The 72089-nt window shown below is 40.7% G+C and overlaps 2 protein-coding genes across 5 annotated transcripts in view; one reads left to right on the top strand and one right to left on the bottom strand.

Moving 5' to 3' along the window:
- CEP44 (centrosomal protein 44) overlaps window positions 1-7259 on the top strand; it is a 10221-nt gene extending 2962 nt beyond the window's left edge. For all 3 annotated transcript variants that reach the window (XM_033160532.1, XM_033160533.1, XM_033160534.1), the window contains exons 5-11: window positions 423-575; window positions 2059-2202; window positions 3063-3275; window positions 4265-4340; window positions 5945-6069; window positions 6287-6324; window positions 7053-7259. In XM_033160532.1, coding sequence (XP_033016423.1) covers window positions 423-575; window positions 2059-2202; window positions 3063-3275; window positions 4265-4340; window positions 5945-6069; window positions 6287-6324; window positions 7053-7101 — 798 coding nt within the window. In that variant the 3' untranslated portion in view covers window positions 7102-7259. The remainder of the gene's footprint in view (window positions 1-422; window positions 576-2058; window positions 2203-3062; window positions 3276-4264; window positions 4341-5944; window positions 6070-6286; window positions 6325-7052) is intronic.
- A 44117-nt stretch (window positions 7260-51376) lies between these two features.
- HPGD (15-hydroxyprostaglandin dehydrogenase) lies at window positions 51377-71028 on the bottom strand. Of its 2 annotated transcripts, none has more exons than XM_033160531.1 (7): window positions 70912-71028; window positions 68316-68439; window positions 65061-65167; window positions 56968-57064; window positions 54179-54255; window positions 53342-53505; window positions 51377-52522 (listed from the first exon to the last, which is right to left on the bottom strand). In XM_033160531.1, exons 4-7 carry the CDS (start codon window positions 57023-57025, stop codon window positions 52378-52380), a joined length of 444 nt encoding a protein of 147 aa, XP_033016422.1. In that variant the 5' UTR covers window positions 57026-57064; window positions 65061-65167; window positions 68316-68439; window positions 70912-71028; the 3' UTR covers window positions 51377-52377. The 2 variants fall into 2 exon arrangements, with proteins under 2 accessions (XP_033016422.1, XP_033016421.1); XM_033160530.1 differs by lacking the exon at window positions 70912-71028 and adding an exon at window positions 70539-70747.
- Between the last annotated feature and the right edge of the window lie 1061 nt (window positions 71029-72089).

The raw sequence follows: 72089 nt of genomic DNA, 5'->3' as shown, positions 1-72089 counted from the left end.
AAAATTTATGAATGACTCTCAGAGTGTCTTACTGAACTGGCTCTGGTTTGGGTATATCCCACTCCCCTTTTCTGTTGTCTACAGGTATTGGGGAGATCAGATAATTCTCATTTCCCCCCAATGGTTTTCTTCTTCCTGCACATTAGTGTATAGGCAGTTTAAAATGACATAGTGCTATACTTTGACTTCATTTCAGTTACAACTTCTTGCAAAGTTGTGTAATACTATGTTTGGATTGAATTGCTACAATTTGCTCTTCAAAATCACTCTTGAGAGGATACAGTGTATGTGTTTATATCTTTCCATTAGAGCTCATATACTTGCATTATTACATCAACAAAATGTTTTGTTAGAATATACTTCATATTTTAAAAACAGGAAAACACTAACTATTTGGATGGGACTTCTGTGTGTTTTTATAGGTCAAATCCCAAACAAGAAAGAGAACCCATCCAGTTAAACCTCAGCTACAAGCAAACAGTCCTAGTGTTCCCGATTCTACAATGTTCTGTGCTACAAATCTTTTCCCTACTCTTTCGGATTCTGCAACAATCTCTACTATGGATTTTCAGCAGGCAAGAGCACTCAAAATTATTTTAGAAGAAGAATTAAAATACACAATTATTATAGACAAAAAACTAAAAGACTGTAGACGACTGTTTCCAGCAACAATAGCTTTTTTACTGAACAAGTTGACTGAAAAATGCTCACCAGAAACTGAACTGGGTTCAGATGTCTCATTGATTCTTTGTGCCACTGCCTTCTAGGCTTGTCAACCTGGCACTGTAAGATTACCTTTCAGAATCGCACTTTATAGTTTAGTACTTAGCCACAGCAAACTCCTACAGCATTGTAACTTGAAACAGAGGTCTCATTAAGGAGCCTTTATCCTGCCAAATTCATGATTGCTAGACAGGGTAAAGGAGTTGCCTACAGTGAACTCCTGCTTTGCTTGTGCTCATGCTCCTAAACCACTGGATACAGAAGTTTCCTGGCCTCATCTAGTGTATGCAATCTTCACATGGATCCCCTCTCCATGGATAAATATATCAGTACAAGGATTGGTATTTGAGGACTGTTGGTTGGCATCAGTGATGTTTGATGGGCCCCTGTGTTGGCTGCTTGCCAGGCTCGGAATATGGAGTTATGAATCCTGACCATGTGGTCTTGAAGCAGTTTGACTGGGGAGGATTCCTCAGTAGTTTGGTGTGTCTGTAGGAACATAGAAAAGAAAAGAAATTTATGAAACAAAATAAACAAAATTCAAACAACATAAAGAAATATCATTACAGCAGATTGAAAGCAGCATAAACTTGGATATTATCATTGAACTTGTTCCAAAGCATTATGAAAAAAAACCATTTTTCCATAAATCTGTTAGGCTGGTTTATATGTAGTCTTTTATAATAAGTTGGCTTAATCATAGCTACTATGGACCAAAGTTTTTCAATCCATTCAGATATTTTTAGCTGTTATAATCTTAGCAGCAGTAATAAAGTTGAACATTATTTCTTGATCATTTTCAAGAATAAAATCTTTTGGATAACCAAGCCGAAATACTTTAGGTTACAAGGGTATACTAACATATCAGAGATATTAGTCTGAATGGATTTCCAGAATATTTCTGTTTGAGAAAAATTCCAGAATATGTTTATGTGATCTGTTTTGTTTAATCCACATATACAACATTCGTCAGACCCTATTTGTATATTAATACGGCATCAAATACCATTGATAGAGGGTTTTCAAAACAGTCCCTTAAAACAGCTTGCAGAAACTCAGTTCCTGGTTCTCGCAACTTATTAAAAATGGGGCTAATGCTGAGCCAATAGGAGGATGGGGCCTTTAGACTTGAGATTCCTTGTCTATACAATACTGGGAGTGGTTTTTTATTTTGTTTTTATCTTTTCAAAATCACTTCTAAGTTTTAGTTTTTTATGCTGCAAATACATGTGTTTTATAGCCAGGTTCAATTAAAAGGTGTTCTGCTGTTGACTTATATTGTCTTATTAATACTCTCTGCATCACTTTGTGTGGGGGGTCTTTTACATGGCAAAGAATCCTCAAATAGAACATCATAAAAGTATGTTGAGCGCAAGACTCCCTCAAGACATAATCAAAGAAGCACTGGAGGAAGAGGAGCAGGAGGAGCAGGAAGAAGTTGTCTGTATTGCTGATGATCCAGACAGTGTACGTGAACAGGTAGGACCATTTAAATTTTCTTTACTCACCTGCCTGTTGAAATAATCATAATTTTTCAGCTAATATATCTTGTGCATTGTTATAGGCTGGATTCAGCTAAAGAGGTGTGCTAGTGGGAGCCAGCAAGAGTCCCGCTAGCACATCAGGGCTTTCCTCCCCCTGTGCACCCCCAAATCTGCTCTGGTGGGGGGTTGAAAGAACCCCTAGAACAGTATGTGGGGGGAGAAGAGGAAAGATTGTTCCAGCGGTACAGGAAATAGTAATAAATTTGACACATGATTAAATAACAAAAGCAGCTAGTGGGGAAAACAATCTACATAATGCTGCCAGTAGCCCCCTTGAGGCATTCATCATAACAGCAGGGCCCAAAGTGTGGCTGCACCCACCCTTTAAGAATGTAAGAGCCTGTGAATAAGGCCAAAAGCCTGTCTAGTCTAGCACTCCAGTCTGACAGTGCCCAGAAAGATACCTGTGGTAAGCTTGCAAGCACAACCTAGGAGCAATAGCATTCCCATCACCTGTGATTCCTGTCAAGTGGTATCCATAGCTGTCAACTTTTCCCTTTTTTAAAGGGAAATTCCCTTATTCCGAATAGGATTCCTCGCAAGAAAAGAGAAAGGTTGACAGCTATGGTGGTATCAGAGGCATAAAGCCTCTTGCAGTGGAGGTGGAACATACGACTATCCATGGCCACTAGCCATGATGGCTATCTTTCATTCATTTCTTTAACCCTCAATTCTCTTTGAAGCAGTTCAGGTTGGTGGCCATCACTGCCTCTTGTCGGAGAGAATTAAGGCACAAAGGGGGGCTAATGAGTAAAGATTATCTAAAACTTTGGATGAACAAAATATTATTTACAGGTCTTGGCGGAAAATTATAATGAAATGCAAGAATTAAAGAGCCAACTTGATGAACTGCAGGAGAAGTTTAATAAACTGGACTGGGTAGAAGAAAAGTTACAGGCGTTAGAAGATAAACTACAGGGAAAGGTTGTTATAGATGAAAAGGAGTGGAATAATTTACTGAGCCGGGTGTTACTACTTGAAACACAACTGTTACTGCAGTCCAAAAAGGTATGCTTTTACCACCTACATCTATGTTGATGTATTTGCCACTTTGAGCTCCATAATAATAATAATAATAATAACAACAACGATGTTTTGTTTTAGCTTACCAGCTGTGTATCCTTTGGGTTGCTTCTAGTAAAGCTGTTGTTCAACTGTGGCCTTTTTTCTTATGAGGCAACTTAACTCATTTTTACTATATTGATTTTTTATTTATTCTGACCACCAGCACCTTGAATTTTATTCTGTTGAATGTCAATTGTATAGGGCATATATTTCCAACTGTGAGATATAACTAAAGAATAACTCTTGGTTACTTTAGCAAGAAATAAACTGTGCTTCATTCAATGTACACTGTGTGTATAGAATCATAGAGTCATAGAATTGTAGAGTTGGAAGGGAGCACTTGGATCATCTAGTCCAACCCCCTGCAGTGCAGGAATATTTTGCCTAATATGGGGCTTGAACCCATGATGTTTAGATGAAGAGTCTCATGCTCTACCAATTGAGCTAGTTCCACTGGTGCAATGGGACTTCTGTTTCCTCTCTCATCTCCCTCCTGAATGGTCCCCAGTCCTTTAGAGCGGTTTTGAGGCGCGAGGGAGTGCTGGAAGGGACAGGAGAGGGAGAGGGAGCTCTGTTGGTACACATGAAAGGCTGTTGTTGCTTCATCAGAATTTCAGTGTTGGATTCAGCCCAATGTGATGTGCAAGAAACATTGGTGGCTTAGTTTAGACCATAGTTTGCCAAATTTGGATGGTTGTAATTGGAGGAAACGAGGGATAGAACTGGAATACATGAACCCATGGTATGTTCCTGATTAAAAGGTAGTGCCTTCAAAAGAGATGTTGTCTATATGCTGCTGATACTGTTTTAGGGAGTGTATTATAACCCATTCACTGAAACGTACCGAAGGAGATCATTAACCAGATCTAGGAAATGCTAGCTATTTTGCTGAAGACCACCGTTATAAAGGGGGAAATGTCTTATAATTTCAGGCTGATTTATCTGCAGATTTTAATAACATGAGCGAAGAAAATACCTCTAGCAGAAATATGACTCCAGTTTCTCCTGGTGAGTATTTGATGTATATTCCAGTCCACTTTTAAAACTACACAGTGAGATTGTCAGTTTAAATGTGTTGTTGCAAACTGAAATACAGTCTATTTAAATTTCATTTTCTGTTGAGCAGGGGTTGGAAACCTCTGGCCTGTGAGTCAAATTAAGGCCACCAGTTTGGCCCATGCAGCTATTTTTCGGCCAACCACACTCACGTGTCACCTGCTGTCTGGAACAAATCCTGATTGTTCCATTGCAGCAGGGCTTGCATTCTACGCTATTTAAATTTGGGCCCAATTGCAAAACCTAACCCAACTGGAAGATTCCAAATGGAACCAATCCCAGTGGGGCTTATATTCTGCGCCAAATTTAAATAACACCAAATGCAAGTCCTGGTGCTTTTTGGTGGACATAGAACCACCTGATGTCCTATGATATCAGGTGATTTACAGGTAGGCAGATCTTCCCACCTGTCAAAAGTAGCCCTTAGAAAGATGCCTAGTTTGGGATCCAGACCAAAGTGGATAGTCACTTTTGGGAGTGTTGCCTTGTCCTCTCTTTGTACAAGTACAGTATTGCCCTCCCCCCCAACTAAGAAACTAAATTCTGATTGAAGTTAGGCAGGCTCCATCCCTCAGGAACTTTTAAATGAGCCTTCAAGGCCTATCTTTTTACTGATCCTTTTAAATGGCTAGTTTTGGGTCGTGACTGTTTTATGTTTTGTTTTGTATGGTCATGTTCATGCTAGTTTTTATAATATTTTGTAGTGTTTTGAAATGTACATTTTTAGACTTGTCTTAAAATTGTGTTATAGTTTATTTGTATGTTTATGTTTCTGTAAACTGTTTTGGAAAACATCTTGTTTTGAAAAATTATAGACCATAATTGCAAGAGACACATTTAAAACTTCACCATGCCTTAGAACTGCAGAACAGACAGAAAATTTCCCACATCCGTTCTCATTTTATCTAAAATGTATATTAACTATATGGTTGGTTTGCTGTATGAATACTTGTCAATCAACTCATTGTAGTCTCTGTAAGTTGGAACTGATTTATTGTATGATAAAGTACAGCTGCTCTCTGTTGGCTCTGAGACCTACCAACAGGATATTTTATACAATGTGATGTTTTCTCACTGCAGATAGGTTTTTGTTGGCCTATAAAAACACTTTAGGGTAATGCCAAGATCCTACTGACATGAACAGTGTGGCATTTAAGAAGGGCTTGGAGGAACCCTGATGCCCCCTAATGCCATTTGTGTTGCCTGTAAAGTTGTTGTTAAACTTTTGGTGTCTCTCCCCCCCCCCCCCCGATAAGCATTAGCTCTCAGGAAAGAGTTTATTCTCAAGTAATGACCTTTTTGAATAATGGCATCTGCAACAGTTTACATTGTTAGGAATCATGGCATACCTGGTTAATCGTAGCAGGTAGTTTCTATGTTATAATTGCAATATATGGTTGTGAAATAACGTGAGAGAAAGATCTTGGAGCTTTGCAAATTCATCTCCCTCAATTTCCTTTGTCAATATATTCTGTAAATCAAACTGTGTGATGGCTGACCTGATGTGAGAGAGCAAAAAGGCAAAGGTGATGTTTAAAATGAATATTTCTTTGCAGATAGGGAGAAGGCGGACCTGCCAGAGACTCTTCATCAGTCGTCTGGATACAGTTCACAGTTATCTGCAGACCCATCTCCCAAAGCCACGGTCGTTAATAATCATGGTCTGTCAGAGGTTTCAAAGGTACTTTAAAAACCAACAAATGCTAGCTGATTTGCTTTGGAAGAGCTTGTAGATGTTGGTTGATTTTTATTATTATTTGGGGGGGTGGGTAACAGCAAACTTTTTCAAAGCACTTTTGATAAAATTAAGTGCTTGTATAAAGTTACTCTGTTCATGCCTTTAAACTTAGAAAAATGTGGACTTCAAAGAATTAATTTAGCCTGTTTTGAAATTGCAGGAGACAACAGTACAAAGAATGGAGAGAATAAGCAAAATGTAAGTAATGGGGGGGGGGAGAGAAATTTATTTCTCTGCAGGGAATTGTCTTGGCTTAAAACATATCTAGAAAGTACATGTGTTTTCCAAACCTCAAAGGCCTTTGCATCAGGTGTGGCATTTCCTTAAGGCTGTACTGGATAATAAATCGAGCTACAATTCCATGTTTGTGGGATGAGTCACTATTTTTGTTTCCGAAATACAACATTAAGTAAATTTACTGGTGGCTGTTAGAGATTAGAGTGCTAAATATGTTTATTAGTGATTAGATTTTTTTTTTGGTAATGTTTTACTGAAGGGGTTTCTCTTTTTAAAAACAAAACAAAAACCATGATCATTTTCACACCCAAGAGCATTGTACTTTGATGTTGTAATGCCTGATTGTGAAACTTTACATTATCATTGTTTGTTTGTTTTTTTCCTTCAGTATAATTCTATTTTAACAGGTTTCATTTTTAACACCCACCCCAATTTGTATTGTTGTAAAATAATTTCCTACTGAGAAATAAGATGTGCAAAATGTTAAGTTGGAAAATTAAGAATATGTGTTTGATATTTTGGAATGTGTGTTTTCTATAATCCATATTTCCATATTGTCTTTTAGTCTGACCCCCCCCCCCCCCGCTTCAATATAGTTGTGAAAATGCAATTGGTGCTTATTCACTGTTACCATCTGCAAGTAGACAATTTTGTTTGGCATATCTAACATCTTTGTATAATACCTTCAGCATTGAAGAAACTTCAGAGTTGTTGAAGACCTCAAGAAACACCTCTTAAGAACATTCTGTCCCACACAGCCAGATATCTGCAAGCAATTATGTATGCCTTTAAATTTTTAGAGCTGTCTGAATCTCTTTGTGATATTTTGTAACTCAAATTATTTAAAGCTATTTATTTTTATGAAAATAAATATTTTGTAGTATCTTTGTCATTGATGCAATTTTCACCTAACTGCGCTTAATTACTTGCTGCACATAAACCCTTCTGTGCACGTGGCAGAGTTGTTCCAGTACTTTTACTCTGTTTTCGTATTGACATTTGCTAGCACTGACCTAAGTAATATGTTTTTGAAAGGGCAGCTAAAGGACCATGGTTTACATCCTGTTGGAAATGCTCCAGCTGGGACTTTCATATTGCACCCAAGAGAATTGCATGCCTTCCATCTGTAAAGCTGTAGAAGCCTTAACGAAAACTCCAAGTACACCATATTGTAAATGTGTACTTTCTAAAGCCTTTTCGAAAAAATATACATTTTCATGCTTGGTCAGAAAACACCAACACGTTGTAGCATCCATTAAGACTAACAAAGAGAAGGCCATTTTGATCTGAAACACTAAAATATGTAAGTAGGTCTACAGGTTTGGACTGGGAAATGTGTTGAGCGTTTTAGTGCTGTATTACCTGACACATTTTAAGACTTGGCACAGCTGGAGGCCATCCAGTCAGTATACAGAGATACACAACAGTTTTATGATTTTGAAGCCATATAAAACGTCTCTTTGAAGAGGAAAGTTCATGTAAAGCAGACATAAATATGATGTACTTGGGTGAAAAGTAGATGGTGGAGGACAGGAAGGAACTTGAGATATTTGGATCTCAGAATTGCCACATACTTATCTGTCCTGCACAGGGACCTATTTAATCAGAAACTATTAACCTTAATTCCACTACTTTCTATGATAAGATCTCACAGTGATATTGCAACAGCATTCAGCATCACAGGTTTTTAATGTGGTGGCTAGCAGATGATGAGTAAACAGTTTTTCTCTTTTTGTTGTAAAACATGGCTAATTTCATAGGCTTTCTTGTCTTTTTGCAAAACATTTGTGAGCTACACCAAATTAGCTGGGATAGGCATTTAAAAACCAGATTTAAATTAAATCGAAAGGAAAATATCTCAAAACTGGTGTAGCAGATTTCCATTCCATAAACTTAAAAAAAATCCTAATGTAAAAATTTCTAAGCTATGCTAGGGAGTTAATTTTTCTACCTCCAGTTATTCACTCTCTATTAGGCCAATATTGCCCCAGCACCTTACATTTCTAAGGTTTTAGATGTTTCAGTGTTTTTCACGAGGAAGATGTGAATATATATTTGTCAATAACTAAAGCTGGATTGTCTTCATTACCTTTTCTATCTGTACTACACACCTTTTCCATTTGCCACCTTTGCCTGTTGTGTGGAATTAGAACTGTGCACAACATGAAGTGGCATGAATACACTTTTAACATTTTCACCCCTTAAAAAAAATGAATACTTTGTTTGCCTGGACCTGTATTTCATGGAATGTGAGTTTGGGATGATTCTCTTTTTTAGTTAAAGGGAAGCTGCTTTGGGTACTAGGAATTTGGACTGGAGAAAGAGTGGAGCATTGCTTGGAGGAGAAATAGGTAGGGGATGTTTACTGGAAATTAACTAGCCAGGTATCTGAATTGCTCCAATTTTAGTTAAATCATTTTCGCTCTAGCCTTCCCAAAAAAGTAGCTAAGTGGGTTGTCACCCCACCATTAGGGAAGAGAGGTTGCTTAACACTTTATCTTTTCAAAGATGTATTTGCTCTGGATTTCTGTCTTACATGCACACACTCCTATGCAGTTCAAACGGTGTGTTTCGAAGGGCAGACATTTGTGGGTAATCTGGAGCAGAAAGGTTGCAGGCAGGGAAACTGCAAGAAGCTTAGGTAGGCCTAAGCTATTTTATGTTCATTTGCATAAGCAATGTGGTTAGCTTCTCTTCTCATTTTTAAATAGGCTTCCCAGTGCTCAAGAAAATTGCATCCTGGAGAATTTTCATTTTTAAAAGTCTCTACTTTGGTTCTCATTGTGCTATATGGGACACCCATGTACTTTATAAACAGTTGTCATGAACTGAGTTGACATCCACTCAAGTGACTGACAGTAAAAGTCACTCATTAATATTGTTATTAATATTAATATAGTATTTTTTTTTAGTTCTGAGTGCTTTTGCCTCTAAAAATATGTTTGGAAATTTGTGCATTAAGGACACTTACTTTTTTCTTCCACCCCCCCCCCCCCGCAGCATTTTCACTAACAGGAATCCTATGAGTAAACATTGTCATTTTGATGTTGTGCTTATTTAAAGTAGAACTTTCTTGCTTTCTTTCAAATATTTCTGTGCCCCTGTATCATGGAAATATATCACAGTTATATTCCAACACTATGAAAACATAAAGCCAAACAATAACAACTTGATGGCTGCAATGAAAGGGCGGGGGGGGGGGTGTTCTTGAAAAGTAAATGACCTTTTGATTTTAGCTATAACTAATTTCTTCTCAAAAAGAGCATCTTACTGAAAACCTGTGAGATCTAGTAGATTTTTGGCACCACCTTGTGGTACAAAGAAAATTCCTATAATTTTTGTTGTGGAATAGCAGTAGTTCCCAAACCTTTTAAATGTGGTGTCTGAAAATAAATTTTGTCTCTCATCCACATGCAACTTTAGTAATGTTGAGTCACCAAAGTAATCTGCCAGCAACTCTTTCAGTTCATTCTCATAACTTGCCCGTCTCACATAGCACAACCCAGCCATAGGCAAACTCGGCCCTCCAAATGTTTTGAGACTACAATTCCCATCATCCCTGGCCACTGGTCCTGCTAGCTAGGGATGATGGGAGTTGTAGTCCCAAAACATCTGGAGGGCCGAGTTTGGAGATGCCTGGCACAGCCCTTGAATGGATGTCAACTCAGTTCATGACAACTGTTTATAAAGTGCAGAGATGGTGAACTTGTGGCCCTTCAGAAGTTGTTGGACTCCCAACAGCCTCAGCTGTCATGGTCTATAGCTGGGAATATTAATATTAATAATATTTATATGCCACCCATCTGACCTGGTTATCCCAGCCACTCTGGGTGGCTTCCAACAAATTACCGTATTTTTCGCTTCAAAAGATGCACCTGAACATAAGACACACCTAGTTTTTAAAGGAGGAAAGGGGGAAAGCCCTGTTTTTTTTAGGATCAGCTCAAAGTTCTGCAGCTTTTGCAAAGGGAAAAGCCCTGTTTTTTTGAGGATCAGGTCACAGTTCTGCAGCTTTTGCAAAGGGAAAAGCCCTTTTTTTTAGGATTAGCTCAAAGTATTGCAGCTTCTTTTGCAAGGAGGAAAAGCCCCATTTTTATGGGGTTCAACTCAGTTCTGCAGCTTCTTTAGGAAAGGAAAGTGAGCCGTTTCTACAGTTTCCAGAAAGATAATCTAATCAGTCAGTCACATGTCACTGGGGAAACAAACAGCCTCCGTCTGCAGAACATTCAACAATGGAGGCCTGAGCAAGGGGCCGGGGCCGGAAAGGGAGTTAGCGACCCTCATCTCTTTCCTGATCACCAGCTGATCAGCGGCTTCCTTTCAACACCCCCTTCTCTCTTTGTAAAAAAAAAAAAAAAGCACGATCTGCTTTTGGCCCCTGGGCAATTCAGCTCCAGGGACCACACATTCGCTCCATAAGACGCACAGACATTTACCCTTCCTTTTTAAGGACGAAAAAAGTGCATCTTATGGAGCGAAAAATACGGTAAAACATCAAACATTAAAAACTTCCCTGATCTAAGGAATTCTTAAGGGGAAAAATAACTCGGGAAATTCTAGTATTTGACTGAGAAAAATAGATTCATGATAAACCACATTGGAGGGCATAATGTCAATGAGCTGATGTAGCACAGTGTGCAAGATTGAACTGCATATGAGGAAATCAATGGTTCATACCTCTTTTTCTGTTTTTTCATGGCAGTAAGCCACAGTACCTATTATAGTTTGAGTAATAGAAGCCTATTTTGGCCTTCATTGGTATATCAGTAAATAATAGTAATCGATGAGGCAGCTGCATACAGAACTCTACCTGTACTGTCCTGCTAAGCTCAGAGTAAACAACTGAAGGGAATGGTGTGAATTCAATGATACAATGAAAAAGGTCTTTCATCAGTCCAGTTTCATCTGTATTGATCTCATTTTGATCTGTATGGATCTCCCATGCAACGGCATTAGTGCTGCTCCAGAGTGTACCTAATGTCCCTGAGTGAGTTTGAATTCAAATCATCCCAACCCCTGAAATTTCAACCATTAAATAAAATAGGAATTCATTCACCAGCATTTAACATTATTTTAGTACCTTGCATAGCTACGGTCTAAAATATTGGAAAGAATGTTGACACTCTAGTGATCATTTTATAGCACTCACAGTGGGGTGGGAATAAATGTCAAGTAACTGGTATCACTTAAGTGAGTCTACTGAAATACAGTTCTGGGTTTAAAGCAGAAAATACAAGACCAGTGAGAGAATTTTCTCAATAAACATGGAGGCACCAAAAGTTTCCCTTTAGACTTTCAGCACTTGGAGTTGAAATATTCTGATCGTACTTTATGACTGAAGTGACAATCTGGAAAATGTATTCCTGAAGAAGAATACCAGCATAGCTGTAAGGCAGTATGTTAACATCAAATTAACTACAGAACCTTATAAATCAGGCTGGAGAGAGGGAGAGGAAGTGCCAAGGAATAAATACTCTTGCGGTGAAGTGCTCGTGCCTTGAAAATAATGTAGCTTCACACAATAAGTATATTCATGTCAGTCGGTTTTTAAATGTGTGTTTATATACTTGTGGTGAGTCTGAAAGCATTAATAAATTAGTCAGTGCAGTTAGTTGATTTAAGTAATTTATCAAAGGGGAAACGTGGCATTTTTCTTTTTCTTTATAAAAAGTTAGCTGTTCCTAATGAAAATGCATGGCCACATGAATCTATGCTCTAACCAGATTCTGAAGCACTAGAATCAACATAAAGGTGCTGTGTTAGCAAGGCTTTCCCTTCATTATTGGTCAAACTTGGGAGGGTGTGACAACATTATATGCAAACAGCTGTCTTTGTGCATTGAACAGGGTAAGAAGGCTCTTGTGAACTGCAAAAGTAGGATTGTGTTGCAGCATTTGTGTGATGCCCAATGTCAGATAAGACAAGATTATGACGGAAAACAGATGCATGGTGCCCTGAAGCATTCAGCGAGCTGGGCTACACAAATGCTACTCATGTTGAAGACACAAGTTTCCCCATGCTGGATGTATGATGTTCCTGAGTAAACTACTGGAGCTGAAGTTCTAATATGTCATCTCATCGATTCACATTAAAATCTGTTGGTTCACTTACAACAGTTGTTTACAAATATTCTTTCTTTTTTGATTACCCATTTGGGTCAAACAGCTCCTGGCCCTGCGGGAGTGCCAAGTAACCACTGGAAACCGCAAATGATTATGGGCGACATTCTAGAACAGATGCTTCATATGGGATATTAGCTAGACTTGTTGGCCTTTTGGGTTGCCCCTCCCCATAAATTGAACAGTGTGAGCAAGATGCTGCTTTGTGGCAGACTCCGGATGCTTCCAGACTCACTGTTTTCAGGTGAAATTCAATCAAGTTGCACAGTTATGATTGATTTGGAGCTCTTGTGCAACAACCCTGCTTCCCTGAAAGATTTGTGACAAGGAAAATGGTGGGGAAATGGAAACTGGAAAGTGTGTGAGAACATTTATTTTTATGCAGCAGCATCAAACGTATCCAAACTAGACTCAAGAAACAGGATGTCAGGAAGCTCCATTTGTGTCCTGTGTTTTGAAAGTGAACATCTAACTGAATTTTCTAGTAACTTGATATGGTACCAAATTTCAGCTTCTATTTTACATAAACACCTCAGCAATTTTGTGAGTCCTAGTCAGTGAATAGATGAGACCTAGGATTTTAATCTAACCATTTCTCGTAGATCAATAGTTCTCTCCAGATTTTGAAATGGATTCTTCCAGGTTTTATTTTTATTTTTAAAAACTCCTCCCATATTTTAGTTATTTAACACATTTCAACCTGTCTTTCATCCAAGTGTATTCAAGGTGGCATACATGGTGCTACATTTTAGACTCATTACAACCTTGTGAGGTTGGTTATGCTGAGTCATGACTAGCTCAAGTTCATCCACTGAGCTTCATGGCTGGATAGGATTTGAACCGGGATCTCCTCGACCCTAGTCCAGTACTCTAACCACTACACCACACTGGTTTGTCTTATTTTGAGTACAAGTGACTCTCAACTTGCATGGGGGTTACGTTCCGGGGATAGCATGGAAAGCGAAAATCGCGCGTAGCCAAAACACATTTTCTTGGGCGCCCACCTCCTTTTTATTTTTTATTTTTTTGCCAAGCATGTAAAGCTGAATGTGAACAAGTTAAATGTGCATAAGTTGTGAGTTACCTGTATAATGTAGTTGCTCCAAAGTAACTGGTACAAATATTGGCTCCACTGTGACTCCATCAAGCCTCTTCTTCCCTCAGCTGTCCCCAGGAAGCAGCCGTTCAGTGAGACGGCCTCAGTGGGAGAGAGAGGAAGCAGGACTCATTCCATCAGCTTTGCTGTTTAGAAATGGGTACCTGAGTGTAGATTTTTATTTTCATCTTCCCTCCCTGTCCTCCCCCCCCTTAAAGACTAAGCTAAGCCTACAGGTAAGGAGTGTCTTGTTTTAATTGATCTTATGCTAGATGCTCTGGAGACACTTTGTCTGAAGTGTGGGCTACAAATGCTCTAAATAAAGTAATAATGCCAGACAATAAAAACAATAATAAGGACAACAAATTGCTCCTCTTTGTAGCATAGAGTGTGCTGTCCAACTTACGCCGACACAGACTTCTAATCTTTTACAACCCTGTCACAGTAAAATACTTTTTAGCTAATTATTTCAACAGAATTCTTTGTGCTGGGAAAGTTAAGCCTGTGTATAAATCGTAGTGGCATTAGTGTGCTAATTGTAATGTTTCTTCTCATTTCTGTCCAAGTCGTTGGCGTATTGCCATCCACACATCTTAAATTCTTCGCCCTTTCCAGTGGAAAGCTCCATTAATCATCAGCACTTATTCTGGAATAAATATACAAAGTAAACAAAGCTATAGTCACTGAAAACATAGAGGTGTGCAGATAGTACGTGGAGATTATTCGGTCAAATACTTACAAGCTGGCACTGCACGTGTGTTCTTGGAGCATTTAGCGCTAATTTCCCTCCTAATTGGATGGATCTGAAGCATATCATTGAACCTTTTGCATTCCTGGGAATGAAGCCTAGAACATTAGGCCTTGCTCGGTTGGTAATTGAAGTAATCAGTCAGAGTAATGAGGGAAGGTTTTCCTATGGCAGCAGAGAAATGCGTGGAACCGTATGAAAACTGAATACGGGGCTTGCAGGAGGAATGAATGAGTTTTGGCCTCTTGGCAGCTTTTTGCAGTTTCCCTGCTTGCTTTTCAGAGGCAGTTCTTTTTTTAAAAAAAAAACATAAACAACCCTCACAGTTTACATTCACAATGTGAGAGGTGGCTTGAAACTTTAAAAGCAACCCAACCCAGCTCAAACCATCTTCAATGCTGACATAACTTGGAAGACGTTTGGTAGGTCATAAATTAAGAGGAATGCTACTTGAAGTAGGCAATCAGGTCCCTACTGTATTTTTGTCCAGCTTAGTTTGTGGTGTTTTACCTTTCATTTATCACTCTTGCATACCTTTCCGCGGCTGGCTTTTCAAATCTGATTTTCAAGGTCGTTTGACATTCTTTCCCCAAAGGTGAAATCTGTCAGTGTGCCTTTTGTTTTGCTTTACATATTCATTCTTAAGCGGGTTATGTTTAATACTAACATGTGCAACAGTCGTATTTGGCTTGAGCTGAGAAAGTCTAGTATCATTTGCAGATTACAGAAAATGATATAGAAACACCTGGCATTGAGATTTATAACTGTGCTTAAATCCTGAAAGCTCTGGAATTTTATAGCTCTTTAGAGAGAAGGCAGGATCTACATTAGCACTTGTTAGTGTAAGAGTTAATGTATTGCTGAACAAAACTTCAACAAAAAAGGCTTAAAATAAAATGTCAGAAATGCCTTAATGATTCATTAACAATTTTTTTTAAAAAAATAGTGATTACATTAGGCTTGCACTCACTTTTGTAGAAAAATAAACATGAAGTCATTCTTTGGTATGTTTTGTTCATTTTTTTAGTATGCTATTTATTTTTATTTCAATAATGGTTCCAACTAGAAATAATCAAATTTATTTTTCATCCTTTCATTGTATTTCACTCTGAATAATGGAAATATTTTCTTCTAATCCTGTTGCCATCAACAGGTATTCTACTATGCACACATTTCTTGATTTCTTCTGTTGTAGAACCAGACTTAATGTATGACTTTTGGCCTCTGACAACCAAGAAAACCTGTAAACTGAAGCACAACTATTATGTACAAGCAGTCCGAGCATGCTTATTCTTCTTTCTAATGTAAATGCTCATTGATTGATTTCAATGGTATCCCTCCCATTTGTTTGCAGTGTTAGGGTCCATTCTGAAATAAATGCTTAATCAAATGCTTAAATAAGCATTACAAGATATGCCTATATTTCCATGACAGTGGTGGTCTAAACATTCATTGCATGACAAAGTCATGTGGTAGATTAAATGCAACTATGAGTGACATTTTGGAGAGAGCATACATGTCCAGGAAGGCACGTCAGTTGTATTCAACTAAGCCCTACTCAGAGTAAACACACTGAAATTAACAAACCTAAGTTGGTCATACCCATCAACTTCAATGGATCTACTCTGGGTAGGATTAGCATTTAATGCTACCCAGATTCTGTATACTGCAATCTTTGGGGCTGGCTCTCAAAGAGGCAATGCAATTTGCCTTGACCAGGTGATACTAAACTAAAGTTGGGCAGGATGTGGGTCAGCAAAGACATTTTTCCTTACTGTTCTTTACACCTTGGTGTTATGAATTTTGGCCTTCCATTCTTCTATTAGGCAGACTGCTGGTTAACAGTAGTCCAGAGCGGTTAGTTGATGACATTTCTGCTGTGAGAGCTCTTGGTTAGGAGGTAGTCAGGAATTAGATACTCCCTTCTCCCCCTGCTCCCTGCTAAAGTAAGTGGACTGATAAGTGTGTGAGAGAGAAAAAGAGAGAGGCAGCAATAGAGCTAGAAGCCTGGGAATCTAGAATGCAGTGTTGCATCAGTGCGTGTTCTTTGTCTTCAAAGCTGGACAAATCGTCTGACCCAGATCAAGTTTTTTGTCTATGCATCCTTTGCACATAAGAGTTTCATGCCTTTGCAGCATATCAAATAGTAGGGCCAATTTGGGTATACCAGTAAGGTACCACCCATCCAAAGGTTATTAGACACAGGACAAGGAATTCCAGAGGAAAAGAGAAGACCTGTAACTGGTGTGCCAACTTCAACAAAGTATTGGGGCATACCTGCCCCGCCCTGCTTAATCGATCACAAGAAGCGGCACACACACATCATTTGAATGGCAATGCCCATCAATTTGGGTGAGTGGCTTCTGTTCTCACCTATCCAAATGCTGTCTAAATATGCACAGCTGAATCTCCAGTATTATGTTGCATTATTCTTACGCTGTGAACAAGCTGAGAGTCAATTTAGACAGGAAGGGTAAAATATTTTGAAAACTTTGAAGATTAATAACTCTTCCTTTAAACTCTGACTGATCTAAATCAATCCAGTGTGATTTGTCGATGAGGTACTAAGTGTTTTCTCCTGTTTGTTCTGCTACAGAAGTTAAATCCAGGGGGAACCAAAATTGTGCATATAATACTGAAAGCTGCTTATAGTTTATATGCAAATGACTCACAGATCCGGGTAATGTGACAGCGCTGATGCTCTCCATTTATAAAGTGAAAAATTATCTGAGCTCTGGCAAAGAACATACAGCGCAGACAGAATGACAATTATTAATGAATCTGTATTGCAGAAAGATTTCTCAGATTCTCTTTACAAATTAGGATATATATATATATATATATATATATATATATATATATATATGACCTACAATGCATTTGCAATTGAAAGAGGTTGAGCCCTGTCCTGCCTCCTCCTCTGGGGCTTATTTCTCTCCTTCATCCAACCCACCCCCCAAATTGCTATAGGAAATATGAAGGGGGAAATGTGCATTTTAACTGAAAATGTGTTTTAGTTCTTGGAGGGTTCCCCTCCCTATACCCATGGCAGCAGTGAAGTGTAAAGGAAGGGGGAGTAAAGTGTAAAGCCAAGGGCAGGGGGGTTGGCCAAGAGGTGGAGTGGCTTTGGGGGGCAAACTGTAAAGGAGGGAATGTTTTTTTGGGGGGGCGTGAGGTGTAAAGTGGGGGTTGGTCAGGTGTAAAGAGACAGGGAGTTGACAAGGAGCAGGTAGGTAGAGTTGGTGGAAGAAGTGAGCAAGGTAGTTGCCCCTACTAATATAACACAATTACAATATTGCAGCAGGTGAAACTTTCTCCATCATCAAATCCTTATTCTGGGCAGTGGGGGAGCTTTTCTGCATTCGGTCAATCATATTGTTACAGATCTCAGGTAACAGTGTTTGGGGGGTGTAAGGGCTGGTAGAGTTAGGGGATGTTAGAAATTAATAAATGGTAGCATTTAGACAATGTTTGGAGTACTAAAGTGAAGATGCCAGGTGTTAGATATAAAATGCAGGCTAAACAAGGAAATCCCTGGGGAGAAGGGCCTTCAAGGTGTACTTACCAGGAAATGGCCAGTCATTGACCCTCTTCCTGAGCTCAGGGTAAATAGTTGAGTTGGGGGGAGGAGGTTCCAGGAGGGGTGATGTCACACAGGAAAAACGTATCCTGTTGAAATTTAGAGGTTGGGGAACAATGGAGAGAACTCAATGAGCTGCTGTGCAAGGCCAGAAGCATATTGGCAGACTGGCTGAAGCTGGCAGGCTGGGAGAGAAGGACAGAGATGTATGGGAATCCAATGCTGGGCTGCTGTGGAGGACAGGCTGCTTCTGAGATGTGAATGCTGTGGAATCTCTCTCCCGTGAAAGTTTCTGGTGTAAATAAATCATATTCCAAAGAAACTACAGACTACACTGCACCTCATTTCCCCCAAAGCATCACAGACCCTTGTTACTTTGCCGTTTGCTTATCAGACAGTACTGGGAATTTCACATCTGCATTAAGAACTGAAACACAAAATGTGAGTTCTTGAATGGTAAGAAAACTCTTCAGTAAAAACTCTGGCGAATACTAAGTGCATCCAGTCTGGATTTCAATATTCTACAAGGAGACTTCACTTCTTGATTAGATGGCCAGGTTTAGAATCTGATGTCTATTCTTGTAGATAATCCATTACCTGAGGACCATCTTGTGGGAGCTTCAAGATATGTATTATTTATAGGGTGCCATCAATGCACATAGTGCAGGATTAATGATTAACCTTTTCTTAATTTATTCCAGAGTCGCTTGCTCTTTTGAGCTGCATCTTCAAAGCCTCCTGTTGTGTATGAATCTTGCCTGAGCACATTTGCCAATTTGCTCCCTCTGTTATTTCCACAGTGTGCTCAACTCCTTCCCCCAAATGTAGCTCTGAAAGGGTAATAGAGCTCTCCTATCACTCTTAGCACCCTTAGCAAACTGCAGTTCCCATAATTCTTTGGGAGAAGCCACCACTCTTTTAAGTGGTATCATAGCGCTTTAAATGAATGGGGTGACTTTGACCCTAGTGAATGAAAAACCATGACACCATTAAATCATTTGTGAGCTTTTTAATAGATAAATCCATGGCCAGCTATAAAAAGTCTCCTATTTTATTAATTACTACAGTTTATAACAACAGTGTTTAAAAAATAACAATTCTAAATTTTTATATAAAATAAACATATCTTGTTTTCTAAAAGACCAGGTTCTTTCTCTGAATCTGATAGCCACAAATATAGCGAAATAAACTCTTATTCATCCAGGTCTAGCACTTCTATAAATCACCTTTGCTTTTGCATGTACGATTCTGATCACTACACCTGTTTTAGCATTTGGGACGTGGTTCTGCTTCTTCATGGGGAGGGGTCAAACTATGTGTGTGTGGGGGGGATACTCAGGAGCTTTTGGAAAATGTTTACCAAGCATAGAATGTCTGCTTTTCACATTTGTGTGTGTGTGTGTGTGTGTTTGTGTGTGTGTGTGTGTGTGTGTGTGTACATATATATATACACACAACCTTACTAAAGTCCATAAAGCTTTCCTGATATTAACATGCGTGTGTATTGTAATATACCATTTTAATTTTATTTTATGATCGCAGTTGCATCTTTATCATTCTCTGGAAAACAGTGCAGCCTGGTTTCTGTTTCCTCTACTGATGATAAGCAGACTTTGCCATGCAGCAGGGAAAACAATGTTCCATTTTATGTTTTCTCCCCTTTTAGTCATCACCTCCTTGGCGAGAGCGTCTCTAAGCAGCCATCGCTGTCGTCTCTCTCAAGTAAATCAAGCTTTGCCTCAATGTTAATATCTCTCCCCCAGCTCCCCCCTCCCAATAATCTCTATGGTCTCATATTTGACTGAGATGCTTACAAAATTGGAACAATTCCAAAATGGCTCCCTCGCAGCATTCTAATGTCTTTGAGAGTTGAGTACTTTTTCTGCTGTGGGCAATAATGTGATAATGTCGCAATAAAAATCTCCATACATTTCATCACCAGTGGCTTTGCTTATGCTCCCTGAAGACTATTTCGCAGGATGGGTGTACTTAAGCCCAGACTGATTTGTTTTAATGGGGGGATAGGGTAAATGTACGCTAGAGCAAACCCAGGTGAATGTGAAAGCAGCTGAAAAAGCCATTTTAAGCATATCCAGTCAAATGGACGTAGAAATATTTTACAGAGTTAAAGGGGCAGGGATGTGGCTCAGTGACAGAACATCCTCCTTGCACACAGAAGGTCCCCCCCCCCCATCTCCAGGTAGGGCTGTAAGAGATTCCTATCTGAAACCCTAAAGAGCTGCTGCGAATCAGGGCACACATTACTGAGCTTGGTGGATCAATTCGTTTGACCTGGTGTGAGGCAGTTTCCTGTGGTTACAAAGTTCATCCTTGTCATTTTCTACTCTTATATTTACCATTAACAGTTCATTCACAAGGCAGAAGACAGAAACATCAGCCTACCTGCTCTCCTGAGGGAGAATTCCTTCACACCCACAACAATGAATTCTCCGGAGCAGTCTTTTTCAAAACTGAATCCCCAGATGTTGTTGGACTACAGCTCCCATCATCCCAGACCACTGGTCCTGCTAGTTAGGGATGGTGGGAGTTGTAGGAAAACAACATCTGGAGACCAAAGATGGAGGGTCATCTAACTAAAGTGCTTGCCTGAAAACCTTCCCTGACTCGACCGATTACTGTCCTGATGGACAAAGAGAAAAAAGATTAAATATTAACCACCCCTGTATGAGCAGGATGAAGATTGCACTTGACATGCCTCGATTCTCTTATGTCCATCAAAGAGTTGAGGCCCCAAATCCCAAATGGACAGATAGTGCAAATCACAGTTATTTCTGTTCTTCATCATTCTGTATAATATCAAAAGTGGCACACCACCCCAATTTCTGATCAATGTGAGATTCCAGACGTTCCTGGTGCTTGCTTGGGGTTCTGTTTCCTTGGGATGAGGGAGACTGTGGTGTCTTTATGATAGATGGTTTATTTACACATATATACAACCTGGGGCTATGATGAAGGGGCTCACAGCATCAATACCTGAAGAAGGTCTTTCCTCTTTCATAGCCACAGCCTTGGATCTCAGCAGATATGAGGCATGGTTCTGTCACTCAGCTTTCCAACCTGCTTCCAGCTTCCAGCTCACACACCTTGACTCTGGCCTTTGTCTTTTTAACAGCCAGTTGAGGGATGGGCCAACACCCTTTTGCTCTCTGGGACAAAGCCACTTCCTTTGTTACCTTAAGGACCCGTGCTTAGCGAGAGGTGCATTACCAAGAAACTTGCCTGGCTATTCCAGCAATTGATTCCCTGTTGGAGCCAGGAATTGGAAGGAACTCAGGCATACAGCCTGCCCCCACCCCCCAAACTCACAACAATATCTTGTGGCAAGATGCATGACCTTTTCCGCTGTAGGAACACAGTCTTCTCATGACAGGAGAATGTGGTACTCACTTAAATTCATGACAGGAGAACTTTGCGTTGCTGTGTAATATATATATATATATTTAAATTGTATTATATCTTACGGTGAGATGTGTGGCCTTTTCTACTGTAGGAGCATGTTTCTCCTCGTGACGTGAGAAATGCCATTTGCAGCATTCCATTTTTCCTCTTTCTTCTCTCAATCTCTCCCTTCCGCTTTCAATTTCAGAAGGTGCTTCTGTTTCTGGGAAGCTCTGTCACCCACACTGTAAAGCGGCAGAAGGAGACACCCTGAGAACGGTGAGCAGTATCAGCTTTGCTTCACAGCCTGAGAGAGAACGGAACCCACATGAAGAAGTATGGTGGCCTTTCACAAACAGCTGACCTCCAGGTTCTGGACCACAACTCCCATTAGCTCCAGTCAGCACAACCAATGGCCAGGGAAGATAGGAATTGTAGCCCATTATATCTGGAAGGCATCGAGTTAGGCAATGTTTTCCTGTGGCATCAGAGCTGCAAAAGAAGGACATGTTTCCTAAAGACATAATTACAAATCATGGCTGGTTGATTGGCTTTTATGAGATTCTTCCAAGGGGAACCTTGAACTTGTGTACTCCCCCTTCACTCTCTTTTGCGTGCAGATGTACAGTATCAGAAATGTCTGATCATAACCGACAAGGAAACACAGTTTCCCATTTCATCCAAATACTGGAAATTTCTCGAAGGGCTAGAGAAATGAAAGCTCAGATTCTGGGGCTCTGACCCAGGATGCCAGTGAAGGTCCCTGCAGGCACCATGGCACCCACGGGTGCTGGATTGTGACCCCTGACAATACTATCTGCATTAGGATGGCAGTGTAGCCTACTATACAGAGGACAGTTCTCTGTTTGAAGAACTGTCTGTTTCACACCCAGTGTAAAGATGAAGAACCATATGATGGGAGATCAGCAGGGATCTTGAAGTTGCCCATCAACATTTAACAGCTGGACAGGAGACTGAGCAGGCACACGGCTCACTTGGTCAAAGTCTTCTTCACTATGATGAGATATATCATACTTCTTTATAAATTACAGTCATTTGCATCTATATGTATACATTAACCAGGGCAAATTTTATGCAAATCTGTGCCCTCTTCTTGTGTGATGCATTTTCTTCTTGTTTTTTCCATGATGCATCAAGTAGCCACTCTAATCTGCATACATATTTGCTTGCTGGCGATGTGCAAATAGGCTGTTTTATTATATGACGCACCATAATTTGTTCACGTCCAGAAGGAAACTTCGAATAGATTTGATATATCCTGCATCATGGAGTAGATGGGAGCAGGAGGCACGATTGTAAAAGATACAGCTCTTTTGCAGTTTTGTCTTGAGCATGATCACAAACTGTAGGTGTGGGTGTTTGTCAATGAAAACTGATGCTAAAGATCTGTCTAAACCATGATTTTCCCAATCTAGTGTAGGAATGGGTGAATTTGTCAATTTCAGTTTATCATTTTCCAGTGCTATTTTTCTTTAAAAAAAAAAAAGGTGCCAGAACTCTCCATGAACACCTCCCTTGTTCTCTTATAATGGCAATGGAGCCCACCTGAGAGGTGCTGGAACAGAGTTCCAGTGAGTTCCAGCTGAAGAAAAGCCCTGCATTTTTCCAACTTTTAAGTTCACTCTACCATTTCCACATCAATTTGCAATTTATTTATTTTTATTTTTTGCATGGAAATTCATATGCATTTTCATGTGTATTCCCCCTAATATATGCATTTCATATGCAATTTTGCCTTATCTAATCTACAGGCAATTTCCCCTAATATAACATAGTTTTTTATATTATTGTCATGAATATATGCATTTTAATGCACACTTGCCCCTAATACAAACATTGTGGGGTGGGGGGCATGCTGTTTGGCTGAAGACCTGCATCACAAAAATTCAGAGAATTGGTCAAAGCAGTTAAGAGTTATATGTGTTTCAACAACATTTAACTGTGACTAATGACAGACCCTCCAAATGCCCCTATTTTCCAGGGACAGTCCTGGATTTCCAGAAGCCATCCTGGTTTCTGATTTGATCCCAGAATGTCCTGCTTTTCTTTAGGACATCCCTATTTTCATTGGAGAAATGTTGGGGGGTATGGAGTTATGTGATCCTGGAGCCAAGGAGATAAGTAACTATGCAACCTTTAGAAGACATCTGAAGGCAGCCCTGTTTAGGGAAGTTTTTAAATGTTTTATTACGTTTCTATATATGTTGGAAGCCGCCCAGAGTGGCTGTGGCAACCCAGTCAGATGGGTGAGGTATAAATAAAATGATGATGACGATAATTATAATAATAATAATACTGAAATTGGACATCCCTATTTTCATTGGAAAAATGTTTGAGGGTATGTAATGACTACTATCTAATTAGATGTCATTCCAGATACCTTTTTAAATGTATTTATTAACTTTTTTCAAAACATCAACAAAACACATAAAATAAACCAATACAACAACTACAAACACACCACAAATACAAAAACAAAAACTATACAAACTACAAAATACAAAAATACAAAAATGAAAAACAAAAAATTATTTGTTAAAGACTGCTTCTTTCCTTAACATTGTTGCTTGATTTCCTCACGTCTGCCCTTTCTGCGTTCATTGTCCTTCATCTTTAGTAATTTCTTTACATTGTACCAACCATATTTTCCAAAAAATCTTATCCATTTCTTAAATTATTTTCTTAATTTATTATTTCACATTTCATTAACACAACATAATTCTAAATCTGCAGTCTAACATTTCTTCCAAGTTCTTTCTAAATTTCAATCTTACTATATTTTTTCAAATACATTTTAAATTTCTTCCATTCTTCTCCCACTGCATCGTTCCTCTGGTCACAGAGTTTCCCGGTCATCTCAGCAAGTTCCATATAGTCCATCATTTTCATCTGCCATTCTTCAATCATTGGTAGTTCCTCTGTCTTCCAGTTTTTAGCTATCAAAATTCTAGCTGCTGTTGTGGCATACATAAATAAAGTTCTATCACATTTTGGGATTTCTTGGCCTAGGATGCCCAGTAAAAAGGCTTCTGGTTTCTTTTTAAATGTGTTTTTCAACACCTTCTTCATTTCATTATAAATCTTTTCCCAGAAGTCTTTTACCTTTGGGCACGTCCACCACATATGGAAAAAAGTTCCTTCTACCTGTTTACATTTCCAGCATTTATTACTTTGTCCATGATATATTTTTGCCAATTTAACCGGTGTCAAATACCACCTGTACATCATCTTCAAAATATTTTCTCTAAGCATGTTACACGCTGAAAATTTTATACCAGTTTTCCACAATCTTTCCCAGTCTTCCAACATGATATTTTGCCCCACATCCTTAGCCCAATCTATCATTGTTGATTTTACCATTTCGCCTTTTGTATGCCACTCAAGCAATAAATTATACATTCTGTCTAAATTTTTTGATCTAGGCTCTAACAATTCCGTCTCCAACTTAGATTTTTCTAATTGAAAACCAATTTTTCTATCTGACTTAAATACTTCATTAATCTGATAATATTGTAACCAGTCTGTTAAATTCCCTTTCAATTGTTCATATGATTTTAATTTTAAATGTTCTCCTTCTTGTATCAAAATGTCACTATATTTCGGCCATTGTCTATCCATGTTTGCTCTTTTATGGGCTTTTGCTTCTAGAGGTGATAACCATCTGGGTGTTTTCCTTTCAAGTATATCTTTATATTTCATCCATACCTTAAATAAAGCTTTTCTGATTATATGCGATTTGAAACCTTTGTGGGCCTTGATCTTATCATACCAAAGATATGCTTGCCAACATTCCAGATACCTTTTGACTGCTACACATCCTTTTCACTGACTTACAGTCAGAGGCAATTTAGGGGACCGTGACCAGTTTGGTTGCATTGGGTGAAGAGCCTTGGCAGTGTTGCTGGGAATGCTGCAACTGTGATTTAGAATGGAGTGTGAGAGGTAGAGGGTGCCAAATTTTGGTATTGCACAGGGCACCACTGAAATTTGAGACTCCGGGGTCTGCCACAATCCAAACTCAAGCTCCATTGTGAAGAGCAAGTTTGGAATAGACAGTTTGTGGGCTATTTCACTGGGGCTATGCTGGCACAACTTCCTCATCCTGTCTTAGCCACCAGGATTTTAAAGTCTTGTTTTCCCTTTGTTTGAGCTGACTCAGGTGGCAGTAAATCTGCTCCTGAATAGAGTTTCGAACAGGAGTAATTGAAACGTAGAATCAGAATTGGAAGGGACCCCAAGGGTCATCTAGTCCAACCCCCTGCAATGCAGGAATCTCAGCTAAAGCATCCATGACAGATGGCCATCCAACCGCTGTTTAAAAACTACCTCTTGTGAGAGTCTGTTCCACTGCTGAACAGCTCTTACTGTCAGAAGGTTTTTACAAATGTTTAGTCGGACTCTCCTTTCTTGCAACTTGAAGCCATTGGTTTGAGTCCTACCCTCCAGAGCAGGGGGGAAAAAGCATGTTCCCTCCTCCATGTGACAGCCCTTAAGATATTTTCCAGTCTCCTCTTTTCCAAGCTAAACATACCCAGCTCTTTCAAGTGCTCCTCATAAGGCTTAGTTTCCAGAACTTTGATCATCTTGGTTGCCCTCCTCTGCATACGTTCCAGCTTGTCAACATTCCTTCTTGTGGTCCACCAAGACCCCTAGATCCTTTTGACATGTACTGCAAGTAAGCCAGGTGTCCCCCATCCTATGCACACCAAGAGACAGAACTCTGGGCCTTCCCCTTAAACGCTCCTGCTAAACGCCCTCGCAAATGCCCCTGGCTTTAACTCAGAAACCCATTGTAGAAAAGCGACATAGTCTACTAAAATAAATCTTTTAATTAGTTGGCAACTGCACATTATCTAAACCTTATAGGAGAGAAAGGCATTAGAAGAAAACTTTGGAGAAAAACGAAGAGTTCCTATTGGGTAGTTTAATAACAGTTGGCAAGGGGAATATTTTGGCTACATATATGAACAGTGCCACTAGGTGGCAATACAGGAATCTTTATAACTAAGTAAGAGACCTACATAGCAGCTAAATTTCTGAAGGCCAAGTCAGTATCAAAGTCTGATAAACATTTAAATAGCCTTCTGCGCCTCTTGCCTGGCAGCCAGCAATCATTTTTTCTTTCTGCTATGAGTTTCTTTTTTACAGACTGAGGATCTGGTTTGGGATTCTCTTTTCTTTTAAATGTCAAACCAGTTTGTTCCTCTCTATGTGTGGGCAATTTCTTATTCAGGGTCAAGTTATGAAGCATGTCATGTGTTTGTGCATGCAAATACTGCTCGCCCCCTCAATTTTTTCCATCTTTCTTTTCCAGCTGATAGTAAGCATTCTGTGACTAATAAGCACCCTCAGTCTTCAGGGTGCTGATTTTGGTTATTTTATTTCTTGCTTTTCTCCCCCTCTCCCTCCTGTACCCTTTTTCTTTCTTTATTTCTTTTTCTTCTACAGAAAACGTCAGTAGAAATACCTTCCTCTGGATTCTCTCTTTGGAGTCTGTCGGCACGCATCATCTGAGTTTTCTATTAGATGGCACAATATATATGTATATGGGCTGATCCTGAGTTTTAAAAAGCGAATGCAGATCTCTTTGCACCTTGGAAAAAAAAAACCTTGAAGTCGTGTTAGGTTTCCCATGCCTGTTGCTTATCTGAGCACCTTTGTAGCATGAAGTCAGAGGTTTCAAAATAAGTGGCTGAGATACCAAGCCAAACAAGAAAACCAAGCCCCTTAAGAGGCTGGAGTAAAAAAACAAACAAACAAACAAATATTCTACCCTTCAAGGTATTTATTATTATTTATTGCCTGCCTTTCTTTACAGTGTGGTTGTCAAGGGCTGGACTGAGGAGGAATGGTGGGGACTGCCCCCCCACTTCTCCTGAACTTTCCCAAGAACAGGAGGACAGTATAGATTTAGAACAGTGGTTTGCAGAAGGGCATAGTTCAGAGGCAGCAGAGGGCTGAAGCTGGGAAATATTGGAAAATATTGGAAAAGCATTATTGACCCCCTCCCATCTCCCAGGACCAGGCAGGCATTGAGGGTAATAGAATAGAGAGCTCAGATTAGTCAATGCAAAGGTGACGAAGAATGGGGGAGACGTGGGGAGGGGACTTTACTTAGAGCAATGCCATTATTTAGGGGAAACTGCATTCCTTCGTTGCTCTCTGTGAATTATTGAATAAATTGCTCGGTAAGAACTTTTCTCGTTTCTCTGATTCTTGGCTGCCACTGTGGGAGGGATCTGATCCCCCAAAGCCTGACAGTGCTCAAGGTGGCATGCATGGTTCTTTTCCTCCTCAATTGATCCCGACAACAACAACCCTGTGAGGTAGAATTAAGTAGAATTAGCGGCTTTGACAGGAAATAAAACATGTTGGTGTCAACTTGTTTTCTGTTTAATTCCCATGCCACATTGTTGTTGTTGTTGTTTGTTTTAAAGAGGAATCACAATTTCAATTTCTCTTTCAAAAGGAGTTGGAACTGAGTTGCCTTGGTCACCTGGATGGATGACCTTCACAGAGAGCAGGAAAAGGGGAGTGCAAGTTTGCTCTTGCTCTTTGATCTCTCGATGATATTTGATACCTTTTTTGGATATTTGATATTTGATGGGCTGCGGGTGGCGCTGTGGTCTAAACCACTGAGCCTCTTGGGCTTGCTGATTAGAAGGTCACGGTTAGAATCCCAGCGACGGGGTGAGCTCCCATTGCTCTGTCCCAGCTCCTGTCAACCTAGCAGTTTGAAAGCATACCAGTGCAAGTAGATAAATAGGTACCACTGCGGTGGGAAGGTAAATGGCATTTCCATGCGCTCTGGTTTCCATCATGGTGTCCCGTTGCACCAGAAGCGGTTTAGTCATGGTGGCCATGTGACCCAGAAAAGCTGTCTGTGAACAAACGCCGGCTTTCTCGGCCCGAAAAGCGAGATGAGCACCATACCCCATAGTTGCCTTTGACTGAACTTAACTGTCCAGGGGTCCTTTACCTTTACCTTACCTATTTGGTACCATCAACCCTGGTAATCCTCCTGGACTGCTCCAAAAATGGGAATTGGGGGCACTGTATTATAGGAGTTCCATTCTTGCCTTCAGGACTGAGTCCGGAGAGTAGCACTGAGAGAGTGTATTTTGGCCCCCAGGCGGCTGGGGTGCCACAGGGGACTATCTTATCTCCCATACTATTTATTATCCACATGAAGCCATTGGGAGAGGTCATTAGGAATTCCAGGGTGAGGTGCCATCAGTATGCTGATGACATTCAGCACTATTTCTCCACAACATTTGAATCAGGAGAGGCCATGCAGTCCCTGGCCACTGCCTAGATGCAGCGGTGAAATGGATGAGGAAAATCAAGCTGAGCTTGGCTCTTGGCAAGACAGAGGCACTGTGGGTGAGTCACTCCCATGCCCAAGAAATTGGTCAGTTGCCTGCCCTGAAGGAACAGGTTTGCAGTTGGGGGGTACTTTTGAATCCAGCTTTGTCATTGGAGACTCAGGTAGACTCCATGGCTAGAAGTGCTACAGTATTTTACCAGCTGCAGCTGGTTTGACAGCTATGGCCATTCCTGAACTGGGAAAGCCTTTGCACAGTAGCTAATGCCTTGGTTGCCTGCAATGCACTCCATGTGGGGCTTCCCTCGTGCTTGATTCAGGAACAGCAGTTAGTGCAGAATGCTGCAGCACAATTGCTGACAGGAGTGAGGCCTTGTCAGAATATAACAGCATATAAGAACTTGATTGTTTACTGGGCAGCACTGGAACTCCCTGTCTATTGAGATCTAGCAGGCACCTTCACTGTACATTTTTGGCACCTGCTAAAAATATTCTTGTTTAGGCCAGTCTACCCAGATGCTTAGAAGGTTGAGGTATTTTTAATCCATCTTAGTATTTTAACTTTTCTATGTTTTAAAGTAGGATTGTGAATTTTTCTTGATTGTACTGTTTTATCTTTTTGTAAAGGTTTTCTTTTTTAAAAAAAAAAATCAACTGTAGGCAAAGCCTCCCCCTGCTCCACATTCTCATGTAAGTCCTCCTCATTTCAGCGGGGCTTTTGCAGAGGGCCTGCCCAATGGACTTGCCCCTTCACTCAAACAAGAGACAATGTAAAAATGAAACGGCTGCTAGGACAGGACCAAAAAATGTGACTGTTCTCCATTCCTACATCTAGCTGCATATTAGAAGCAAGCAAGCAAGCAAGCAAGAGTAATTGCCTACAGCTATCTCTTTAGACCATCATGCCTCAAAAGGATGAAAGGAATGCTGTGCAAATTAGGTCAGTGGTGCAATCAGGAAAACATTTGGTTCAGGGGCCAAATGTGGCTCTTCACACTTCTTTATCTGACCTTCCAGAACTCTCCTTTCTGTACTCCTCGCCCCACCCAGATGACACACCCCTCTTGCAAAGTCATGCCCCTCAGCCCCATCCTCCTTAAGGGGTTTTACCTGCCTGCAAAGGTTCCTCAAAGCGTGAGAATGCCTCAGGCTTACCTAGAGAGAGGCAGAGCTGCGCATGTGTAGAAACCACCGATATTTTCATGACTAGAACTCGATGCCGTTATACAAATCTATGGCGTGACCACATTTGGAATACTGCGTAAGGTTCTGGTTGCTTAACCTCAAAAAGAATATTATAGAGTCAGGTAAAATTCCCTTAAGGTGCATACTGGAACATTCAGGACGGGTTAAAGAAAGCATTTCTTCACAGTTAAACTATGGAATTTGCTCCCACAAGAGGCAGTGATGGCCACCAACCTGGATTGCTTTAGAAAAGGTGAAGTCTTCCTACCCGTGGTCCTGCTTGAGATTATGGAGTCCTAAAGATGTGCTTTGGGGTGCTGCATGAGATCACAGCCCCACCCAGTGGTTTTCCAGGGCAGGGGGCATTTTTTTTCAGGTTAAGAACTTGGTGTGAAATCATGCAAGATCATGGCACACAAAATGGCCACTGTGCTCTCGTACGAGAAAACAGGATGTCTTGTTTCTTCCTGGACACTTCCGGGCTATGTGTTTATCTCCTACAGAATAAAAGGCAAAAGTGTTTTTGAGAGGAAAATAGTTGGAACGGAGCATGCTCAAGGCCTGTGTTCTTTGGAGTTGTTTCAGTGTACCAAGAAATAAAACCAATTATTGTTCATTCCACTGATGTAGGCTACATGCATTATAAATCCCACTAGCAATACAGAGTCCTCTCTTACCCTAATCTGAAAATAAATGAAATGATACAAAAGAAAATGTTACCTAAGTGGACTTAATGCAGTTTTAGATTTACCTAATGCAGCCTTGCCCATAATTATGACATCATCATTTCCACAGTCATTAAGCAACTTCAAAGGTGGAAAAGTGGAGAGGCTAAAGGATAAAACTAGGACAAATTGACAAAAAGTCTTCCAAAAGTTTTTATTGGAGTGTTTATGAAGGCCCCATGAGTCACTTAGAGCTCTGCCACGTGTCTTGTGGCAAGCTAATGGCAATTAAAGATTTATAGCACCCACAATGTCACATTTTTATATCACATAATCATGCTTATTTTATATGGTGTAAGTGCTTAATTGAAAAGTATTACAGGTATTATGGAATGTGATTCACCTAGTAATGGATTTGACCATTTACTGAGGTGATCACTGAGTTTCAGGGGAGAGTTTCAGGTAGCTGTTTCAGTGCTTAATAATCTCCCAGCTAATTATGATTAATCAGAGGAGATGTTGGGAAAGTCTTACTCATGCCTTTATCATCCTCGAGGCCGCATCTTTCATCCATTGAGCCAGCAAATAGGCTGTAGGATTGGGTGCATCACGTGCAGCGTTGTAATGAGACTCAGGGTTCCATACTTCCAAATGAGAATGGACCATCTCCCTATAATTTAAAAAGTCTCTCTGTTGAGGGGTCTATAAAATAGACAAAAAAGACCTCCTCCCACCTCTGTACATGCATTTAGAAGCACTGCTTGTGAGTTCAGTTTTTAAAAGTTAACATAAAGCTGTCTCTTTGGTCTCACAGCAATAACTTCACCTTCAAAGATTTATTCTCCCTGAAGCATGGATGGGGAACTTGTAAACTCTCTGTGTGGTGTAGTGGTTAAGAGCAGTGGACTCACAATCTGGTGAACCGGGTTCGTGTCTCCACTCCTCCACATGCAGCTGCTGGGTGACCTTGGGCTAGTCACACTTCTCTGAAGTCTCTCAGCCCCACTCACCTCACGGAGTGTTTGTTGTGGGGGAGGAAGGGAAATGAGAATGTGAGCCGCTTTGAGACTCCTTTGGATAAAGCGGGATATCAAATCCAAACTCTTCTTCTGCTTCTTGCTATTGTCAGCCATCAACCTCACCATTGGCCATGTTGATAGGGGCTGATTAGAGTCATAGCTGTCAACTTTCCCCTTTTTTTTAAGGGAAATTCCCTTATTCCGAATAGGATTCCTCGCAAGAAAAGGGAAAAGTTGACAGCTATGATTAGAGTTGGAGTTCAGCAATGCGCAGAGAGACATAGAATCCCTATCCCTGTTATTCACTTTCCCTGTACAGTGGTACAGCAAATATCAAAATGTCTATGCATGTGCACTTTAAAGATATCCTAAATTTATTGCTCTGCTTTTAATAGCAAGATTAGGTCAGGGGCTGTGCAAGGCATTTACCTGCCCATATTCTTTCCCATAGAGAGTTAGTGCTGACTGAGAGGGGTTTGTGATTAAATCACCAATAAAAGTTACTCTTCCATTAACTACATAGCTCTAGATGTCACATCTTATCATTTTTCAGAGTGTGAATTGTTAATTCCTCCCCCCCCCCCCGCTTCATCCTCCCAAAGCTAAATTTAAGCAGCCTGAAAATGAGGAGGAGGTTAAGAAGGCACTTTGCTGTGGTTCATGTAAAAGTACATTTTGTTCCCTCCATCTCACTTTTGCCCTCCATTCGGTTTCTGACTTGCATAAAAACTATGCACAATTCTTCAGAAATAACAAGGGGAAATGCTGACGTGCTCCACATGCAGCTGATGTAAGAAATTGTGAAGTATAAATAAAATTCTGTGAATTAGCTGCAAAGTTATGTTCAAATCTGCTGAGGTTTCCCTTTTCTTAAAATGACAAGTCCAGATTCTTTTTATTTATGCAATTTAAATACCCCTTTAGATATCCACGCTGACAAATATTTCGTCTTTAGTAGAAAACAAGATTATCTATTTAAGCTTCTGCCACAATCAATTACAGCTCGATCCTATGCATGCATAGTCAGAAGTCCCACTGAGTTCAATGGAATATACTCCCAACTAAAAATGCATAGGATTGCAGCGTTTATCTTTAAAGTGGCACAAGATTTTAATATTATTATTATTTTTGCTGCAACTAACATCTCTATCCCTCTGAAATCCATTTAATCTGTGCGTCCAGCTGACATTTACACCCAGAGTACTCTAGAGATTCAATTAAGATAAGTAGCTTTCCTGTTTGTGAAATACAACTAGTTACTTCACTTTCCTGACTGATTTGGAAAAAAAATTTCTCCCTTCACCATTCTTTACTTGAAAGATAAACATAAAGCAGGAAAGAACAAAGGTCAGCTCTATGTCAGAGGCGGTTGCCAGCATGTGATTTCTTCTGATGTATTAATTCAAATGCATTGTTGGCTTGTGGGCTTAACAGATAGCAAAATCAGTGAGGAAATACAGATCAGGTCCCAAAGAGTCCCGAAAGGGGTCCAACTTATCTCTTGCCCCTATTCAAACAGCGGCTGATGCAACATGGCAAACTGCGTTGGAAACTGTAGTCACCATGGAAGTTTTACTGAAAAGTGGCCTGGGAATCTTCTAAAATACATTAAAGATAAACGGAATCCAGGAAATGACAGCATTTTGCTGGGCTGCAACGATGCTTTCTGTGATGCAATTCTTTGAACCCTGGAAGAGCACTCCAAGTGCCATAGGATATATGAGAGAGAGAGAGAGAGAACACACTCTGGTGTTGCTGAGGGAAATGCAAGAAGAAGAAGAAGAAGAAGAAGAAGAAGAAGAAGAAGAGGAGGAGGAGGAGGAGGAGGAGGAGGAGGAGGAGGAGTTTGGATTTGATATCCCGCTTTATCACTACCCTATGGAGTCTCAAAGCAGCTAACAATCTCCTTTCCCTTCCTCCCCCACAATAAACACTCTGTGAGGTGAGTGGGGCTGAGAGACTTCAGAGAAGTGTGACTAGCCCAAGGTCACCCAGCAGCTGCATGTGGAGGAGCGGGGACGCGAACCCGGTTCACCAGATTACGAGTCCAGTGCTCTTAACCACTACACCACACTGGACACCACCTTTCTGTTGCCATGGGAACCTCTGATATCCTGGCAAAACTGACATTGGAGCTTCAATGTCTTAGGGCCTAAAGTGGTGTGGGGTGGGAAATGCCAGGACAGACAGGGTATTTGGGTAATGACTTGGATGCAAAGCCATCTCAAATGAGTGGCACACCCCAACGGGGCAGAAATTTAGACCACTACAGGAGCTGGTCTGAATCTCTCCCTCTGATTTTCTTCTCATTGCTCTCAATAGTAGGCAAATCATTTCTAAAAGCTGCCCAATGGATGAAGGAGGACAAGAGTCATCTTCTACCATAACCTCTGATCTGCTGGTAGGAGCTGAGCAATGCTTTGGTAAATGTAGTTCAATCATCTTTGGAGAGGGCTCTCTTCACCAAAACGAAAGAAAGAAAGAAAGAAAGAAAGAAAGAAAGAAAGAAAGAAAGAATTGCAGGCCTAGTCACTTTGTGGATCCTAGCTGCAATTTATAATACAGTGCCCCCAATTCCCATTCCCTGGATGATTACCATTGTCAATGGTATCAAATTTAATATCTTTAATATATAACATAGGGGAACAGGAAATATCTGGTTATTAAATACAGTTCTGGTGGTTTCTATAGATCGTGTGGAGGTGGTAACCCATTAATGGCTGAAGGAATAAGCCATTTCTTTCGTTTCATCTGTGGCTAGATTCATCAGCAATGAGTGCAAACTTGATATAACCTTGGAAAATATGTATGCATGGGCATATATGATTGTAGCCAGAAAACTACAGTTAACACACAAACTGGATCTTGCCTAACTGCAAGGCCACGTCCTTCGCAATCCAATCTGATCTTCAGTGGCCCTACAGTATATCTAATTACTTGCTTTGTCATGGTGCCAAAGATCTTGCCTTGTGTTTATAATGTTGGAATGGCAACGAGGTAACATTGCCTGGCTCTGTTTCTCTTGTCAACAGGGCTCTGTTACTATTAAATGTAACAGCCACATGGTTTCATAGAGAGCTGGCCCTTAGAATGCTCCAACAGGCCTTGAGATGTCTGTGCTGTACAAGTGCCTGTGAGTGGTACTGAGTGCTGAGATCCCAGCATGCATGCACTGGATATGTACCTGCATCACATTTAGAACACCGAAGCCTGCTGTGCCAGCTCTGACTTCTCGAGAATTGTCCCTGGGGTATGCAATCTATCTGCCAAGTTGGTAAGGCAAAAGGAAAACAAAAAGAGTCATTCTTCATGTTTCCTAATCACAGTTCTTGTGGTTTCCCTTCCCACCCAAGTAGAAAGTACCTGGCTCCAATTGATGTTTTGCTATCAGTTATTAATCCACACAATGTATTAATTGGTTATATATATATGAATGGACAGAATCTACAAATTGACTCTGTGTATGCAATGCAGTTTCAGTAACTAGTTGGATCACTTTACTCCACATAAATGCCTGTCTTGGCTATGAATGTGGAGTTCTGTCACCGTCCATTGAAGCAGTTATGTTACTGTTGTCCGTAGCATAAAAGCAGCATTGTCTACAAGTTTGGCTGAATGAGGATTGGGGTTTTTTGTTGTCAGCGTCCAATACTACACCACAGAATGGTGTATTAACTTAAAGAATGGCTTATAAACTTTCTCCCATAATTTGCACACGATAGCTCATACCAAGAACAAACTTAGTTGGTCTCTAAGGTGCTACTGGAAGGAATTTTTTATTTTATTTTGTATTTGCAGGCAGTTGGTGGTGGCACCCAAAGAATGATATAAATTAATCTGCTAGTTATTGCTATTCTTTATATGCTAAAAAGTAACAGCTGGAAGCCTGAATCTTACCTCAGAAATGCACAGTTGGGTTATATCTCTACAAAAAAACAATGCAATCCCTGTTCTGAGGAGCTGCTGAGCTGCACAAGGTAATCCAGTGACTGTTGGAGACATCACCTGCGATGTAGAAAAGGTAAATGTGACTGAGAGGGAAACTGCTAATTGGTTTATGACAGAAACTACCAGCAAGCCTAAATAACACTAAGAACAGGGTCACATTGCTGATCAGAAGGAAAGAGCACCTGAACCCTCCTGCATTAAGACAGACTAACATTTAAGCACATTTTCCTCTGAGGGAAACCTGGGAGCGGTAGTTTGTTATGGGTGCTAGGGATTGTAGATTTAGTGTGGGTGGGTGTGCTTTAAATCTATGCTATGTACACAGCAAAACACCCTGTTGCATATTATTTTATTTCAAGAAGTTGAAACTCCTGGAGCAACGACTTCACAACATAGACTTGAGGTTGTGGCAACCTCAGGACGTTTCCCCATGTAGATCTCTTTTCCCCATGTAGATCTCTTTTGGTCTCCTGGGGTAGAGGAGGTGGCAGAGGTAGCAAGGGGATGGAAAGTCCAGATTCCATTTAAAATGATAGAATTTTAAAATAGGGACATTTTAAGAGCCACATTCACTCGATAATGCAGAAATGGGAGCTAAGATTTAGATGGATGTGTGGAAGGCAATAAAGGATGAATTTCCAACATCCTTGCATGCACGATACAACTTCTAAACCAGAGACTAAGGAACCTGTAGCCCTCCAAATTTTTCTGGATCGCAGTTCCCGCCAACCCCAGCTCAACCACATCTGCAGGGTTCCCACCCTTGGTCTGGCTCGGTGGTTCCAAAATGTTATAAGGAGGAAATCGGGTCCTCCATTAAAAGAGGGCACGTGTTGCGGTGCGACCTGCAACCCAACCCAGTGTTATGGGGGTAATTGGAAAGTAAGGCCACAACCCCTGATAGGTCAGTCCCGTGTTGCTGGGGTGAAATCTGGCCAATGGGGCGTCGTAAAATGCAGCAACGTGGGACCTATTTAAGCCCATGCGAGGCTGCTGAGCTTCCTCTTTGGGGCCCAAAACATTGGAACACCCACCCACCGCTCCCTATATTTAGGGCTTGAGTTGACCTTGCTATGCTGTCATGTGTCGTCTGTTGTTGAGACAGGGGCACGGTAGGAATTTTCCCCACTTGGCTGATTGGCTGGTGCCATTTGGGTTTCGCCTGCAGCATAGCAACTAGTCACAACTTGTAAGTTGTGGATAGACTCTGGTTCAGGTGATAGGCATGGCACGTGATGTGGCCACGCCTATGGAAAAGCAGGATATTCCGGTACAGGAATCCAGGGACTCAATGGTTTGTCGGTCCCTGAAAGGGGTCTGGCCAGTGGCCGAGTCCCAGGGACATCAGAACAGCTGATTGGCAAACCTTCCATCAGCTGTGCCTGGTGTTCATCCATGGCTGTCCTATGAACTTGGCTCTGGGACAGGTCTGCCTGCATGGGTGCAGGGAGGTAGTCGAACAAGAACCTATGCAACCACTCACTTGGTTGTAATCAATAAAGTTGTGGCCTAAATTCTGCCAAAAACCAAACCAAACATTTGAGACATGTGTGAATTCATTTTGGGGAAGGTTAAAGGTCTAAACACGCAAGTGATTTTCTTCAAGAGCTGTGAATTTTTACCACCTTCAGATGCAGAAGCTTTCTACCTTTTGTCTTCTCTTTTTATCTTCCTCCAAACCCCGAGGCTGTGCACACTTTACTATTTACTTCAGCTCCAATGCATTCCCATTCCTGGTGTTTGAACCCCAGTACACATGATGCTAGTCGCAATCGATTTGTAACATGTAGTTTCTTCAGAAATACTCCTGTTTGATGCATGCCCCCTAAAACTAGCTTTTATCCCATTTGAAGCAGTAAATTGTGGTTAAGCTGAGGTATATACATTTTAGACAGCCACCACACATGTGCAGATGACAGCTTCATTGAACAGAAGTTCATGGTGGGGGTTTCAGGCACAGGGAAATTAATCAGGTAATGTGCATTAAATGAATACATCTTTGATGTGTACAGTAATGCAAAGTATGACTTGAAGTGCAGGTGGTGGTGGTGTGATTACTCGTACTTGCTCCATTTTCATCTGCTATGGTGTATATAACCTTACTTTCTCCACCAACAGTGCTAGTGCACATCTCAGTGTTTTGTCCCAACACAGAATATTTTGCTTCAGTGTCCTGGGCAGCACTTGAATTTTTCAGAAAGGTCAAGCTTTCATTGTGTGATATTCTTACCAAAAATATAGCTAAAGCCTGAGATCCTATCAGACAGACTCTCCGTTTCTTTTCATTTCCTTGACTGGAGGAATGCCAGCCTATTTTCTTTGCAGAATATTTGCTACTTGGGAGCCCACAGTGGACTATTCTCTGAGAAATTTGTGTAAGTATTGCCTTCCCCCACATAAACATTTCCCTTTCTTAGCTAATTGGCACTGACATGAATGCCTGTCCTCTTTGTAGAAGAACCACACTGGCAGGTCATTAAATTTACCAGCATTTTAAAGCATGTGAAGAGGTACTCCTCATTGTTCTAACATCTGTTAGACCAGAGAAAGCCAACATGGTGCTCCCCTTTTGTTGTTAGACAACAAATCCCAATGGTTGGCCATTGGCCATGCTTGTTGGGGCTGATGGGAGTTGTAGTCCAACATCATCTGGGAGGGGGCAAACTTCTGTTTCCCGTCCAGCGCCAGGCCCCTCTTCTCCCTCTTCTGAACATTAGCTTCCATACCTCAACCTCTTATATCCTCTCTTAACTTAACTTCTAATACTGTAGCCTGTATATCAACTGATTCCAATTTCACCTATTAAAAAATCACATCTTAACAAAATCCTAAGTATTTCTTCTAATTCTCATACACCGTTTTCCCTCTGGTTTCGGAGTTCCGTGATCAGCCTTTTTTCCATATCCCCTTTACAACTTCATCCTTTACCCCACTCCCCTCCTGGCCATCTCAACCCTTGCCTTTTCCCTTTCCCTCCCCCACAAGTCCCCCCCCCCAATCCACCCTTTCCAGCTCCTTCTTGTGTTATTTCCATCATGTCCAGTTTTAAACTTAATATTTTTCGTTGTAACTTCTTCTTTTCCAGATTGTAACTTTCTTCTTGGTAGATGGTTACACTAGCAACATCATCTTTGTTCTCGGCAACATATTGCATTTTCCATAATTGTTGATCTTGAGCACTAGGGCTCACACACCTAGCACTCTCTATTCTGTCCAGTCTGTAGGCTCCCAGCCTCTCACGCCTAGGGAGCTTTCCTTGTTTTTCAGCTTGCCCATCCTCTTCTTCAAAGGTTTCCTCTGACAGGTTAAGAACAGTTTCAGGTTAAGAACGGACCTCCGGAACGAATTAAGTTCGTAACCAGAGGTACCACTGTATTTATGACTTTCAGTCCATGTTAGCATCCATCTTTCCCACTTTCTGTTTGACCATATTTCTTTTTAGTCAATGTGTCACCACATTGTCCATTTCTTCTTCCCACAACAGGTCCAAAAAATAATGAGCTTTACCTAAATGAGACAGTGGGCTGCTCAGATGCTATTCACAGGGGTGGAGGAAGGTGGGGGCAATGGGAGTGCACCACCCCCATTGGCGTGATTCTGGTGGGGTTCCATCGTGGCTGCCCCCCACCTGTGGTGGGTGCCCCGTCACTGTGGGTGGCACGCTCCGTCCCCACCTGCTCCCCACCCACGGTGCCGGAGAATGAAGCTCCGCCACTGGCTATTCATGAGGCTTTGGGTTGCTCCCGAGCTAGAGATGCAGTGGGTTAAGGCATTGTTTGGAGAGAGAGAGAGAGAGAGAGAGAGAGAGAGAGAGAGAGAGAGAGAAATAAATAAAGAAATAAAGAAAAAGAGAGATTCTGAACGGCAATTATTGGACAATTTTCTATAGCATTAGTAACACGGGAGAAGATATATTATAAACGTGCTTCCAAATAATAGTAGTAAAGCATGAGTCAGTTTGGGAGTGGCTTAGATTGACTCAAGAATCTCACTGCAGCCAAGAGATGAGTCATTCACTCAAACAGTGAAGAGCAGCTAATAAACACAATCCTAATGGGTATCTTTAGGGCTATTTGGAGTATAGCTAGGCATGATATAGAATTCCAGGTTAAAGAGGGAAAGGTGGCATTAGCGGATTGTTCCCTGGCTATGACATCAACACTCTTTTAGAAGAGCTCTCTTTAATATGTCTCCTGCACCATTTTCTTCAATGACTCTTCTGATGCTCCCTACAGTATTCCATTTGGCATTAAATTCTGCAACACTGGAGGGTAAGGATCCACCTAGACTGCAGCTTTTACACATTTATTTCCTACAGAATATTTTGTTTATTTGCTATATTTATAGCCCACCTTTTCTCTAAGGAGCTCAAAACAGCGTACAAGACTCTCCCTCATTCTATTTTATCATCACAATAACCCTGTGAGGTAGGCTGATAGTGACTGGCCCAAGCCCACCTAGTAAGTTTCACAGCAAAGTGGAGATTTGAACTCTGGTCTTCCAGGTCCTAGCTCATAGTGTGACTCATCTATTGACAAAATAGAACACTTTCGGCTTGGGCCTGCAGTCTAAGCTGGCTTCACATTTGTTTGCATGTGTAGTTCAAGCTGTGTGGATGTTGATTTCTAAAGCTCTGTAAGGTTTGGCAATGGATTAATTTGATGTTGCTCTTTCTCCCGTGAAACATCATGGTATTTAAGATCAGCCCGATTAAAAAAAAAATATTTGAAAAACTAGGCAGTACATTTTTCATCTTAAGAGAGTCCTGGTTTGTTGATATAGAAAATCATACTATATATTTCTTGGCAGGGCATCATATTTTTAAGAGCTCTTTTAAAAATCCAAATATGGAACATTTGCTAAAAGTTGAATTAATGCAGATGTTTCCTATTTTAAATTAACAGCCAGAATGTTGGTGTTTGCCATTTTAAATGGGCAAGTAATTGGCTTTTATGTTAGAATTACTGCTTAAACTCTCCCAATCCTATATTAGAACAATTATATGGGCAATACTGCATCTGGAACTCTGAAATCATAACTGCTCACTAAATTCAAGAGCAAACCTGGACAGAAACATTCCTATATCTCTTAACTTGCAAAATGTTATGTGCAAATAGATTGCTTACCTACTTTTTGTATTGCAAGCTGCCCATGGGAACTATTTTAAGAGCAGGTGGAAATACATATAATTAATAAATATAATAAAATAACTATAACTAATGAATATCGATATGACTACTGCTGCAGATTAAATTCCAGACCCTCATGGTGCTTGAAATGCAATGCATTTGAACAACATAATTTCACAGCTAGTTTTCATGTGGCTTTAGTTTAGTCAATCATACCAAGACCAAGGGAAGGGAAACCGGCAGCAACCCAGATTTGTTGGACTTCAGGTTCTATCACTCCCTCAGGTATAATGTGAGTTGTTGTCTAGCAGCAACTTGGAGGGCCACAGGCTTCTCATCCCTGCTGTACAGTAATAAAGATATTTTAGAAGTAAGGCCATTGGTTTGACACACACACACCCAATTGGGTGAGAAGTTTCTGTCTCTCCTCAATTACCCCTCCACAGTGCTGAACATGATTGACTTTTAATAAGTTTTTTCCTGACTCAGTGAATTTTGACCTTAATGTATAACAAGTGCTGTATTACCTTTTAATCACCACCTTTTCCCCGCAATGGAAATATTGTGCAAAAACATCATTAGATTTCTTATTTTTCCCAGCGCCTCCAAAGGCGTGAGCTGGCAAACAAAGGGAACCAAGATGGAGAAAGATAAGCAATTTCATTATGATGAGTTTACCTCAGAGGTACTCATTCCTCTGTGTGTCAGGCACTTATCATCTTGTTCTTTGATGACAAAGAAACTGCTCCATGTTATTTTAAACTGCCTTGTGATCCTCAGCTGATGGCTGGTATAGAAATAAATAAAATAAAATTAACCAAAGGAGCTGAGTATAAGGAGGCCTGGATCCTGATTGAAACATGGAGAATTCTTCAGGTTTGAAATAAAAGGGTTCTTTTAAGATAAAATATTTAGTGCTGAACCCAAATATTCAGCCCAGCTTTTCCCAGCATGAATGTGAGAGGATAAGAATAGCCTGCTGGACCATCTCTCTAGCATCCTTTTCTCGCAGTGGCCAACCAGATCCCTGTGAAACCCACAAGCATGATTTGGGAACAAGAGCACTCTCCCCTCCTGTGGTTTACACAACAACTGACTGTGGAGGCAGAGCATAGCCATTATGGCCAGTAACTTTCAATGAAATGGTTCCCCTGGCATGTTTAGCGGGGGAACCATTCCCAAAGGCTATCAGTTCTTTGGGAATGGGGTCAGAAGTTGAAGCACATTCAGGCCATGTCAGGGGGTACTTATAATTTGGCAATGTGGCCAAGGGTTTTCTACTTTTGCTTGTTCCTTTAACTCAGGGGTCAGCAAACTTTTTCAGCTGTGGGCCGGTCCACTGTCCCTCAGACCATGTGGTGGGCTGGACTATATTTCCTATGCCCCACAAATTCCTATGCCTCACAAATAACCCAGAGATGCATTTTAAGTAAAAGCACACATTCTACTCGTGTAAAAACACGCAGATTCCTGGACTGTGTGCGAGCTGGATTGAGAAGGCGATTGAGCAGCATCTGGCCCCCGGGCCATAGGTTGCCTACCCCTGCTTAAGGCAAAGGAGCTACTTGGCAGCCCCAGCTGTTTTTCCTTTAAAAATGTGGGCCAGAATGTGCCATGGGGACGATGCTACATAGCAAGGCATTCCTGAGAGAAGCAATGCTTGCCCCCCCCCCCCACCGGACCACATTTTCAAAGGAGCAGCAATCGAGCTGATAAGGTGCTGAGCTAAGCCTTTTTCAAAATTCACTCTAACCTTTGGTAACTAAACTGGCCTCTGTGGTGGTGCTCATTTATTTATTTTTTAGTGTGGTGTGTAGGACTTGCCATAATTATGTTATTGGACAAGCATTTTATATATTTTGTATTATGCATTGTCATAATTTTTTAAAAATTGTTTTTATCTGTTGTATTTTATCTTGTTAAGTCGCTTTGAGACTCTTTTTGTAAAAATTAAATAATAATGTTGTTATGTTCTTTTACCTTAAAATGAAGCTGAATGTCCGCTTGACTTCATTTTAAGTTAAAGAAAGTGTTGTGTAGTGGTTAGAGTGTCCTACTAGGGTTGAAATCCCCATTCATCCATGATGCTCATTGGGTAAACTTGAGCCAGTCACAGCCTCACAACATAACCTACCTCACAGGGTTGTTGTGGAGATTAACGAAGAGGGAGCCTTGAGCTCTTGGGAGGAAAAGGTGGGACAGAAATGCAATAAAATGATAGATAGATAGATAGATAGATAGATACCCTTGGCTACTTCTTGAAGTGAATACGATCATCCAAAAGTGCCTGACTTTTATACATTCTTCATGAAAATCACCTTCACAGGGGATAAGTGTTTCCCTATAGGTGTTGCAGGGAATTCTGACCAGCCCATAGACGTCTTATCTTAAGAACAGTTCTCTTTTCCATGGAATTAAAACAGCAGGCATATGCACCAGATAAAGGCACTATTGTTTAGAAATGCATTTGGTGTGGGTGTATATGAAGTGATTTGAGTAACCTCTGCGTCTATTTATCTTCTATTGACTGCATCTGTTGTTTAACTGGTTGGTTTTGACTGAGTTTGTTCAGTGCTATCACTCTTTAATGGCTGTTCAGCGATTAGAATACCTTTTTTCGCAATGGTTGTCGGCTGCGATGAATACTTGATCAGCTTGGAAAAGGGAGTAAAAATGTTTTAATTAATAAATAAGGTAACCCCCTGGTTAAAGGAATGTGTGTGTGTAGTGGTTCTTTGTTATTCCCTGCCTCCCACAAATGATCAAAATACCGTAAGCATACAAAGCAATACATATCATAAAATCCATATCTAAAGCAAACCCCACATATTGAAATCATAGTAGCTTCAAATGACAATTAAGTAGATAAAAGAGTGCATGAAGTCACATCCTGGAAATCAGGCTGAAGCAAAAAGGCATTTCACTCCTATCCAAATGCTTGCAATGGCAGATTTGACAGCAGAGCCTGTTCCATAACACTGGCACTATTGTTGGGAATCTGGCAGCCCATCACTTCCTTTGAAGATGGGCCAGAGCCTTCACAACCACCCTCAATTACCGGTAAATGGTTTGATATGAGCAGGGGAACCTCGGTTTCAAATCTCCAGACAACCTTGAAGCTCACAGAATGATTTTGGGCCAGTCACTATCTGTCAGTCTAACCTACCCAGGGTTGTTGGAAAGATAACATGGGAAGCAGGGCAGGGACCACATACAATATGCAATACATCTTGGAAGAAAGGTGAGAGATCAGTGTGATAAATAAAGGATCCAGGATCCAGGATGCACACAGAATTAACAGATTAAAATCAAGCACTGTGTGCTGCTATCAAAAGCCATCTGGTTGACAGTGTAGTTGCTGTATCTTCTGTTCTGGCTCCCGAATGCCACAAACCTGGAAGTGAGTGTTCCGCTTTGCGAATGTTCTTTGGAACCCAAATGTCTGGTGCGGCTTCCAATTGGCTGCAGGAGCTTTCTGCAGCCAATCAGAAGCTGCACCTTGGTTTCTGAACGTTTTGGAAGTCGAACGGACTTCTGGAATGGCTTCCGTTCGGCTTCCAAGGTACGACTACATTTGCATATTCCCAAACCTGGTGATCTGAAAGGAAGCAGACAGGACCTCTATTTGCATGTTTACTTATCCATGTACACAAAAGAATAGGGTTGGTCCTTATCATTCATATATATATATATATATATATAGTGTGTGTGTGTGTGTGTGTGTGTGTGTGTGTGTGTGTGTGTGTAGTGTCAAAAGTAGGTCTTCAGCATGCAACAGAACCTACACAGTGAAGATGCCAGGTGTGGGGAGGGAATCCTGCAAATTAAGAGTTGCCACACAGAATGCCCTCCCCTAGGAGATACATGAAGGTCAAGGGCTATTTCTTTTGAGTCCCATCTTGCTTGCTTAACCTTTAAAAGGAACACAACTAGGGATGACACCTTCGATAGGTTTTCACATACCGGTAAGTCTTCTGGTATAACAAATCAACAGAGCACCACCCATTTATTATTATTTTAAGATTAGTATAAACCTTCAAATTGAAATTACCTTCCAGAGGAATGTAGCTATGTTAGTCTGTTTTAGCGAAAATGATAATCTTGTAACATCTTGAAAACTCAGATTTATTGTAGCATAATCTTTCCTGGACTGGAGTAATTTCATGTAAGCAAAAGCGTATGTTACAATAAATTCATTGGTCTAAGTTGCTACAAAACACTGTTATTTTTGTGGTGTGTGTGTGTGTGTGTGTGTGTGTGTGTGTGTGTGTGTGTTTAAAAAATCCCATGTAAATTATTGCGTTCTGCCCTCACCACAAATATAAGAATTCCTTTGAAACTAATAGGAATTATTCATCTGAACTTGATGCCCTCATCTCTTATTAATTTTGAACCCTAGGAAAAGTTGAGTTGGCATTACAAACACATTTCCCTCTGACTAGTCATCACTTTTGATATTTCACTTCTCTCTAAATATGTTTTCCTCTGTCAAAGTCATGCTCATCATAGTCTCATATGACTTTCTTACTTGTACAAACTGGGTTACAAGCAGCATAGTTATTCCATAAGAGAAAGCATGAGGAGGGGTAATTAGGAAGCTTGAGAAATAAACCTGACAACTGGCTGGTGGGAAGCTATGGAGAATAAAATTTGAGGGTTTCTTCCATAAATTGCAATCCATGGCCTGATGCTGTGATTAATAATCATAGTAAAAAAATAGTGCTAACTTTATTCATTCTAGTAATCTCACACATTACTCCAACGCACATAGCATCAAATATAAAGAAAAGAAAATGAGGGAAAGGGTGATTTCCCTAAACTTTGGAACTCCCTCCCTATAGAAGCTAGACTGGCTCCCTCCTTGTTCACCTTCTGCCAGCAGGTGAATAATTTCTTGTTCCAACAGGCTTTTGGGAACTGACTGCTTTCAATGAAAGGGCCGGTGCCATGCTGTTTTATTGTAATTATTTGTATGGTTTTAATAGAATATATTATATATATTCTCTCTATATAAATTCTCTCCTCTATATATTCTCTCTCTCTCCTATCAATGTTTGATTGTTTCTTAATGATTGTTTCCACCCCCCTATGTTTTTAGAGGTTCTTATTTTTATATGTAAAAAAAAGGTCATTGTCAAGAAAAAGGTGGCTAATGAATATATAACATAATAATATATAAAAATATAAGGTACCCAAGTAGATATTATGAAAATAATTCATATAGCATTCTACATAATTGCCCACTAAGAAACAAATTTGCTTCTACTCCCAGTTTTCGAGCCTTTGAGCTGGATATAAAGTTCCCTTCCTCTGATCCAGTTCAAGAAATGCAAAAGTACTGGGATGTCTGAGAAGCCTCTAGGCTGTTGGCACTAATGGTTAATGTTGTCAAAATGCTTATTATATTAACATTAAATAAATTCACAGGGGCTTACTCTGTGTATATAAACACATTAGACTATCTGTGCTGGACAATTGGTCTGGAGCTGATGCAGTAAAAAGAAAGACTCTGTGCCCAAATGCCCACACGTTCCGCTCTGGTTGGTGTGAATGCCAGGGCTTCAGATGCATTGGTGGTTCTGCCTGGAACTTTTAAGAGACTGAAACATAACAGAGCCATAGCAGCTCGACATTAGGCTCCTACATTTCTGAGTTTATTATAGAACAGTGTTGCATAAACTAAGTTTATGACAAACGAGCTTTGGATTCTAGCTCCTTTGGCTGCAATCAGCAAATTTTTCCACTCCAACTTCACAGACTTACAACAACAACAAATGCCCCTCAGATTTAAGCCATCATTTCTTTTCTTTAATCTATCCAGATGCAACTCCTTGGGTCCACCGCCTGCTAAAAGTGAAGAGAGTATTTTAGCCGAATTGCAAAACAGATCTTCCTAATCCCTGAGAGGCAGCCATGCTAGTCGGTTTTAGCAAATGCAACGAGCCATTATTGTCACATTTTAAATGTGCATTTTGGATGTGATCCAGGAGATTCCTGATGATCACTTTCAAAAAAGAAAAAAATAACCACGTTAATAATTGTGCTCTTCTTCCCAAGTCTGATTGGTGGCTGTGAGAGTGTGAACTCTCCCTTCATGCTGTTTTGGCCCTTGCCCCCTACCCACTGCTATTTGCCCTGCAGGGGAAAACATGCAGATTAAAAATGATCTCTCACAACACCTCTACTTGCACTCTCAGATGCATCAAGATGCATCCGATAACACAATCTTCCTTCTGTTATTGCCAGTGACTACAGCTGTGATTGCTCATTTTACTTCTCTTACATATGTCTCTGAGCTTTGTATAGATCAGGGTGCCTGAGATGACAAGTCCTTATATCCTACCCTGTCACTTAGATCTGTGGATGAAGATCTGCCGACGGTAACACAGGTCCCTGTGGTGATGTAGGTTGTGATTTAGCGTTGTGCCCTTACTTCTGTCGAATACTCTCCACTCAGAAGTGAAGCAACCCTAACACTGTTAAGTTTTCACTATCTGTTTAAACAGACATTGAAAACTCCCCCAAAGCTAATCTATTTTATTGTTGCAAGTTTTAATTGTTTTTTTTGTTTTCTTTCTCCTTTTTATTAGTTTTTCTTAAAGATTTTCTTACGTTATAAAACAAACAAATAAACAGGGGAAGGTACATATAATGTCTCCATTTTCGATTCATAAGGTATTTTCCATAGTTTGTTAATACTTGGTATGAGACACTATTGTCATAGACACCATGTGTGGTGGTGTGGGGGGAAGAGAGAGGAGAGAGAGAGAGGAAGGGAGAGAGAGAGGTGGGGGGTATTATAACTGTTTTAATGATTTGTATTAAATTTTACACTCTGTTTCTGCACACTGCTCAGGTATTCTCTGAATACTGAGCGGTTTATAAACTCTTAGACAATTAAATAAATAAAGGCCTTTCTCTACACACCCATATGCTGAGGGCAATACTTAAAGGCAGTGTGATGAAATGATTATGCAGTGGAATTCAATGCAAGTTTCCTCAGAAGTATAATTTATTCAGTGCGGGTTAGTCTCTTGTATTTGTGCTAGGATTGCAGCCTTAGTCCATGAACACTTATGCCACAATAAATTTGTTAGCCATTAAAGGGCCACAGTATTCTTTTTCCATGTTTCTATTATTAAACATAGAACTAAAATGTTATCCATCAAGGAAGAAGAGCAAAAAGCTACCCCTCCGTCTGCCTCTTTGATTCCTCACAGGATAACTGCAGGCAGAAGGAAACTCATACAATGCAAATTCCTTTCCTTTCCTTTCTTTTCTTTTGAATACAGAGGAAATGAGGACAGGCAGGTAAGCTGAAATGTGAAGCAAGCTCCAACTTGCAATGGAAAGCAAAGTATTAGGAAAGAGATTGAAAAAATAAGACAGCAAGCAAGCACCATAATGTCATTATTGATTTCTGTGGGTCTGTTCTGAGTATGAGTAACACCACTGGCTATTACCCAAAGTAGCATCTATGCAAGGTGATGGTTCAAGAAATCACCGTTTTGGTAATTTTGGTAGCGCTTTGTGAAAGACTGTATAACTGCTCAGCAAGTAGCACTAAGGGGATATTTCTGAAAGGGCTGGGAAGCCTTGGGAAATGGTGGAATGCTAATCTACTCTTTCAAGCAATCAGGTTCAATGGAAAATGGTTTGGTTTTCTTTATTGAGCGGTCAGGTGGTTTCCACCAATCCAATAATGTGATAGTACAGGCCAATCTCAGAAAGACCTGAACTGGTTTTTCTCCTGCAAGATAGAATGATTCTGTAGTCATATTTGTACTTTCAAGAGTCATTCTGGAAATTAGCCCGGCTCTGGTAGACTCCACCTCTCTGTCAGCAATTCAAGCTCTGTGAAAATACTTCACATGCACTCTGGATGGATTTGAAGCTGAACAAATCAATATTATGCCAGCAAGCCCAGAACTAAATGCTCTCACACCTTTAAAACTAACCAAAAGGCTTTTTCTTTAAAACAACAACAACAGGTAGGTAGATTTGCATATCCAGTAACGTATTTAGAAAACCTTAAAACCCTGCCAAAAAATATAACCAGGCATGTCCTAGTCTGACTTTATGATTCAAGACTTGGCAGCTGTTCCATAAACAAAGCTACTGAATCAGATGGTTAGTTGCATTTCAGAGCTGTTTGCTTAGCTCCTTTACATGCATGATTTTTTGAGAATTGCTAGAGAGTATAGAAAAAGAGAAGGGGCAATGACCAGACTATAGACAGTAGAGTATCTTTCAACACACATTGCTGTATTGTTTCTCTGACCCCCTCCCCCCCCCGCCCACTGTACACACAAACAAAGCCACTTCTGCTTTCAACTTCCCCCAATGTGCTATTCGTTTTGTTAACCCTTGAAAACAGGTTTTCTGAGCCTTCTTGAAGAATTGTCAGAAAATTGTGAATCTTTCCATTTTTTCCAAGCCCAGAGAAACCCAGAAATCCAAGCCCAGGGAAGCTTCCCCCAGCCCTCCCTGCTAACCTCCTGTGAGGGTCATGGAGATCGTATTGCCTCTGTTTAATACATTGAGTCAAGAAGTGGGATAGAAAAGCAGAGAAAAACAAAAAGAAAAAAACCCTTGCAACACTTCTATACTTCTATTGGTAAGCATGCCCTTTTGTTTTGCAGATGCCGGCCATAAAGTCTACAAAAGTTGGGACACAAATATTCTCATCTCTGCCCATTCTTAATGTAAGCCATGTCAAAGCTCTATATAGTTAGAAGTATGCTGTTGCATGTTTGTACATTTATAAATCAAATTCAGCAAATCTGATCTTAATCTAACTTTCAGGATATATTCAGTTCACAAGCTAGGTGCTTATCTATCGCTTTTTGTGTGGGCATTTCTGGGGCTTTGGGAAATCTGCAAGAGAACCTAGTTCTTCTTGTTACAGGTAGGTAGCCGTGTTGGTCTGCCAAAACAAAATAAAATAAAAAATTCCTTCCAGTAGCACCTTAGAGACCAACTAAGTTTGTTCTTGGTATGAGCTTTCGTGTGCATGCAGACTTCTTCAGATTAATCTATGTTATTCCAGACAGCAACTGCAGACAGCCCTTTCTAATAAATTGGTGGTAGTGATGAATCTCTCCTGACATGCAACAAAGCACAAAAGAGTAGTTTGATTCGGGACTTGCTTCTGGTGTTCATACATTGATTATTAGCTGAAACATGACAACCACTGCCCCATGGCTACCCACATCGCTAAGTACTTAGCAGGGAAAGAAGCAATCATGAATTATTAGGCAGAGATAGTTCACACTTTAACATATTTGCACATACACAAACAGCACTAGGTAATGTTTGCTCTAGTTCCTATGCATTCAGATTATTCTCCAAGGATGTGGGAAACTATTCACAGTAAGCTCCAGCAATAATCAAATTTCAGAAAAGGAGCCATAGTTTAAAGTTATAATTATACTGAGAATGAATAGCCATAATTAAGCACTGTGTGTTTCATAGGATGACATAAATCGTATTGCAGATTCAGAGAATGAAGAGGAACCATATCTTTTCCAAGGAGAAAAATAGTACAGCTTAAGTCAGAGAACAGTACTGATGATGCCAACTAATAAGCAAGTTATTTTGGATGTGGTTGCACCAGAAGATCAGTAAATCTGACAGTGTTGGGTGGAGGCTGTAAAAAAACTGTGTGTCACTTTGTACGTCATCATATACGTACACTGCTTTCTTCAGAAAACAAATACATTTATTTTGTGGTCCAAAAGCCACAGATAGCAGCTTACTCTGAAAATAGCACAGCAAAAGAAAGAGGGCGACTCTGGTCTGAGGTGGTTGTTAGGGTGATGGAACATTCTGAATCCATGCATAATTGCAGATTTAACCAATTTCTCACATTTCTTTGGATCTAGATCAGGGATAGGCAACCTAAGGCCCATGTAGGACTACCTGGGGATACGTGGACAGGCCCTGTGTAAGACCTCGCTATGGAAGTCTTTGGTCACCATATTCAGAGCCAGGAAGGAAATAAATTGGGTTCATCTGGGGTTTTTTGTTTACCTCATAGCAATTGTCACAACTTGATGGTGGATAAGGCATTGGATTGGATCCTTAGTCTAGGTGGATGGGGGGGGTGGGGTTGGGAGCCCCCTGGCCTGGTCCAAGGAATCGGGGTATCTCCTTAAGGGGATCAAAGGGGAGGTGTTTCTGTCTGGATGCCCAGATGGGGGTTGATGTGTGCTCCTGATTCGATATATGTCACAGGACAACCCTTAACCTTGGTTAATTCTGAAAAATAATCAAGCAACAGACTGGTACCTATCCAATGTCTGTGCCAAAACCTGGCATCAATAATCAATAAAGTTGTGGCCAGTTAAAATCCCAAGTGGTTGTCCTGTGTTTATTGTAACAACACCTTGCCTTGGCCACACTTCCCATGGCTTCACTATGCTTGGACCCACAAAGGTTGTCTCAAATTCAAGTGAAGTCCTTCTGTTTGGTATTTTAGATGGAATACGTAAGGAAAGCTTTAAAATGCTAACATTGCTTGCATATCTGAACATTTTAAGTATTTTGAATCTACTATGTAGCTTTTTGAAATGTAGTAGTCAAAAATACAGCTTTCTAAGAGCAAAAAAGGAGTACAGGGATATTATTTCCTACTGAAAAGGAAAATGAACTGAAGTCATTTTATTAAGTATTAATAAATAACAATTGGTTCCCTTTGTATAACAAAATTATCTTGTTCACATTAAGAAAACAAACATGTACCTGAGTTAAAAATAAATAAATGCCCATAACAGAATACCCAAATTGATTTTAAAGTTTATTTTCTTTGTAGTAACTACACAGGCCACATACAAGGTTTCTAAACCACCAAATTCAGTAATATGATCCTTAAGTAGTTATTGATATTAACCCTTTACAAGCTTTCTTTAAAGAGAGAGTAACTTATAAAATGTCATTTTTATTTTAAAATATTAGATAGTAGCAGCCTTGGCCCTGGCATTGCTCAGGAATTCTCAGATCCAACACTCCCCCCCCATCAGTGCAGCTTTGAAATCAGTGGTTAAAATCAGTGCAGTTCAGAAAGGTTCAGTCTACCATATTGATTCAAAATGGCATCCAATTGTACCCAAACACAGACGAGGGGACCTGTTACTTGATCTCAGGAACCATCATGCAAAATTTGGTTATGATATCTTAAGATATCTTCAAATGCATAGCAAACAGACAAACTGTCCCAAATATATGGTTTGATTATGTATTTCACACCATGGCTGGAAACCATAGATGACCTGTGTTTTGCTTTGTATCAAACTAGCTTTGATAACTACTTCTCCACCCTTTCCACACATGGGTGCTCCTGTTTTCCCCATGATTCACTCCCCAGTATGTCAAATTACCACCCAAAAGTTCACTATGTGAGCAAAACTCATGTGATTTTTCAGTTTTCCAGGGCTGCAAATTGATCCCCCCCCTGGAAGCAATTAACATGGGGATGAGTGCTAAACTATATTCCACTAGATTTCTAGAGGTGGCTTTTACGTTGTATGGAAGATCCAGTGAAATGTGGAAATTATCAGGGAAGGAAACATCAGGAGAACTGAATAAACTGCCATCTGAATGCAGCCTCACATTAAGTTAAGAACTAAACTTCTAAAATTCAATTTTTAATATCAAAAATCATGTTTGTTTTGTATCTAATTCCTCACACAAGGAATATACTGGCAGCAATATTTAGAACTCAGATGTACCATTAGCATTGCTTTACAACTCAAAACAATTTCATTTCAGGAATGAAAACAGTCACAAATTAGAATTCCCTGTTTCAATGGGTGCTGTGTTGTATTCATGAAAATGAATTCCTTGCTTCGTTGTTATCTTCATAACTTGTCCATTTAATGAATCATCTTCAAGGATTTGTATCAATCCTTTGGCAATTAGTGTTGGTCTAAAAATGAATTTAAGTGATAAGAATCAGATACTCTGTCAGAATAGGTCCCCTGTCTGCTGTTAACTAGGTCTATTCTTTAAATACAATCTGCCTCACAAGAGCATGTGAGCTTACAGAATGATGATGACAGTTCAGTGAAAGAGAACACGGGATGGGAGAGAGGAGAAAGGGTCCCCACCCCCGGCCCAGATGGTACTCTTAATAGCTGGCATGTTGTAGCGGCTCCTTAAGTAAAGTTGAGACCTGTCTGGTATGACCTACTGTTGGTTTTTTTTGGTCTGTTTTCTTTCTCTAAAACATTGCTGATGCACTTTAAGTGCTTTGATTACAGGAAAACAGGAATATAGCTCTTTCCAATATTATTAAATAATTTCTATTAGGCTGAATCGGCATCCGCCTACCTCGAAAGACCATGGAATGTGCCTCTAGTGGCAAAGTAAAACCACTGGAGAACCACAGCACCTGCTGTGGCTGCAGAGACCAGTAACTCGTAACTGCTGCTTCCTGTGTTGTTTTTGCTGTATTAGCAGCGGCACTGTGACCTCCCCAGGGTACAAGCCTGGGCAGTGTGTATGGAGGAACTGGGCTGCGCAGACGACAAGACTCCCCCCTCCCGCCCTCACTGATGGGGCCCAAAGGAAAACAGAGCTTGGCTGCAGGAGTTGCCGGAAGGAAGCGTGCAAGACGCCATCCAACAGGGTTAGGAACTCCACTCTGGATTTGTGTAGCGTTTACTCCTTAGCCTTTTCTCCTCCCAAAGTTGTCCCGCAAGGCAGTGGGTAATCTGACCAATACCACTGTGCCTACTTTACTTACTCCAATACGCCGTAGACTTCCATCATATCTTTAATCTTGTCAATGTATGCAACATATTGACCCATGTTTTCTTCCTTGTCTATTGACTGAAGAATTGGTGTGTTGACAAAAGCAGGGCAGATGGTATTTATTCGTACGCCATAGTTCGCTGCCTCAGAAGCCATCTACAGGAAAATGGCAGACATGTTAACTGTTGGTGGTGTTGGGGAAACCATATTGCAGCTGACTTGAGGGTGAAAAGAAAATGAAAAGAAAGACACAGCTCCACTCCTTGCACCCTCTTGCTCACAGGGCCAACATTATTGGGGTATAGAGTTCCCAGTTATTAGTATATGGATGGAGATAAAAGAGTGGGGGGAGGAAGATAGATTTGGCCCATTATCTCTCTGCTTGGTGGTCAACTGACCAATCCAGTTGCTGATCACTTATAACAATAACTATCAGAGACTAGGAAACATATTGTATGATCAACATTTGCCAATGCAATACATATTTAAGACAGGTAGGTGTATGATAATATTCATGTAACACTCAAATAACTATTGACTACTGTCACAAAATATGTTTCTCGGAACTAGAACTAGCCCATTCTTTGTGGCTTTAGGTTTTCCCCAATTCAGATGCCTCTCTTAGCATTGCTGTCACTTTAATGAGCTGGATGACACTCAGAAATCCTGGCAACCAGATTCTGAAGTAGCAAGATAAATTTTTATTTATAAAACATAGTTACTTTGAATAGCTAAGATGTTCAGATAATGCAGTTATTTTATAGATGAGAGGAGGGAAAATAGCATTTATGAGGAAAACTATGAGAATTCTTCAGCTGCCCATACTCACGGCTATCGAACGTGTAAATCCAATTACCCCATGCTTTGAAGCACAGTACACTGGCTGGAATGCAACAGGCATAAGTCCTTTAACAATGGAAAGAAAAACAGTTACAAATATTTATTAAAATGAGCATCACTCCTGATAACTAATACTGAATGAAACTAAAAAGAACTGAGCCTGCATAAGTAAACATTTCTGGTTTTATATGTTTATTTTAAGGTTTTTTACTGCAATAGAAGGTGGGAAAGATGGGCTATTGTTTTTTTATACAACTTATTAATTGCTTTTCCAGTTCATGTGGTATTCAAAGCAACATACAGAATAGTATGAAAATGAACATTTCAGAAGTGACTCAAGTGATATTAGGACAGATATAAGGGCTGCTTTCCATCACAAACACAAGTCATGCTTTTTCACAAAGTGGCTCATTCCACACTCGTGGGTGCTACCAAGGTCCACAAAACAGTGTCCTCGGCATGTGGCAAACAATTCACCATGGGGAGGGATCTGAAGATCTAACTAGAGTCTGATTAAGACAAAAAATTGAGGCTAATCCACAAGCATAAAGTCAGCCTTGTCAGATCCCATGTATCAGCCAAGTTCTTCGGTGGGATCCCTCCTGCACCTGTGGGATTCCTACAGTGGGCTTGCTCCGTGACGATGATCCATGTGGCAGCTACCACTTTAACATAAGGTTGCTTGGGGGAATTGTGGGGAACTTTAAATGGCATGCAGCCACCCCTGTCCCTGAGGATGGAGGTCCTGTGAAACATGCCTTCCCTCTTAGCGGTGTAACTGGCGCTGACATTGTTATCATTTTGGCACCAGATCAAGACTTAATTATTTTCTCAGGCATTTTAAGGGTTTTGCTGTTTGACTCCGCCGCTGTTGTTTTGCTTTCGGCAGCCTCTGTTTATTTTTATATAGGATTTTATTGTTTTAGCATTTTATTGTGTGGTTTGTTTAAACTATGAACTAGACTCCACCTTGGTAGGTGAAGGGCAGCTTATAAATATTTCAAAAATAAATAAATAAAATAAACAAAATGGATACGATCTGTTTCTAAACATATGTATTTGGATTTCTGTAGTTGCATATACTACAGTTAGTATTTTTGGACATCAGAAAGTAAGACTTTAGACTTTAGCTACACTCTGAAGGTATTTACAAATGGTTAAGTTCTCTCAGAGTCCTTCATTAAGTTCATGGATGTTAAGAAAATAAAAAATGAGAAGTTTATTGTTCTTATGTGTTTGGCTGGAGCAAGAGCAATTCACTTCTCTGTGGTGTGTGCTATTATAGTTTCGGCATTTGGGTGGGTTTTGTTTTGTGTTTTGCTGGTATAACTTCCCATGTTTACTTGAACTGGAAATAATAATGTTTAATGAACACATAGTCATAGCACCCTCTACAAGAGACGGGAAGTTTATAGATAAGACAGATTACAAGCCCTTAACTTCTCATTGTTAACACTGCTATTATACTGCATATCAAAAAGTGCAATTGTTACTTAATTTGTTAGTAGCCCAAATCCATGAGTCTGTAGGTGACTTGCAAAAAAATTAAAATATAAAAAGTTTAAAACAACATCCATAAACAGATGACATTTTAAAATACATTGATCTACTGTATTTTGATCTCTCTCCTCCTATTTGGTTGAGAGATGACACTAATTCTTTGACTTGGCAAATGCTACAACAGAATTTTGGAGAGCCGAAGGCACGTTTTCATTGCGGAGAAATACATCATTAATTAATTATTTCTTAACTTCATAAAATTTATACACTGTTTGATTGCAAAAAAAACCCCTCTCAAAGTGATTTAGAAAAAGATAAATCATTAAAATCGAGAAAAAAAATCACAACCATACTTTAAAGGCTTTAGTTTGTAGAAACAAAATGTCCCTGTGCCTTAACATCCCTGATGCACTAAGTAAAACTTTTCTTTCACCCCTAGGATTTGGTGGTTCTTTAGTAGTGCTGGTTTTATTTTTTTCTGATGTGACACTGGTGTCAGTGAACTGGTGCAATGTTTCAGTTGTTGCTTATATCATGAATTCTGCTCATATTGTTCCAGAACAGATTCCAAGGTGTAGTTAGCAGAGTAAAAAAAACTTAAACACGTTGCAGGATTCCCAAAATACAGACCAGAGGCAATATTTCATCCAGCAGAGCTTTACTGCTACTGAAGGCAAGTGAGCATAATGGTCACAAATCCAATACATTCAGGATTGAAACAAAATAGAAAATTCTTTCCAGTAGCACCTTAGAGACCAACTGAGTTTGTTCTTGGTATGAGCTTTCGTGTGCATGCACACTTCTTCAGGATTGACACACTCCATAAGAAATCCAGTTGCAGCAGACTTAACGTAAACTTACAGTAACTTAGCACTTAGCATACTATATACAGAACACCATACCAGAATGAAAGAGAGATAGAAAGTGAAAACCAGACTCCTTCTGGCCTATTACTATAGTCAGTATGACCATGAGTGAAAGAGATAACAGAACCAGTTTAAACCAGCTGTTCAGCTTCTCTGAAGGAATAACATCAGGAACCTTCCGCTTGTTTCTGGGGAGAAAAGAAACTTACGTGTCAGCTAGAAACTTCCAGCTTCCAGAACCTTCTTGAGTCAATTAGAATAGGAAAGATCTCTACACTTTAAACCAATTATTTTTGTACCAAGGAATGCAAACTGACAGTTTTTAAGAAATTAATATAATCTCACTGGACTTCAACCTAATGGAAATACAAAAAAACAACCTTGAAATAAATAAACTATATAATATTCTTACCTGCTAGTGATGCTACATTAACAATAACTCCTCCATTATGTCCATTTTGAGTTTTCATGTGTTCTAAGGCGATATACGTTCCTCTGATCACTGAAATCTGGTACAGAAAACACAAAGGAGGTACCACACTTAAGTCTCTTCTCAGTCTGACATTAGTCTGTTATAATCAGACTCTCAGTAAGTATATTCAGCAAGTTTAAAATCACTGTGGTTGCTTGCCTTTGTATTCCTCAAACATCTAAGTTATCTGGAAATAGATTATTCAGGTGTCAATACTTTGATCTGCCTCCTTTTTTATAATGTCCCTTATCTTCAGCTCTTATAAGTGGTCTTCTGGATTTCCTAGAAATTCTGATTAACGGCAAATGGACCTAGAGTCCTCCTAGGTGCCTGACAAATTAACTGTAAAACAGCTTCACCCATGTCAAGGTACCATATCCATGAAGTTTGAAACCCTAAAAAAGGGAAGGGGAATTAGATTTGTCCAGAGAGCCAAAAGCGACCAACCCTCCATAAGCTGACAGGTAGGTGGCTTGGTCAACATGAATTGGCACCTTTGTCAGAATGCAGGATGACAGAAAAAGGCACCAGGTTCTAAAAGTGCCACATTCTGCCTGCAAAGGAAGAATTGGGGGTGTATTTAAATTACATTCCTGATTCTTCATTTGCAGCAGCCATGGCTTGAACTTTTCCACATCCGAGGATGGCTCAGCAAAAAAGCCTTATGGACCTAATTATGCCTGCAAGCCCAAGAATCTTCAAAACTTATCATTTTCACTTCTGTGGAGAAGACACCTCTCCATGCTTGCTGTGAGAGTGGAAGGAATTTTTCACCTAAGTTGCAGATGTATGCAACTGCTGCACACAGTTCTTCCAGCAAGAAGTTGTGCATTGTGTGCAAAGGCTGCAAAAAGCAGAGCTTGCAAGCTCCCCCACCACCCCCTCTGCAGTTTTGAAACTCCTTGTCAGCTTCCCCTCTACAGTGAAGGGGCTTCTCCAATACTGTCACGGTTTCACTTTAAGCAAGAACTGTAGAAAGTACAACAGCTTGTTTAAAGGGTTATCTAGCCCAGAGGTTCCCAAACTATAGTTTATAGCCCACTGGTGGTCTGCAGGCTTCATTCAGGTGGTCCTCATAGTCTGAAATGCAAAGGTGGAATCTAGAGAACCCCCTTACTAGAATCACACAACTCCTGTGAACAACCTTTGCAGAACTAGAGCAGGAGTGGGGAGAAAGCTTGTAAGTTTCACCATTACCCTTTACAATCTTTGAGTGGTGGTTCAATAACATATATACAGTGGTACCTCAGGTTACAGATGCTTCAGGTTACAGACGCTTCAGGTTACAGACTCCACTAACCCAGAAATAGTACCTCGGGTTAAGGACTTTGCTTCAGGATGAGAACCGAAATCGCGCAGCGGTGACACGGCGGCAGTGGGAGGCCCCATTAGCTAAAGTGGTGCTTCAGGTTAAGAACGATTTCAGGTTAAGAATGGACCTCCGGAACGAATTAAGTACGTAACCAGAGGTACCACTGTAATTAGTGCTGATTGTCCTATCCTGTTCTTACAATAGCTATCCAGCTTCCTCCAACAGTGGAGACAGAGTACAGCCAGGTATTGATATCCTCCATGAATTTGTCCAATCCTCTTTCCAAGCCAACCAAGTTGGTGGTCATTGCTGCCTCTTGTGGGACTGAATTCCATCGTTTAACTATTTGTTGTGTGAAGAGGTACCGGTACTTTATTTTGTCTGTCCTGAAGGTTCCAACAGTGAGCTTCAGTGGATGCCCACGAGTTCTAGTGTTATGATACGCTTGAGTTAGCTTAAGAGACCAGGATAAGCAGTACTGGTTAAAAAGTAATCATAATGTTATGCACAGCATGTCTTCTCTCTGATGTCTGTTCTGGGTACTCATTTGCTTTGAGAATTCTGAATAACTAGTGACAGGAAGAATAATAAGTGACTCAGATTTCCTTGTTCGTCACATCTGGATTGTCTACATGCCCTGCTCCCTGGCCCTGGATCTTGTACTCATCCAAAGCAAGTCTTTCAAATGCTCTCTACTTCTTAACTAGGACATAACTGACTTTCCCGATAGCTCTTTTCAGTTGCATAATTATTCCCCCCGCCGACAGCTTCTAGTCCTGCAAGTATGAATATGACTACCCCATTTACCACCAGGCCTGTCTCACTCATCATGACGCAAGCAAAATTATGAAGAAGAAGAAACGCATCATGTCAACTTCCTCTTATGTCATCCAGTTTTGAAGAGGAAAACCTAGAGATGTGGGTAACCTGCTGTATGTTACCCTTCATCAGTCCTAGAACTCAAGCAAATACCCTCTGTCTCAACATCACCCTCTGGGCTCACCTCCCATTAATGGATTTTTCTCCCATACCCTTTCATTTGTCAAGCATATTGCTACCATCTTTCTTCATTTTCAACATTATGAACATCTGCACACTTTTCAACACAAATGTTTGTTCAAAGCCTTAGTAGCTTTTGCTAATTTTGTATGTAGTAGCATTTAGACACCAGCTTATTCTATGTGTCATTTGCCTGATAGTTCTACAACAAACAGCACACATTTGCTAATCTTTACACTAGTAATGCCCAGTGATCAATTCACAACCAAGGGTAGATCAATTTAAACTGAAGTATTTTCAACTTTCCTTAATTTCAGTAGAAAATATCTGAGTACTAAAGTTCCCACTGAAGGGCAAGATTAATTAATTTTAATAGAACCTGGAATTTAAAAACCAGTGGTTTGTTATTGATTTTTATTTAATTTTAATATAGCTTTACTGTCTTGCTATAAAAATATTCAAAGTAGCAAACAAAATACAAAAGTTAATGCTATCTATCCCAAATTATCAATAAATATCACAATGAAGCTCTAAAAATCAAGACTGGGTCATGCAGCGGCAAAGTCCATTTAAAAGGCAATATTTTGCTCTCTCTCACCAACTTTATTTTAAATCCTGCATGAGAAAGTTCTGTGTCAGGATGATTTTTATGAGGTGCGACAGGACAGTATGTCTTGTTAGCCAGTTTTTGCCTTTAGTATGTGTGTGTAAGGAGTTTACATAAGGGAACTAATAGATGTATAAAAGGGAACAATTATTGTTTTGGTCTACCAGTTAATTGAATAAAAACATGCCTGAACAAACCACATGCAATCAAAATTCGCCTTCTTTAAAATGCCTTTGAGCATTTCCATTTCTTACTGACAGCAGATTTGGCTTATGCATTGCTTTTTTAAAAAATGCAATCAGTTGCATAGAGATTCGGCAAAGGACAGGAGTACATAAAAAGCTGTGGAAGCCACTGCCTTGATCTTGAAAAGAGCAGGCATATAATAATCACTGCAAAGTGTAAATCACTTTACTGATTAGCTGTTACTAATTAACTGCTCATATAATGTATACTTTGTCCGGGGTGTTAGGGGGAGGTTGTACCTCTGGTGGGGGACACATGCTCCTTCTTGGCTCCTAGAAGCTGACAGCATGCGATAGTGGCCATAGCCGGGGAAATAGCTTTGACTGGCTGGCTAAACCAGGTGAGAGTAGCTGATGGGTCTCAAAACCTTGGTTAGTTATGGGCTTCTGGCAGATAGAGTGGACAAGACCATTAGTGGGTCCAAAGGTCAAGAAGGCTGTTTTAGCACTCACCATAGAGGAAAATGAGGTGCAGATGGGGCTCATTACCCTAGGAAAGTAGCTCATTGAGGATAAGGAATACTCTGATCCATAATCTCTGATGCCTTGCGGCTATGCTGTTTCCTGATAAGGGCTTTGGGAGTAAACCCCAGGGAAAATCTGTACCTGCTGCCTTGCAGGATATCTTCGGGAAAAGAAAAGGCAAAGGAGTAAAACCTACACAAATCTGGAATGGAGCCCTAAGACAGTTGTACACCTCTTTCTGACAACACCTGCAGCCAAGCTGGTGCCAAACATATTGCTCTGCTTTCCTTTGGACCACATTAGCAAGGCCAAGGGGGGAGGGTCATCTGGGCAGCCCAGGACCTTCATACACACTGCCCTGGGGAGGTCACTTTGGTGCTGCTTATGCAGTGGTTTGCAGAGACATCACCTTGCTGACAAAGGTCCATATAGTTAAAGCTATGGTTTTTCCAGTAGTAATGTGTGGAAGTGAGAGCTGGACCATAAAGAAGACTGATCGCCGAAGAATTGATGCTTTTGAATTATGGTGCTGGAGGAGACTCTTGAGAGTCCCATGGACTGCAAAAAGATCAAACTTATCCATCCTTGAAGAAATCAGCCCTGAGTGCTCACTGGAAGGACAGATCCTGAAGTTGAGGCTCCAGTACTTTGGCCACCTCATGAGAAGAGAAGACTCCCTAGAAAAGACCCTGATGTTGGGAAAGATGGAGGGCACAAGGAGAAGGGGACTACAGAAGATGAGATGGTTGGACAGTGTTCTCGAAGTGACTGGCATGAGTTTGGCCAACCTGTGGGAGGCAGTAGAAGATAGGTGTGCCTGGCGTGCTCTGGTCCATGGGGTCACGAAGAGTCGGACACGACTGAACGACTGAACAACAACATGCAGTGGTTTGACTTCACCACTGGAGGCGCTGTCTCCTGAGACAGATGGCTACCACTACCACCACCACCAATACTGTATACTGAGTTGCCTTATGCTGAGACAAACCACTAGTCCATCTGAACTAGAACTAACTTGACCAGCAACAGCTCTCCAAGGTACCAGACAGAGGTGTTTACTAGACCTTTAAGACGGAACCTGCTTCTGTGTTCTATGTGCCATGAATCTATGGCCTTTTCCAATCTTTTGGGCTATTAAGCTACTTCATTATGAGATTTAAGAATAGAATCCTAACCATGCTTACTACAGACTTACTTTTCACACTTTAAATGAGAAATCAGATATAAGACTTTCTAGTGTAAGCCTGTTTCCCTGATAGGACATTCTAATGCCAATTACATAGGGTGAGTCTTTTAAAAGAGGCCCCATGGAACATGTGTACTCTGTATCCATGGGGCCTCTTTTAAAGGACTCACCCTGTATAAGGTGTGTTTGCAAGTTACATTCAATGAATTGTAAAAATAGTTGAGCTCTACACTCACAGTTCAGTGCAACATGTGAACAAGCCTGCCCTAATACTGTTGCTGTTATGAAATATGCACAAATGAAGTTCTCAGTCATTTTGAGCAATCTGTTTTCACATGTTTTGTTTTATTCTGCATTTTCTGGTACTACCCTAGGAGACATTAAAACACCATTCTTTGTTACCTTTCCCCTTCTTTTCAAAAGCTCATTCTGGTCTTAAGGCCAACACCCTCTCCTTTATTTGTTTTAGTTTACAGGGTTTTGTACTGTGCTGGTTATTGCCTTTGTACTTTAGGACAATGACCTTGTTTAGGTCCTGCTTTTCATTTGAATTGTGCTTTACATATTGAGGCAATATCAAAAGTAATTAAGTATGTAATCATTCCTGGAGACCAGCCAGGTTTCAGCAGAGTACTGTGACACAATGCTCACAGTGCTCATTGCTGGATCTGTGTGCCAGTATTTCTTCATCACTATACCCAGCCACTGAGATGCAGTTTAGTTTGTCATACTAAAACAGCAATACAAGGAACGACTACAGGTAAATGAAACTGCAATTTAATTTTGTCTTGTAAAAAATGTAGCATCCTAAAAGACAGAATTTAGCATTGTATTATTGCTTCAGGTGCACTTTTACATACCGTATTTTTCGGTTCAAAAGACGCTCCGGACCATGAGACGCACCTCATTTTTAAAGGGGGAAAACCAGAAATAATTTTTTTCTGGTTTTCCTCCTCTAAAAGACTGGGATGGGGAGCAAAGGAGGCTCACCACTTCTCCCCAGCTCCCTTTAAAAAATAGTGGGGTTAAGCCGCTCCGAAGGGGTGCCATGCACCCCTTCAGACGACTCATCGCTGCTTGCTTTGAAGGGAGCTGGGGACAAAGGGTGAATGATCACCCCTTCTCCCCAGCTCCCTTTAAAAAAACGGGGATAAGTCGCTCTGAAGGGGCGCAATGCACCCCTTCAGATTGGCTCATCCCAGCTTGCGTTGAAGGGAGCTGGGGACAAGGGGTGAGCATTCACCCCTGTCCCCAGCTCCCTTCAAAGCAAGCGGGATGAGCACAGGGCGTGGGGTGGTGGAGAAAGCAGCAGCATCCCCGCTGCTTTCTCCACCACCCTGTGCCCCACCGCCGATCCCAAAAGCCTGCTTTTGGGATCGGCGCACAAGGAGAGGGGTGGATAAAGCGGGGATGCTGCTTTCTCCACCCTGCACCCTGCCGCCGATCCCAAAAGCAGCAGCATCCCTGCTGCTTTTTCCACCACCCTGCGCCCAGCACCAATCGGTGGAGGGGAGGTGGTGGAGAAAATAGCGGAGATGCTGCTTTCTCCACCACTCCGCGCCCTGCCGCTGATCCCAAAAGCCTGCTTTTGGGATCGGCGGGTGGCGCGGAGGATGCAGCAACATCTCCGCTGCCGCCCCCCACCTCCCGCCAAACGCGGTGGGGGTGGAGGGAGGCAGCGGAAGCTAAGCCTTCTCTCCATAAGATGCACTAACATTTCCCCTTCCTTTTTAGGAAGGAAAAGGTGTGTCTTATGGAGCGAAAAATACGGTAGTTATTAAACCACTAAGCCAAGTGTGAAGTACCATTGGAAGTAAGTAAACATGTAAACTCATCCTCACTGTAACACAGGTTCTGTACAGTATGATCATCTCCATAGTATTTCAAATCCCACTGCATTCAGTGGGACTTAGTCCTGAGTAACTGAGTACAGAACAACAATCTTAAAAATGTTAGTGGCTATCAATCCTATTTGTTCTCATAAGGAGCTATCACTATATGAATAGTGATATAGAAGAGATTAGCTTCCACGTGGCTTGCATTACCTGGCCTGAAAGCCAAGCAACATCTGACCCCATCACAATTTGATTTTGACATGGTATGAAGAATTTGAATACTCTAGCAGTACCAAAAAATAAGTATATTGGTCAACTTAAACAATTAAAAAACCCTTGTAATCTGATAATACAATTGTCATATGTAAATGTTTGCATAATGAATGAATGAATAACAACATTAGCAATTTCTGGTGCATACTAGATTTCTTCCTATATATTCTCCAACCATGGATTAGAGTATCAAAGATTAATGCATGCCAATAGCTGATTCAGAGATGCTGATTCAGAGAAACTGAACTTGATGACATGGGATTATATAGCCAGCTTTGGTTTAGGACTGAAGAATATGTAGCGGATTTGGTTTAGGACTGAAGAATAGATAAAGGACAAACAGAATCTGATACAAAGGTATTCAGTACTGCTTGTGTCTAGGGACCAATAAAACGTTAGGGTAGCAAAATCTGACTTTTCCCTCCTCAAGGGCCATATTAAAAGCTGCAGTTCTAGAATAGTCTACATTAGACAGATATGTGAGAATTAGGAAAGCTTGACTTAGTATGCAGGGATCAGACAGAGTTTATGGATTCTGGTTCACAGGGAAATGCAGGAATATACATTGATGTTTATTTAAGTAAGAGCCTTTTAAAAACCTGGGTTCAAGAAAAGTTAGCAGTTCTAAGTACCGGTAATGTCTTTTATAAATGCTACACATGCTTGGCTACACATGCTATACATCTCTGCCGGATGCCTACTCGTGTGTAGGACTCTCCTGTCAGGCAATATGTCTCATTGACTCTAGAACTTACTTCTATGTTAAGATGTATAGGATCAACATGTATAGTTACTTACTATGCACTTAATAAAGCAGTCAATATAAAGCATATATATATATATATATATATATATATATATATATATATATATATATTCCTAAATACAGATCATATTCTTCAATTTATAGGTATTACAGATTTTTTTAAAATGTAAATATTTAATGTTTAATGTTTAGGGAAGTTTTTAATCTGTGACTTTGTATTGTATTTTAATATTTGTTGGACACCGCCCAGAGTGGCTGGGGAGACCCAGCCAGATGGGCGGGGTATAAATAATAAATTATTATTATTATTATTATTATTATTATTATTATTATTATTAAACTTACCAAGTTAACTTGGACTGTGATTTCCCAGTTTTTTTCATTATTCACTCCAGCGTTGTTAACCACAATATCCAGCTTTCCAAAATGTTCAAATGCCTTCTTAAAAGCATCTGCAAGTAAATTGGGGTTAGAGTGCAAAGAGAATTTTTTCATTATTTCCATACAATTCATCATTCTAGAATGATGACAACGACACGATCTAAAATATGAATTTTGCTTAAATGTGAATACAAAGAATTATACTCATGTACAGTATAGCACTCCCTTAATTCTTCATAAAGTATATTTGTATTGTATGATAACATTTTATCAATTGAATAGATAAATTGATTCAGCCACTTGATATGTTGGTATGTTAGTCTTGCCTGTCCCTTGCTAACATAAAAGTTTTTGCAGTGCTGTTTAGGTAGGGGTCAGAAGAATGGCCTCCCTGAATCTGTCTTTGTGTTTTGTTTCAGAGCAAAGCATTAGGTAACCCTAGTGTCTGCAAAGATGAAAAACTGAATTAGTGAAGGGGTTCCTGGTGCTCCTGATAGGATTTGTTTCCATGTGAACAGCAGGAACCTCATGCAGATTCCAATGTGTTTAAATAAATATCAGTACAGAATTATCATCAGAAGATGGTAATTATACAGGTTAATCCTTTCAGAACAAAATGATATGATTTGGTTTTTTAAATGTATAGACATAATCTGTAATGCAATCACAGATTAAAGAAATAATTAAACAAGCAAAAATTGACTGGTTCTTGATATCTCCTTTCTAAAGCTGTTACTAAAGATCTTTTCCCCACCCCTATAGTTCTCTAGGGTCCATGATAATTAATAGACAAATATTTGCACAAAGAGTACACAAACTGCTTCATTCCTAGATATTGTCAACTCATCCCCTTAAGTCCCATAACCTAGAAATGATTTAGCTTTACCACCAGCCATAGTTGTGCAATCCTGCCAGGCTGACAGAAGAAGAGTTTGTATTTGATATACCGCTTTTTCACTACCCTGATCAGAAGGTCAGGGGTTCGAATCCCCATGATGGGGTGAGCTCCCATTGCTCGGTCCCAGCTCCTGCCCACCTAGCAGTTCGAAAGCATGTCAAAGTACAAGTAGATTAGTAGGTACCGCTCCGGCGGGAAGGTAAACGGCGTTTCCGTATGCTGCTCTGGTTCACCAGAAGTGGCTTTGTCATGCTGGCCACATGACCCGGAAGCTGTACATCGGCTCCCTTGGCCAGTAACGCGAGATGAGCGCCGCAACCCCAGAGTCGGACATGACTGGACCTAATGGTCAGGGGTCCCTTTACCTTTAAGGAGTCTCAAAGCGACCAACAATCTCCTTTCCCTTCCTCTCCCACAACAAACATTCTGTGAGGTGAGTGAGGCTGAGAGACTTCAGAGAAGTGTGACCAGCCCAAGGTCACCCAGCAGCTGCATGTGGAGGAGCGGGGAAGCGAACCCGGCTACCAGATTACGAGTCTACCGCTCTTAACCACTACACCACACTGGCTACACCACAGTGTACGCTTCTGTGTTTTTTTAATCTTGTCTTTAGTGATAGCTCTCTCTATTAGGAAGTGCCCCCCCCCGTTAGCATTGCATTCAGCTACTTTGTGTACACTCAGTTATTTTACTTTAAATGGATACAGGAGCCACCTGTTGGATCATGCCAATGGCCTATCTAGTCCAGCATCCTGTTCTCACAGTGGCTAATTGGTTGTCAATGGGAAGTCCAAAAGCAGAACCTGAGCAGAACTATGCTCTCCCAACCTGTGATTTCCAGCAAATTCCATTTGTGAGCATACTGTCTCCAACAGTGGAGGCAGAACATAGCAAACATGGTCATTAGCTGTTGATAACTTTATCCTCCATTCTTTTTTTAAAGCCATCAAAGTTAGTGGCCATCTACTTTTTGTGGGAGCAATTTCCATAGTTTTTAACGTATGCACTTTATGAAAAAGCACTTTCTCAAAAGAAAGTGTGACTATACCAAAACCCTCCCATTAACTGAAAAGAATCCTGCTACAGTGGTACCTCGGGTTAAGAACGAATCGTATTCTAGTATTTTGATGAATATCCTACTTTGTGTATCTGCCAATGACTGTTTTTTTCCTTCCAATTTAATTTTCATTCAATAAAAACACAACAAATTTAAATCATTATTCATACAGTGCAAATTATAAACCATATGGTTTTTATTAGACCAATATTACAATTTATAAGTCCTTATAAACCATCTCCTACCAAATCTTTCTGCTCTATTGTTTTTCTGAGGTAAGTACCTGTTTTCTTTTTTATTTTATTTTCTTTTTTTAAGTGGTGATCCCACAACCACACATTCCTGTTCAGAAAATAGTACCAGGAAGACTAATACCGGTAATAAAGAGTTATAACAAAAAACAAAATTCAGACAAAATCTTTCATGAAAAGCCTCTTGGTCCAAGTGTTTAGGGCTTCTGTGTTACTTATTTGGACTGCTGAACAAATGTGTGAAATAACAACTCGTATTAAATGCTATCAGTCGCTGAAATGTTTTCTGCACTGAGCAAAGTCCCATTGTAGCCATTCAGAAGTCAGCTTCCTTCTATGTAAATATGCATAAGATAACAGCACACAACTTCAAACTCCCAACAAATCTCAATTCCTCCAGACACTAATAGCAGCAATAGCAGCCTTCCAATCTGCACTGTAAATTGCTTTTTAAATTTGGGGACATTAAAATAATGTTAGTTATGCATAAATGGGAGAGGAAGTGCTACCTTTAATGTTAAACCATACTACTGTACTGGGTTTATTTCAATACCAAGTAGCTGTTTTGAAATAAATGTTTTCTTCTTTCTTCCCTACATATGATAATTGGCTTTCAATTTCATTTTTTTTTTATAATGCTTATTTCAATATCTAATGTCAAGGACTAGGTGGGAATGTCCTGTATTGGAGTTTAAGAATAAAACAAAACACGGTACTGTACTGTACTTGTAAAACACTTTCCCCACATATTGTGTTCATACAAACATCACAAAATATCCTGCAATTTATTTTTCTTTGTAATATGCCAACTAATTCAACCTAGGAAACACATTGCTGATGCTTCACATTTGTAGATTTCCCACCCATTTATAAATCCTGGTTGAATATTGGCTTTCTTTGCCAAAGCCTAACCTGCACAGATTTTATATCTATAACACATTTTCTTCTCCTGACTCTGACAGGATAAACAGCACACACACACACACACACACACACACACATTTCTTCTTTACCTTTTAGTTTTTCTTCACTTGAAACATCACAAGAAATAAATATGGTCCTCTGTGCTTCAAACTGCTTGTCAAAGGCATCTTTGCTTGCTTTTCCTCGTTCCACATTCTGATCCACAAGTGCTACCTGAGTGAAAAGGATAATGACAAGAAGATTATGAAAGATAAGAAAGAATGATTATGTTCTTCACAGGGAGAATGGAAGATCTGTTTTAGAGGGTGATAAGAAGACTGAATATCTAGGCAGCACCAGATTTTGGGTGGTACAGGCGGTTCCCCTGCATAGGGGGCACTGGGCTGAGGGGGCGCCAAATTGAGATGATCCATAATTGAGAAGATCCATGTGGGGGCACCAAATTTTGGCCTTGCATAGTGTGCCATTTTACTTAAGATTACCAAAGTCTGCCCCTTAGCATTACATAAGATAATGTGTGAAGAAATCATGTTTACATGATATTCAGTATACAATGTATATACTAGACATACACTGCACATAAAGTTCATGCATGATCCAGGTAACTTAAGCACTTTTATGTCCTGTTCAAAGGGAAGATTAAGCTTGTGCTTCCATCTTTCCTCATTAAGTCAATAGGCACTTAAAGTGTTTAATATTTGCTGGATGCTTCATATGTCTAACAGTGCAATACAATGGATGTTTACTAAGAAGTAAATGGCAATATGTCAGATGGGACTCGCTTCCTAGTAAGCATTTTTGAGTGCATGTGCAAAATAACTTGCCAGGTAGTAAGGCACCTTCTGTTCCGACTTTTAAACACCAGCTGAAAACTTTACTGTTGTTGTTGTTGTTGTTGTTGTTGTTGTTGTTGTATCAAGCTTATGCAGGCAATTATGACCCTTATCTTTCCACAATAGATAGTTGGCTTCTGATTTTAATTTTGATTTTTATTAAATAGCTTTTAATGCAGTATTGCTGTAAACTGCTGTATGGGAAATGCACCCAGAAGACAAAATGTATCCAGAGGAGTTAGTGATCTGACACGGTTAACCTTCCTGCCTCTGTTCCTTCCCCCTTCCTTGCTGTGTTAAGTTTTATGATGGTGTGAGAACAGTCTTTAATGTCCTGAGAGCGGTTGGGAGCAGGTGAAGCGCCACATAGCTGCCTTAATCAGGTGTGGAGAATAGTGCTGGGTACATTCTTTGATGTTGGACATGTGTTTGAGAAAGTGAGGCATTGGGAGGGGGTGGCTAATGGATGATCTGCACATAGCCAGTCTGGCAAGCCAGAGTCTGGCAACGCTATCTATAAAATCGGATGTTTTGGGCAGAGTTTCTTTGAAGCTGGTGCACGGACTGATCAGCCGCAGGGCCCTGCAAACTGAGGCTACCTGGGAGAGTCTCTTCCAAGTGGTAGATTGAACTGCTTGCTTGGTATGTATACATTGCTTGCTGTTTTAGAATAAAATCTTTAATCTTCTCACTTGCGTATTTTGCATTGCTTCTGAATCTCATTTTAAAAGGACCACCTTGTGTCTGGCAATAATAATAATAATAATAATAATAATTTATTTATACCCCACCCATCTGGCTGTGTTTCCCCAGCTACTTTGGGCGGCTTCCAACAAAATATTAAAATACAAGAATTCATCAAATATTAAAAAGCTTCCCTGCAAGACAGCTGTTCTGATTCTTTTTAATGAATAGCAGTATATCATATTTTATAACTAAAGAATAAAATAAATAAATAAATAAATAAATAAGGCCCATTGATTTCAAAGGGACTTCTTTCTGAGTTACTAGGAATAGATCTGACCTTTGAGTGTACATATGGCTAAGGTTTTGTCTCTATAGTGACGGCTAAGCAAACGCATACATACGTGTATGCCAAAAGAGATGCACACGTATACTGCGTAAGTACACGTGTCTGTAGTATTTGTAAGTGTCATTTTGAATACAGACACAGTGGATACATTTGAGCACGTAAATGTATGCATTTTACACATACGCAGCATACTTTGAAACACTCTCTCTCTCTCTCTCTCTCTCTCTCACACACACACACACACACACACACACACGAGCTTCGCAGCCCACAAGCAAACGCAGGAGGAAGACCAATAGCTTCGCGGGAGCCACGGCGCGCACTCAGAGGAGGAGCCCGGTTGGTCGCTGCGTCCTCGGAGCGAGGCGCCTGCCAGCCCCTTGCGGAGGCGACGCGGAGAAGGCGCGAGCCGAGATGCCGCGGACCCTCGCCCACCACTTCCTTACCTTGCAGCCCTTCTCCAGCAAGGCTCGGGCGAAGGCGTTCCCGATGCCCTGCGCTGCCCCCGTGACCAGAGCCACTTTGTCTTTCAGGTGCATTCCGACGGCCCGCGGGAGCGCTCTCCACCAGTGCCCTGCCTCTGTCTCTGGCTGCCCTTCCCCAGGCAACTAGGGATTGATTTATTACTCGCTCCTCGTTTTTAATCTCCCCACAGCCTCGAGGGTTTCCCCCCCTTCTTCTTCTCCCCCCCTTCCCCTCCCTCCCTCGCTCCCTCCTCTCTTTTTCTTTTTTCGAAGGAGGCGGGAACGCGGGAAGTGCCTGAAGTCGGAGATACAAATACGCGCGAGCGCTTCCGAAGGAGCCCAACTCGGTTGTCACCTGCGCCGGAGTTGCCACCCGCCCTTTGTCCCTCCCCTCCTCCACCTCCAGCCGCCGCTGGCGCTTCCCCTTCGGGAGGGACTGTCGGCGGCGCGGACGGGAGCCGTCGGCTGCTCTGTCCCTGGGTCTGGTTTCGGACAGCCCACCAGCGCCTCGGGGAGCCCTGGAGATAAGGGGCGAAGCGAGCTGCTCTGCCGAGAGAAACGAACCCCCTTCACCCACCCACTCCGCCGCATCTCGTGCGTTCTTACCGCCTCCTCTTGATAAGCAAATTATATATATATATATATTTCCAGGCTAGGGAGCTGTCTTCATTTCTGTTCGACAGCTTCCCGCGAAAACAAGCAACTTCTCTCTGGAGAGGGACTTTCCCTCCCTCCCTCCTCCTCCTCCTGCTCCCTTTCTTTCTTTCTTTCTTTGGCAGCCCCTGAAGCCAGACACGTTTTCCTTGTCCCAATATGCACGATAAGGGCAGGGCGAAGAATTGAAACTACAGAGGAAACAAAAGATCCTCGATCATGATAGGGAGGAGGGGCAGGGCAGCTTTTCCTCTGAGACCATCAGTATGGGTGGGTGTGTGCCTGTAAACAAATATTGCTGCCATAGCTTTCTTCACCTTTGCAAGCCTTGGGAAAGAGGGGAGGGTTGGGGGAAGATTATCCAGCACCCGCTGCTTTCCTTGTAGGTGTCTGATCGTTTCATTTTCAACAAAAAGAAATTGTGGGGCAATGATCAAACTATCAATGGTAGAGTGGAAGGGACCCTGAGGGTCATCTAATCCAACCCCCTGCAATGCAGGAATCTTTTGCCCAACGTGGGGGTCATGACCCTGAGATTAAGAGTTTCCTGCTCTACCAACTGTGCTATCCCAGTTTATAATTTCTAACGTACCTATGAATTCACTAGACACAATCGTTATGCTGGGGTGAAATTAGGCTTCATGGGGCTTTGTTATAGTTTTAAACCTTTCTTTCCAAATAGATTTCTATATGTGGGATATAAAGGTAAAGGTAAAGGGACCCCTGACCATTAGGTCCAGTCGTGTTTGACTCTGGGGTTGCTGCGCTCTTCTCGATTTACTGGCCGAGGGAACCGGCGTACAGCTTCCGGGTCATGTGGCCAGCATGACTAAGCCACTTCTGGTGAACCAGAGCAGTGCACGGAAACGCTGTTTACCT

This window comes from Lacerta agilis, chromosome 9, assembly GCF_009819535.1.
Source record: "Lacerta agilis isolate rLacAgi1 chromosome 9, rLacAgi1.pri, whole genome shotgun sequence".
NCBI lineage: Eukaryota > Metazoa > Chordata > Lepidosauria > Squamata > Lacertidae > Lacerta > Lacerta agilis.
This window is presented reverse-complemented; position numbering and strand designations above follow the sequence as displayed.

What these genes read in the sequence shown, in the direction of transcription:
- HPGD (XM_033160530.1), bottom strand. Translation starts at nt 70,631, where the DNA reads ATGCACCTGAAAGACAAAGTGGCTCTGGTCACGGGGGCAGCGCAGGGC. An exon ending in AAGTGAAGAAAAACTAAAAG is followed by an intron (nt 65,168 to 68,315) that starts GTAAAGAAGAAA and finishes ATTTACTTGCAG; the next exon opens with ATGCTTTTAAGAAGGCATTT. An exon ending in TCACAGTCCAAGTTAACTTG is followed by an intron (nt 57,065 to 65,060) that starts GTAAGTTTAATA and finishes TTTCTGTACCAG; the next exon opens with ATTTCAGTGATCAGAGGAAC.